At 34.6% G+C, this 72089-nt stretch overlaps 2 protein-coding genes and 1 non-coding gene across 3 annotated transcripts; 1 reads left to right on the top strand and 2 right to left on the bottom strand.

Annotated features, from left to right (window-relative positions):
* Window positions 1-39773: 39773 nt before the first annotated feature.
* Window positions 39774-42620, top strand: LOC120087724 (Sterile alpha motif (SAM) domain-containing protein). Its single transcript, XM_039044602.2, has 4 exons — window positions 39774-40020; window positions 40167-40253; window positions 41164-41356; window positions 42231-42620. Exons 2-4 carry the CDS (start codon window positions 40200-40202, stop codon window positions 42359-42361), a joined length of 378 nt encoding a protein of 125 aa, XP_038900530.1. The 5' UTR covers window positions 39774-40020; window positions 40167-40199; the 3' UTR covers window positions 42362-42620.
* A 12471-nt stretch (window positions 42621-55091) lies between these two features.
* Window positions 55092-55198, bottom strand: LOC120089603 (small nucleolar RNA R71). Its single transcript, XR_005485276.2, has one exon. It is a non-coding gene; the product is annotated as a small nucleolar RNA R71 (small nucleolar RNA).
* Window positions 55199-67071: 11873 nt separating this feature from the next.
* VPS11 (vacuolar protein sorting 11) lies at window positions 67072-71996 on the bottom strand. Its single transcript, XM_039045157.2, has 5 exons — window positions 71538-71996; window positions 71091-71264; window positions 70638-70958; window positions 68766-70535; window positions 67072-68180 (listed from the first exon to the last, which is right to left on the bottom strand). The coding sequence occupies exons 1-5, from the start codon at window positions 71760-71762 to the stop codon at window positions 67794-67796; spliced, it is 2877 nt and encodes a 958-aa protein (XP_038901085.1). The 5' UTR covers window positions 71763-71996; the 3' UTR covers window positions 67072-67793.
* Between the last annotated feature and the right edge of the window lie 93 nt (window positions 71997-72089).

Genomic DNA, 72089 nt, shown 5'->3' with positions numbered 1-72089 from the left:
ACAAAATTTTCAACCAGTGACGCAAAAGGAAGGGCTACCAGGATTTTTCCTGCGAACAAATGGTCAAACACAAAACCAAGGCAGCAGTTAGCAAGCGCCTCAATCTTCATCTTCGAAGAGTTTACTGAAGCAATATATTGAAAAGAATGAAACAGTGCTTCAGAATCAAGCGACGTCCATCCGCAATCTTGAAATTCAGATAGGACAGATTGTGGGTGAACTCAAAAGTAGACCACAAGGAGCGTTGCCGAGCTCAATTGAGCTCCCTCGCAACTCTGGGGGTACAAGAAAGAAACAATGCCTAGCAGTCTCCTTGCTAATCGAAAACGATAGTAGAAGAAGGGGAAGAGCCCACCAGGACCAACCCGAATGCGGTGACAACCAAGAACCCATTGATATATGATTCGGAAGAGCTTGAGAACATGAACCCAGAAGTTGCGTCCACCTTCAAGCCTCTAGAACACGAAATAGAAGTACAGATACCACCATTCCCGCAAGGATTGAAAAATAAACTGAATGATGAAGGAAAGATCACTACAGTGGCAGTAACACAAAATACTATGATCCCACAAAAAATGTGCGACCCAGAAAGCTTTACGATACCTTACTCAATTGGAGGGGTCTACATTGGTCAAGCACTATGTGATCTTGGAGCGAGTATAAACTTAATGCCACTGTCCATTTTCAAACGATTGAATATAGGAAAACTAACGCCCACGACGGAGACTCTCCTGCTCGCAGATAGATCCCGAGTACACCCCGAGGGAGAATTGAAGGATGTCACGGTATCAATTTATAAACTCATTTTACCGAAAGACTTCATCATTCTGGACCATAAAGCGGACGAAAATGCGCTAATCATATTGGGATGACCATTCCTATCAATCGGTCGCGCTCAAATTGATGTACACAAGGGAGAAATCGTGATGAACATTAATGAGAAAAAGCTCCAAATTCAGGCAATCAAGATCCCAGAAGAATGAGAAAAGAAGAGAAAACCACCTTGGACGTAAAAAAGACAAGATTGAAAGGAATAAACGATCCCTACGATTGTTATGCGATTCAAATTTATCAGGGACGCAATCTTTTTTTGAAGTATCCTTTGAAATCTTTGTGAACTCAATTTTACCTCCTTATATCCATTATCATCTTTTCATTCTTTTTACTCTATGCATTTTAAATACAAAAAAAAAAAAAAAAAAAGCAAAAGGGGCTGCGATCGTGGTGTACGATTGTGGTAAACGATTTTGCTAACTCTGTCTTTTATTTGACCCTCGTGATGTTTTCTTTGCAACGATCGTGGTGAACGATTACGGAGGAGCCACATGAAAGACGCAACTAAGTTATTCCGCCACCACAATCAAAGAAAGTAGTTCGCCGAAAAGAAGGATGAGATCACAAATAATGCGAGCGACAGAGCAAATTTGGGGGTTGTATCTCTCTTTGACTTTGTCTATTCCAAATTTTGCACTCTCGCATCGCATTCTAACTTTGATATTTTATCATCGCATCCTCTTTAGTCGGCGCAATCATTACACATTGATTAATTTAATAAGTCACCGCATTGTTTTTTTTTTTTTGCCAATTATGATTTCAATGATGAAACACATGCCTCTATTTTTCACATGCACTAGAATCAACTTAATTTTAGGACAGTCAATTCATGAAATATTTCTAAAAGTTAGTGGTCCGCCAGCTTTCTTTCAAACTGACTTTTATGAAATCTCCTAAGAGCATCGCATGAATTCTTTCAATCTTTCAACAATGAGGACATTGTTGCATTTAAATTTGGGCGTGCGGTATTCATTTTCAACCTTGCTATTTTTAGGCATTAAAAAAAATCATCATAACGTTGTGATCGGATCCTGCTCGTAGTTGGATGTCTACATGACACCCGTGAGGGAAAGCCAAAACGAAGGTAGGAATCATGGTCAACGCATAAATAAAATGATCACAACTCCACTGCCAAATAGGCATGAGTTTAGACTGAGAAAGAGCACCTTGCTCGTAATTGGATGTCCGCATGACACCTGTGGGGGCAAGCCAAAACGAAGGCTAGGCACTCGGATCAGTGCAAGGTCATAGAAAAAATATAATTCTAAACTACGCAAAGATAAAAATCAGTTGAAAACACCCCAGTTGAAAAAGTTTTTTTAATGAAATAAATCATGCGATGCCCTGGAAACAAGTAAAGTCTTTTTTATGGTTAAACTTGCGGTCCCTAAATTTTAAAAATATTTTAAGAAAATACCTGAATAGAAATCAAGGAGATTTTGGTACATAGGATCTGAATAAGGCACCTCGAGAAATCTAGGAAAGGAAAAGGTAGCTGACTTTCTAGAGAAAATCTTTAGTTTATGCTTGAGGACAAGCATTGTTTTAAATTTGGGGGGTGTGATAATGGGCAGAAATGCAAGTTATTACAGCGCAAAAATATAAAACAATGAAGGATTGTGATGGTAAAAATATATAAAATTGCATCCAAAAGCATTAAGTTTATAATATTGCGATCGCATGCGTCCATCACATTAAAGCAGCTAACTTATGTATTTCGTGCAGGAAAATGCATTGGCGCAACGCAGAATTGCGATCCAAGGAAATTAGCGTCTGAGCGCATTAAGAGATTGCGACCACAAGGCTATGCGATCATTTGCGTTCGCAAAGATCTACTCAAGAAGGTGGCCGCATAGAGCCGGCGCATCAAGGTCAAGGCTTGATAAATCACGATGGGATAGAAAGCTGATGACGGTCGATTCTGAATCAAGTTGACAAGCCGTTCACGACAAACTGTAGCAAGTACACTCAACTTTTTGGTGACAATTATTCAGCGCATCAGACAGAGAATTAATGACATTCCATTAGTGCAATCATTTGAGAGAAAAATCTTTTCACCCTAAAGCTCTATAAATACCGAAAACCACATTCGTTAAAGGAGTTCAATTCAGTTTTTATTCCAACTGAGCCATATAGAAGATAGTTAGCCTTTGTTCTTAGTTTCCTTATACTTAAAGACAGAGGCGAGAGAGGAGAGAAGACGCTGGAAGATCGTCCTGGTCAGCTCGAGAGAGTGCCAGGGAGCGTGGAAAATAGAGAGAGGGCCGACTCTTGCGAAAGCAAGAATATTCTTTGAACAGAATAGAGAAAAACAGTGTAAAAGCCTTGGGAAGCAAGAAATTGCTACCAGGCTTCTTATCTTTATTTCACATTGTCATTCTGTATTTCATTTTCATTTATAGAATGGAACCTACATTTCTACATCTATTCACTCTCTTTACATTACACATGAGTAACTAAACTTTCAAATGGGTTGAAAAGTACTTAGCTAACATGACATAGGATCTTCATTGCATGCGATCATCTTGTCTTATGTTACGTCCATCACCCCTTTAGAGCTACTCGAGAGAGAGTCTAAAGAAAGAACCTAAGACTTGAGAGAGCTAGGTTAGAATCTAGACCTGAGAAAGCAAGATTAAATCTGCATGAGTAGGAGATAGAGACTTAGAGATAAGCTCTGTTTGCCAACATGCATCGCATGCACCCTAGAAATAGGTTATGGTAGTATGCGGTGTAAGACCCTAACACTAAATCTAAAGTGGGAGGTTAAATAGAGAAGAAAAATCCTAAGTAAGGATATTGGGGCAAAGAGTGGAAAACATTAATACTAAATTATCCAAAAAGGTGACCAAAAGACTAAACGCATATGGGAAGCTTAAATATGTTGAACGCAAGAGTGCATGGAGGATGGAAGGAAGAAGACTTGAAAAATGGCCAAGGGCTTGCATACAACAAACACAAGGGCATGCGTTGGAGGCATGCGTCGAGTGAGCATGCTAGGCGCGCAAGCCATTCGTCGAGGCCAAGCGCACAGGTCATGCGTCAATGCCAAGCGCACAGGCCATACGCCAAGGCCAAGTGTGCAGCCCATGCGTTGAGCATGTATGCCGAGCGCCCTGCCTATGCGTCGAACGGGCAAGCCGGATGCCCATCTTATGTGTCGAGTGCTGTCGAGTCTGCCAAGCAATCATGCGTCGATGCCTTATGCCAAGTGCATGCCCATGCGGCAAGGCACGCCCATGCGGCGAGACACGCCCACGCGGCCGAGGGCGCCTACACGACCGAGCGCGCCTATGCGACCGAACGCACCTATGCGGCCAAGCACGCAAGCTCCTAGGTAGCACACCCATGCGTGGATGGTCAACGCTGTACATCCATGCTTAGTAGCCCGAGCAAGCATACTTAGCAAGCCATGTGTCGAGGGTGAGCGGCCACCAGGCGTTGGTGATGGCCGACCCATGCGATGGCTAAATGGGACTTTGATGAAGGAAGGGTGAGTTGCTATGCGTTAAGGACAAAAGGTAAGGCTAATTGATGGAAAAACTCCAAGGAAAGATGCCAATAGTTATATGAGCATAAATCTTAAAAAATTTAAGTAGAGAAATATGTTTAAGTATTTAAGTAATTTTAGGTGGCAAAAGGAGGATCACACAAGTTCTAGCAGGAGGTGGACAAAGAAGATTTCATGCAATGGAAGTCTTATCACCCTAAGCAAGAGGTGAGCGAAGGAGATTTCATGCAAAAAAGGGAATTTTGGCTGGCAAACTGAGATGAGAACAACTCAAGGCTAGGCTGGGTAGGCTAAGTGTTGGCAACTCCAAAGTGAGACAAATGGGAGTTGAGTTGTCACAAGGAGGTGAGTTTGGAATGGCTATAAATAGAGGGGTTGGGCGAGAGGGATTTATTCATACCATCACCAAAAATCTTGTGTTGAGAGCATATTTAGAGTGTTACGTTTGAGTTATTAGGCTGCCAAGTTAATTGAAGATCAAAAGAAACAAAGGTTACGTTGGTGAGGCATTGAGTCAGCTCGGACGCACAGCCAGCCCAGCAGCGCTACGTCCGTCCGTCCGCGTGCCTCGCTCGACGCATCCCGTGCGCTACCCGAGCGCAGCTGCCCCCTACGTGCGATGCATCACGCCCAGTGCAACAGGCCACCGTGCAATGTGCGCCAAACGTGTCAACCCCCTGTGTGGCACAACACACCCACCCTGCCTACTATCAAATGCCCAGCTGCCTACCACAGTCCAAATAACCTCTAAAGAGGCTAATTTTAGGATTTTGGCTAAATTGGAGTAGGGTAAGTTGGTATTTTCATTATATAATGGTATTTTGGCTATTTTGACATTATTTATTGATATAACAAGTATTAATTGGAGAATTTCCATTGATATGGAGGAATTCTCAGGAAAGTATTCTCAAGGTGATTTTAGTGGAAAAACTTGCTTGCGGTGAATGTTTACTTAGTTTTATGCGTTGATATGTGGATAAATGCATATGTAAGTGTAAAATGCATGCTTATGATGTTATGTTGTTTGCCATGATATTGTTTGTGAAATTTCTATGGAAACTGAGATTATACCCGAACTACATAAGTTAGCATGCTTAAAAAGGGTACTTGGCGGGAAAATATAGTCTGCCTCGATCGACGAGAAATAATAGTCGGTGACGATCGGTGGGAAATATAGTCAAGTTACCTAAGCATGACTCGCGGGGAAAAAATTGTCGATATGCACATTGGCGGGAAAAGTGGGTTATAGGAAAGTTTCCATAAAAAGTTGTTATGATTGATAATATGTTCATGATATGAACATGCCAAGTATAGCATGGAACTGGAGGATGATGATTGAATGAATGTACACATGATCATGCATAAATTATACTGGAATTGTGATTATGTGATTGATTTCCCAAAAATATGTTTTGCAAAGTGATTATTATTTTAAAAGCACCACTCACTGGGCTTAGTAGCTCACACTCTTCCAAATGTTTTCTTATATCCCCTCCCCTCCCCCTCCCCCCCAGGTGGCAAAGCGAAGTGCTCAGGAAGGAGTCTACAAACCACTAAAATACTAGGACTTGGTAAATTCTCAGGGCACGGCACGGATCATGTGATAAAAGAATATAGGAAATTGAACTATATGTATGAAAGTTAGATAGATTATTGTAAACATGTTAAAGTCTTTAATAGATAAAATGTTAAATTAAAATGTCTTGGAATACTACTGGTGTATCCTCATGCTCTCTTCCAAGTCTTGGGGGCTAAGGCTAGGGAGGGGATGTGACATGCGGTCACCTTGTGTATGTGTGTGTCATTCATCATCGCATAGACAAGAATAGAGGCTTAGACGTAAGTCGAATAGACATCATCACATACATCATATGCGTTCTAAAACTAGAAGCTATAGCATTTGCATTGAGAGATGACTTGTTGTTGTATGTATGTAGCATGATCACATAACATGAACACATTCTTAGGAAGTGTTAGCTAAATCCCTTCTCAACCCGTTCCTTTGCATACTCATTGCACTTTCGTGTTATTAGCTCTTTTCTCAATTCCGCTGCCTAGACTTACCATCGTTTAGGTAATCGGGTATGATCATTTAGGTAATCTCGCTCTCGCGCGCGGTTGTTTAGTAAAAGTTATACAATTGTTTAGGTTGACTACATGTGTACATGATTGTTCAGGAAAACTTGAGCTATCGTGTAGACTCTCGTTAACTATACGATGGCCAGTGTTCCACTTTGTGAAGCGATAATCCGATGCTTTTGCAAAAATGAAAACTATTTTCATTTTATCCTTCAGTTATGAAAACTGAATGCAACCTCCCACTTTTATTCACGGTTATTGCAAACCTTGTGCTCCATTTTTTCTACATAAGTGAGTAACAAGCGTGTTAAGTAAAATTATGAAAGGAGGTAAAGAAGGTAGGCCGATGGAGGAAGAAAATTCTAGGTGTTAGAAATACTTAGTCAAAAGTGAGTTTTAGATAATATAACAAGTGAAAATTTGCTAAGTATGGAAGCAAAGTGTAGGCATGCGTTGATGGAGAAGTGTGGACGCATGGGGTTGCGTGTGTAGTAACCAAGGCTTGTAGAGGTTAAGTGTTGAAGGCAAGGATAAACTATGCGTTGGTACTAAGGATGAACGTATGGGTTGAAAGGCATGATGCGCCGATAAGGCTTATGGCAGCCTCATGTGTGTGCGAGAAAAGGCGCTGGACGATCGTGTAGTAGATGAGCATTGCTATATGATTGGGTATGCAATCGTCTAGTAAGTGAACGACACTACAAGATGATGTAGGTGATCGTGTAGGCGGGTGCTAGGCGATCGTATAGTAAATGCGCGGAGAGCTAAGCGATGTGGTAGGCAATCGTGTAGTAATTACGCGGAGATGAATGATGCGCTAGACGATGCGAAGGATCGTGCTAAACGATAGCACTACGCATTGGAAGATAGCGTAAGCGACACTGCAAGATCGGCATCAGCGCTAGACGATGAGCTGCACGATAAATGTTAGACGATAGGAATTGGGCGCTAGACGATGGAGTATGCGATGTGTGCAAGGCGTTGAAACTCGATGTACGCTAAAGTTATGGTTTGAGGCGAAGGCCTAATGAGGGTTATGAAGGAAAGGAATAAAAAACAAATTAATTGAAGAAACTCACTAATTGGAATTAGCCAGAAGCACTAAGTGCTGGATGAGGGGGTGGTTTGACCATTGAACAACGAAGGCAGCAGGAAGTATAAAAGGGAAAGGAAATTCAGAAGCTCGATTTTGGAAAATGACTTGAGCAAATTAAGTGAGATTGGTGCTGTTTGAAAGCTGGGAGAATCTAGTTTTTGAGGTTGTTTTGCCGAAGAAAGATGTCACACGGAGAAGAAAAAAAGTGAAGAATTTTTAGAAGGGGCAGATTCTCGGATTAACCAGAGCCCAAAGTGAAGATTGGAAGCTCTAGGCCAAACTACAAAAAAATTTTGGCTGATATTTTTAAGGTAATAAATTAACTCAATTCTAAACAAGTTTGTAGAAGGAAGTTTCTTTAAAAGAGTTATGAATTTTGAGTTATGAATTTTTGAAGTTGAAATAGAGAATCGGTGCGTAAGCAGTAGCTGCTTGAGAAGAATAAGCAGGCAGCTCACCATTGTGAGTGAGATAAGAAAATGAGCGAGAGCGAGAGTGAGTTAAGGAAGAGGTGGATCTCGCTAAGGATGAAAATCTCGTTGGTTTTGCACTGGATCTTGTTGAGAAGTCGCAAATCTCGCTAGAAGTCACAAATCTCGCTAGAAGTGGTAAATCTCTCTTACGAGGATGATCTCACTCATGAGGATGATCTCGCTCATGAGGACAATCTCACTCATGAGAACGATCTCGCTCATGAGGATGATCTTGCTCATGAGGACGATCTCGCTCATAAGGGTGATCTCGCTCATGATGATCATCTTACTAGTAATGTTGTTTTGTTGGTGAAAGTTTCATTAGTAAGCAAGCTACCTGAAGCATTTTGCTGAATTCTAAGGAATCTAACCGGGAATTATATCAGGCCAAGAAGAGCTAGGAGAGGCATATAAATAGTTTAAGAGCCCCGGCGAGCTGTGAGTGACTATAAATGATTTATAAATAGTTTATAAATATTTTAATAATCCATGCTTTATTGACAGTTATTTTTATGTTGGTTATTTTACAAGAAGTTCTAAGCAACACATTTCTCTAAAGTTTATAAATGCATGCTAGTTACAAAGTTTATGAAATATGCTTTGGTACAATGGTTGAACCATGGTAGTTTTCAAAAGAAGATTCTATGACATGTTTAAGTTACAAAAATTTGTATTATGTTTTAAAGCATGTGTGCTCTTAATGTTGTTGAGCATGCGTTAGTAAATGATTTTCTTATGAAAACTATGTTTTATGAGATCAAGCTTTCAGTAAGCTTGTTTTATGAAAATGTTTTCCTATAAGGTATTTTCAGCTCAAAATTGAAGTACAAGGAGAAGGTATCTGAGCTGTACTACCTAGTTTCATTTATGTTATGATTCTGATGCTGAAGTACATAAAGAAGGTATTAGAATAATTCACTCAGTTCAGTGATAAGTTGTGGTACCCTGCCTCAGTTATGATCCTTGACATCAGAATTCAGTTTGCTCTACATGCACGTATGATAGTTAATCAGTTCAGTAGGATTGAACCGCGAGGGTTCTTTCCTAGCATTGACCGAAAGGTGTTGAACAAAAGGGTTCTCACCCCAGCCCAGGCTTATGTTTGAGAGATCGAACAAAAGGGTTCTCTCTTAAACATGATATCCGACGTTGAGATTGAACCACGAGGGTTCTTTCCTAGCATTGGCTAAAAGGTGTTGAACAAAAGAGTTCTCACCCCAACCCAGGCTTATGTTTGAGAGATCAAATAAAAGGGTTCTCTCTTAAACATGATATCCGACGTTGAGATTGAACCACGAGGGTTCTTTCCTAGCATTGGCTAAAAGGTGTTGAACAAAAGGGTTCTCACCCCAGCCCAGGCTTATGTTTGAGAGATTGAACAAAAAGGTTCTCTCTTGAACATGATATCCGATGTTGAGATTGAACCACGAGGGTTCTCTCTCAACTGGGAATCAATTTAGCTATGTTTTCAGATATAATGGTTTAAAAAGTTTTATGTACACGTTTTCTTGGCATGTTTTAGTTCCAATATTCTGTTTTCTAACTTTCAGTTTAAGCATGAGATTTATTTTTTATTAAGTCGTTCACTGGGCGAGTAGCTCATTCTTTCAAATGTTTTTCTTTTCCCAGGTAGCGGTCATCTCCCCAGAGGTTAGCTGTCCTGCTACTCCGCCACTCAAGGACTTCAGTTAAAAGTCCAAAGTCTAAAGAGAAGTTTTAGGTATTTATTCTGTAAATGTCTGTACATATGTGTTGCTCATATTAGGGACTAGTAAAGTATATTGGGACCCGCTGAATTCTATATGTGTTAATATGATGTAGTTATGTTGTTGTTGATCCCTGGTGTTCTGAGGTTATTTTTAAAGTTTCATTAGTTTGGTGAATGTTATATATGTATTCCAGGGATCTAAGTAGGTTAAGGATGTTAGTTAGGCAGTAAGTGCCACAAAAGGGTTGGTAACTATTGTCGTCACATTCATTTATGGATTAAGAAGGGTAATCTGAGAGGGGGTGTGATAGTTTTGGAGAAAACCACCAACAATTATATCATAATTGTTTAATTATAAATAAATATAATAACTAACTTATCATATTATATTTATAACCTATAGTTTTAATATCACATTATATGCAACATATAAGCTATACTCCTTTTCTCCTCCACCAGATATAAATCATATTTATATCCTCTTCCTTCAATTAATGTATCTCATATATCATGTCAACTATATCATATATAATTGACCAGTTTAATCATATCATATATAATAAAACTCCCTCTTGTCAATTTGAACACTTCAAACTGACCCAAAAACTGATTCTCAACTTGAATCCATTGAGATATCAAGGGGACTTTATGGACTATGGCTTAAAGCTCCAACGGTACATGAATAACTGACTAAACTCTTTAGCGACGAGATCCACCACCCGTTAACTGCCAGACACTCCACTAAAGACCGACAGCTGCACTCTTTTCACCACAAATATATTTCTGTGTCCATCGGATATAACCAATCAACTGTACGATAACCTTTCACATATGCTTGTAAGTACAGCCTCTAATGAACAATATCTCATAGTTCTATTATAAGTGGACACCTCTTGGGCCATGAGAAGATGTGTGGCGCCACATCGTTCAAGCCCTGAAATCAATCCTTAAGGGAGCAATCTATGTACTTACCCCTACTTTGGGAAGGAGTGAATTCCATCTTGTGTAGCTGAGTTCCCAACTCCCTAATCGGACGAATCCCTAAAGTGGTAGGTTTGAGTCGGCAATCTAGCCACTCGCACCCATGCAAATCAAAGGATTGCCCTCAAAGGTAGGAGTTCCCAACTCACTCACGATTAAGGTTATGTTACCTATGGTCATCCTAATGAAGTGGAGTCTCTGTCATGAATGGTGTTATATAACGAGACTATAACACTTCATGGTCCGATCTTATAAAAACTCCTTTGTATAGGATGCCCCCGCTCGCATATCTCCACATGAATGATAGGATCAGACCATCTGTAGTAAGTCATAACAGTTGTAACTCTCTACAAAGCGGGCCACATCCGTAGTGTCACCAGGATAAGGTTTCTCTCCCATATCTATATACTACAGACCATTTTGGTTATCACTTAAGGCATGATCCACCTATATGTCTCCACATACATGCTTAAGTTACAACGACAACCAGGGATCTTAGTTTATTGGTTTGTGGTAAAGTACATAAAACGTCACATGTTTCATAGACAATAGTGAAGAAAATATCATATATTATTACATCATAAGCGTTGGTTCAATACGGTGTATAAACTATAGGACCCAACGAGAGTTTAGGGCATTAACCCCAACAATTAGCATGTGTGTGCTGGACATCCCCAAATTCTGAAATGTTGTAAACTACCTTTATGATCTTTCCACAACTCAAAAGGTGTTTTAGAAATACTTTTTTATGGAACGTTGTTCAAGATGTATACTACAATCTCCACTGCATAAACTAAAAAAGAATCAGGTAATCAAGCATAGCTCATCATAGACCTAACCATGTCCAAAAAGTTTAATTTCTCCTTTTTGATACACCATTCTACTGAGGTGTACAGGTGCTTTGAGTTGGGATATGATTCCATGTTCTATCATATAGTCTTGGAATCTCAAGTCCATATACTCTCCATCTCAAGTCCATATACTCTCCATCTCAAGTCCATGTTCTATAATGGGTAGATGAAATAAACGAAATAACAAATATATTGGCACTAACCCTAAAATGAAGCCAATTTAATTACACAATAGAAAAACTAAACTGTGTAGAAACTCATATCTAACTTTGTATTCTGTTACTAACAAACTTTCTTCAACAGATTAATGTAGTTCATAACTAATTTAATCTAAACCTCTAAGACTTATACTTCTACTTGAAAGATTAATCCAAATCTTTACGTACTTTATTTATCAGGACATTAAAAGTACAACTATAAAAAGCCCTAAAACTCACATTTTGTCTCTCACCCACTTACTCATTTCAATCTTTTATGAACAGAGAGAAAGAGATGGCAATAGAGTAGAATCATTACTATAAAGTGAAACAAAAGGAGAAAAAATAAGAAGTAAAACTCTAGGCGTCATTGGCAAGAGTAGAGCCCTAAATTGGGAAAGGGGGTTTAAGAGTAGATTGTGACAAAAATCAAAGGGGAACAAGAAAGAGAGAAATGATATGGAACATGAAACTTACCTAATTAGAAATGGTTGGAAAGACGACGGAGTTGGTGAAGGAACTGTGGAGATTCGTAGCAGAAGCAAGGATCAACCCAATTTTTAATTTTTTTTCTAAAACAATGAAATTTATAGAACCAAATAGAAAAGTATGCATTAATTGGACAAATTTACAGTATGCATTAGAAGGAAAAAGGGAGAAGAAATTTATACCTTTAAAGATCACAAATCTTCTTCACGAAATCCCTTCTCCACGAATGATCACAAATGCGTTAATGAGGGCCCCACCACAAAGTCGTCCTCTGTATTCTCCCTAGGGTAAGATGAATATGCAAGCGATGTGGGCTTTGTAGAATTTTGGAAGAGGGAGAGGGGAATTTTTCTGAAGAAAAAAATATTGAAGCTTTTTTTGTTTACCTATATCATTTCTTCTCTGCGTATAAGAAGATAGAAAACCAAAAACCAAAAATATCTTCTGGGTGAAAAACCACCCACACCCTACTTGGATCAAAAGAGAAAATAGGGGAGAAAAGTTATTTCTCTCCATTTAAAATTAAAACTAAGATTAAAAATTAACTTAAATTAATTTTAATATATATACATACATACATACATACATATATATATATATACATATATATACATACATATATATATGTTATATCATAAATAACACACAACCTATAGTTTTATATTGTACCAAATACAATATAACCTATAGTTTTAATTCTCTCATTAATTTGTAGTATTTAATATAAATCACATTTATACTAAATTTAACTATATCAATCTAATCTATATAACTAATATTTGAATCATATTCAAATATTTATTTCCTCTCTAATAAACTTTATATTATAATATATCAAATACATTATATTAATTATAACACATATATAATTAATTTAATTATTTCATATATAATTAATTCCCTAAATTAATTTGAACTATTCAAATTAATTCAAAATTAGTTCTCAATAATCTTTGTTGAGCTATAGAGGGGACCTTATGGACCTTAGAATGAAACTTCAATAGTATTTAGATAATTAATTAAACTCTTTAATTAAATTACCCAACATCCATTAACTGTCGGTCACTCCACTAAAGATTGTCAGTTGCATTCTTTGCACTACAGATATATTTTTTTGTCCATTGGATATAACTAATCAACGTTGCTATAACCCTTCACAAATTTCTCGTAAGTACAATTGGGCCAAAATTACCATTTTGCCCCTATAGTTACATCTAACTCCTTAAATACCATCGATCCCTTTAATGAACAATAAGTCATAGTCCAACTATGACCAAACCCCTATCGAGCCAAGAGAGGGTGTGGTGTCACATTGTTCAAGCCTTAAAATCAGCCCTTAAGGGAGCAATTTATCTTCTTACCCAGACGTTGGGGAAGAAGTGAATTTCGTCTTGTGTAGTTGTGTTCCCAGCTCCCCAATTAGACGAATCCCCAAAATGGTAGGTTTATTGAGTCAGTAATCTAGCCACTCTCACCCATACAAATCAAAGGATCGCCTTCATAAGCAGGAGCTCACAACTCACTCAGGATTCAGGTCATGTCACCTATGGTCATCCTGGTGAAATGTAAGTCTCTATTATGAACAGTGTTATATAATGAGACTAGTCATTTTATGGTCTGATCTTATACAAACTCCTTTGTATAGAATAACTCCGCTTATATGTCTCTACAAGAATGATCATGATTAGGATCAGATCATTTGTAACACTTTACAACAATTGTAACATCTACAAAGTGGACCATATTCATAGTATCACTAGGATAAGGTACCCAACTTTATCCATCTTCTATAGACCATTTGGGTTATCACTTAAACATGATCCACCTGTATGTCTATACATACATGTTTAAGCTACAGATGATAATCTTGGATGTTAGTTTATTGGTTTGTGGGTTAATGCTACTAAATATTGAATAAAACATCTTATATTTTATTAAATAAATAAAATGTTTGTATATTACAATTATACATTACAAGACCCACGAGATTTAGGGCATCAACTCCAACAGTTGGAATGTTACTTAAACGATGAATGACCAGATATTAGAGTTGCAAAATGGAACGATAAAGAAGAAAAGTAACGAGAGAAGAAAGATGATGGATTAAACAAACAATGGAGATGGTCAAATGAACGAATGAAGAAATAATGATGAGGATGGAGTGGTCTGCAAACGAAGAATGGGGAGAAAAAATGGTATGTGAAGTGCAAACAACGAATGGGGAGAAAAAGGCATCTCTTGAGGTTTTGGGTTTTTTGTGAAGGTAGAATTTCATTTTGCACTTTTTTCCTCCCTTTTTTATAGTGATCTTTAATGTCGTTTTTAAATTGACATTGTAGCCTTATTAAATATACCTTTAATATTAGTAAAAAAAACTAACATTAAAGATCCATTTTTTAAACCGACATTGATATCTGTGCCCAATTTTTTGAACCGCAACAAAAGTGTAATTTGCTGTAGTGCTTAGAACAATAAGAAACTTAGTCTAACATGACATCCATAGAAGAATTATAATTAGAATGCAAAAATACATAAAAGAATCTAAGATACAAAAGGGAAAGAGAGGCGTTACCCGACATTTTGGTCCCACCTCTATGGTGCAATTGACTCTCCAATGCTCTCCAATAAACTCCATGAAGGGATCGCATCCCGTACAGAAGTGTGTGAATGCGTGCATTTTTAATTTACATTTTGAATTTATAGAACATATAGAGAACTTCAATCATATTTAACTAAGCATGCTTTACTGTGAAGAAATTCAAGGAGAATGAAAATATCTTTGAAGACAACTTTCAATCTTCTCCAATTCTTCACTGAGATTTACGAACTCTTCAATCTTCTTGGATCTCGAACAAGACACCATTACCAAGTCTTCCTCGCTATTCTCCAACAAGGAATAGGTTTGTAGGAACTTTTTTAGAAGATCCAGAGAAGAAATCTATAAAGAAACCTTTTCTCTGTGAATTTTGAGTGATGAGAGATTATGAGAATTGAGAGAGAAGTGAATGTAAAGATTCTCACAGGAAGAACAAATTCTTCTCTATGCTTTTCAATGCAGAACTTTTCTGCATTATGTGTTAGAGGGAAGATAACTTCCCTAACCATTATTCAACTCACGTTAACTCCCCTATAATTGTAGAGGAGTTAATATTTGATTTATTAAATTAAATCATATTTAATTTAATAAATTAAATTAAATCATATTTAATTTAATAAATTAAATATGTATTAATTAATCTAATTGATTAATAGTTAGTTAAATATCACATATTTGATTAATTTTACACTTAAATCATATTCATATATATTTTTCTCTCATAACCTTGAGTTTTAATGTGTATCACATTCGCATTAAATTTAACCTATAGTTTTAATATGAATCTCATTCATATTAAATTTAACATAATAATACGAGTCTCATTCATGTTATTTAATATTTGAATCTTATTCAAATAACATTATTCTCTCATATAGTTTAATTTTTTAATCTTATTCAAAATTAGTTTTTATAATATAATGTATCTATATACATTATATTGGTTGAATCATATATAATGTATTAATTGTATTATATACAATTAACTTAAATTCCCTTATAATTTGAAACTTCAAATTCTTCAAAGCTAAATATTCCTTGTTTTATCCTTTGTGAGCTAGCAGGGGATCTAATGGACCTACTGATTAGAAACTCCAATTATACGAGATTTAATAATTAAACTCTTTAATTAAATTAATTAACATTAATTAATTGCCACTCCACCAACGACCCACAATTGCACTCTTTGTACTGTAGATATATTTTTGTGTCCATGGATATAACCAATTATCAATAAGTTAACCCTTCATGACTTGCTCGTTACTATAGCTGGGTCATTTACCGTTTTACGCTTGTAATTGTCTTTTACTCCTTAAGTAGCACTGATCATTCTAATGAACAATTAGTTTATAGTTGAACTATAAATTAAATCCCTCTCGGTCGAGTGAGAGGGTGAGGCTTCATTGTTCAAAACCTGGAACCAACCCTTAAGAGAATAATTCATCTACTTACCCAAAGATGGAAAAAAGCGAATTTCGTCTTGTGTAGCTATGTTCCCAAATCCTTACTCAGATAAATCCCAAAATGGTAAGTTTATTGAGTCAATGAGTTGGGTCATTCTCATCCATACAAATCAAAGGATGTCCTTCATAGACAAAAGTTCATAACTCACTTAGCATTGAGGTCGAGTTACTTATGGTCATCCTATGAAATGTTAATCTCTTCAGTCAACGGTATTATAAAGAGAGATTAATCATTTCGCGGTCCTATCTTATACAAACTCTTTGTACAAAATACCTTCACTTGCATGTCTCCACATGAACGATTTGGATTAAACCATTTGTAACACTTATAACTTTTGTAACATTTACCAAGTGGACCATATATGTAATATTACCATGATAAGGTACCCAATCTTATCCATATACTGCAGACCATTTAGGTTGTTACTTGAACATGATCTACCTATATGTCCACTACATACTGTTCATGTTACATGAAATAACCTTGGATATTTCTTTAATGGATAATTGCATATATAAATAATCAACCATTATTTCAAATAACTTATTAACTATGAGGCTTTAGGACATACATTCCAACACTCTAACACCAAAGACCCCCTAAATTCTACTTAGGACTCTCCCTCTGTAGGTCTCAAAAACTCCAAAACTCGATACCATAGCCAGCTCGAAGCCTTAGATTAAATAGCCACAATTTTCCTAAAATGCAGATTTTCCCCAAAAGTTGATAGGTGTCGTGTGGCGCCATAGGACAATGCAACGACCCTAGTGCAATGCTGCATCACCTTTCCGAAATGTTGGATTCAATGGGCAGAAGCATGTGGATACAATCACGATGCTACAATGTTGTCTTCAATGCCACAGTGCCATCGCTTGATGCTTTAGCGCCCTTCACATTGATGCTCTCGAGTTGTGTCCCCCTTGTTCATGGGAAAAATGACTCTTTTTCCTCCCTAATTTAGGAATTTAGCTCTTGACTTAATTGGGCAAAATTGGTCTGCTTTTACTCTCTTGAATTCCAAAGCTCGTTCTCCTAGTCAAATCCTAAAATTCACTAACAAACGACATCAAATCTAACAATATAAAGCATAAACAACTCTAAATAAAAAGGTAAATAAAAGTATTCTTCAATTACTTTTCACTACCCTAAACTTAGAGTTTTGCTAGTTGAGAGCAAAAATAGAGGAAGATAGAAGGAAAGTTCTAAATAGACATGCAAATGATTCAAGCCTCGATAATAGAAATAGCAAGTTAGATCTATAAGTAGTAACATTCAAGCACATTTGCTGTTAAGAAATTTCAAGGCCAAATATTTTCATCTCATGTGTGTGTGCACGTCATTTTTCAGTTTAAAAAACAAAAACTGAAATTTAGACTTAACATAGTTTCTCAAGTTTTCCCCCTTCTTTGGCTCATGTACCAATCATCAAGCATCTAACAAAACTCAAGAAGGTAATATATCAACTAAGGTGTCCGAAACAACACACTTTATGGGCCTTAAACTTGCATTCTTTTACCTAGGGGTACTAGCTTCCACATATACACCTAGGAACTTGTACCCATAATTTTTATGGCCGTTCTTAACTAATCACACAAAGGTAGCCCTTTTTACTTAGGTTCATGCACGCACGTTAGCAGTTTATTTTTTTCAATTCTTTTTTCTTTTGATATTCTTTTTCTACCTTATTCTTTTATGCACAAATGTATTTTTTTCAGCAGGCAAATAAAACTCTTTTCTTTTCTTTTAGTATAACATATCAACTATCATGAAAGATAATTCTCTAACTAGTAAGGCTTTTCGAAAGTGACAACCAAATTAATTCAAATTAACTCATCTTTCAATTAATGTTTCTAACTTAAAGTGACTACATGTTCAAAATATGGGAGACTCGTGTTATTCTATTTCCACAAAAGATTATCTAACATGCATATTTGAAACACAACATAGAAAATCATCACCCAAAGCATACATAAAAATCTTCTCAACATCATACCTTACTCAAAAAATTGAAAAAAAAAATCTCTAAATTTCAACACAATAAATTAGCATGTATAACATCCATAATTCCTAATCAATATGCATAATAAGATAAAAGAAAACACAAAAATATGAAGTACATCTCTCAGCCAAAAATTAGAATTATGCATTATCCACAATGCTTGAAAAAGAATAGAGTAATCACTCAAAAAGAGTGATACAAGTCTGGGAGCATGTGAGAATCCACCAAACATGCTGGCATAATGAGTACTTTGTGTTACTAAATGGCTCTTATAAGAGAGATTGAAAAAATATTAGGAATGTCAGGAAGTCATGAGCCCTTTATCAACACAAAACACACAACTGGAAAATGGCCATTTTTCTACTTGTATAATTTATGCCATAAAATGTGATATAGGGCCCATCTCTATACTTTATTTGCCTATTTTACCGTCTTAAAATCCCACGATCCCTTCAAATGTGGAGGGTTTATATCTTCCTAAAAATTTAGGTAACCTTTTGCCCTTTTTAAACTTGTTCAGTAGATTTTATTGGGATTTAGTTACTGACTTTTTTTTTTCTCATTTTTAAATATTAGGGGTGTTTTAAACCCGAATTAAAAATTTCGTGCTATTTTTTTAAAAAAAAAACTTCTACTTTTATCCTGTTTCTACTTTATGATTGATTCTATCATTATTGACGATAGATTAAAAAAAAAAAAAAAAAAAATCTTTTTATCTCCATAGTTCCAATGAAAAAAGGACTTTTCATGATCGATTATACTACTAGTCTCCCATGAGATCGTTCATAGAAGTGACATTGCTTGATCATTTGGTCACTTATTGACTTTCTCAAAATGTATTCAAACTTAGGGTATGTATTGTATTTTTGTTAGGGTTTACAAATTGATTCGAGGTATTTTTTCATAGTAATTTTTTAGATTTCTAAATTGATGGCAATTGGAATGAAAGATGAATTGTAGATTTTAAGAGAATCAAAATTTTTATGTAAGAGTTGTAGAAGGGTAGGGACATGAGAGCTTGTGAAGGAGAAGGGATGGATTTGGTGGTGGTGAATCTATTGTGTAGAATAAGTAATATGGGAAGTTAAGAAGAAGAATAAATCGTTTAGATTTTGGCCTAGTGATAGCATAAAAAAAATGTGGTATCTTGCTCTGCTTAATTCGAGATTGTTCCTTGATTTTATGTGTTTCTTTTATGATTTTGTAGGTAGAAAGCATCTAAGAGGTAGGACGGAGCGTTAGTGACAAAATAGAGTTAAAAAAAGGCCAAAACGAAGCTCAGTTGCATTAATAAAAAAAAAAGATGTAAAAATTACAGAATTACCACTGAAGGCATGGTGCTGCAGCGTTAGCTTGACGCCACACTTGGCATCGAGAGGCAGAGAGCACCATTTTTGTGCAAAGTGAACAGCGTCGCGACGTTGACGCTCTGAAGTATCATTGCGTGCATATGTCCGTCAGTGTTGTGGCACCAACTCAATTAATATAAAAACACCATTTGCCATCAAGGATTTTTATCTATTCGACCCCAAACGATTTTCAGAGCTTTTCTCTCTATTTTCCTCTAGTTTTTTACCCTTCCATGTATCCGAACAATCCCTGCTCAATCTTCATGATGATTATAGGCTAAGGAGGTAATTCTAGCTTAGGCGTAGAGTGATTTTCCCCCTTTTTGCACACTTTTGAGATTTAGATCATTTTATAACAATTATTTATATGTCTTTCAATTCTCTCTTGTTATGAATGTTTGTGATTGTATCGAGGATGTTCAAATGACCCGACAACCCAAACAATCCAGACTATCAAATCTAAATTGTAAGGGTTAGGTGGGTTCGTTGTAATTTTGGGCTGGGTTGGATTGAATTTTTTATGTTTCTTTTGGATTAGGTTGGGTCCAGGTTACATTAATTAGAATTTGGATTAGTCTAACCCAACCCGAATTTCTAATATTATTAAAAAAATTATAACTTATAAATATTGTAACTCATATATATTTTTATGGTGTTTATATGAAGTTTGTAATAGATATCTTGGATTTTGATATTTAACATTTGAGTTTTATGAAATTTTAATTATTAGTATGTGTTGTACACAAATTTAAGCATTTTAAGTTGATAAAAAAAATTAATAAAAAAAAGAAAAAAAATAACCCAACAACCTAAGTGGCAAAACGAAGGAGACTCATTAGCTTGTTATTTAATCAGACTTGCTGAGATCACAGAATCGGTAAAAATTATTCAACAAGCTTTGGAAGGAATTCCAGGGGACCTTATGAAACTTAAAAATATGATCTTTCAGGAGGGGATACACGTTACACCACGATTTTGACTCAGAAGAGAGATTTCAAGAAATGACATATCTATTCATTATATCAATAAGCCGGATCTGATTTATCATAAGGGATTTGCCTTTTCTATTAATATCTACGGATTGGATAAAAAATAATTCTTGCAACCCATCCCGAGGTTGTGTTGGGTAGGGTTGGAGACCCTATTTGGGGCATTCGGGTATCCAACCCGAACAATCCGAATTTTTGGATTGGTCCAAAAAATCTCCTCATTCCAGCCCATGTACACCCCTAATTGTATCTCTATTTGAAGACGTGTGATCATTAGCTAAAGCTAAATTTGCAATAGGTGACATTTAATTGTTTAGTAATCCACAAGTAACAATAGGTTAAATTAGCTTATAAGTTGTGAATTGGTTTCAATGAACATTGATTAATTAGCCTAGGGAAGAATTACATTAAATACATTAGACGTTTCCTATTAGAAATTCATCTTGGCATAATTTTTAATCTTAATGTGGTTAGTCAACTAATTAGGATGCATCTCACCTAATTAAATTGGCTAATTAGATAATTTGGACTATCACCTAGCTTTTCTAGGTGAGTTGGCTAAGGTTAGATAATATAGGAATTATCTAGTGAATCTATGATCGAGTTACAAATTGGGAAATTAATTAGAAATCCTAAGCTAGATCATGTAATCATTTGAAATAATTCTCTCTTTTATTTTTTTTGCAATTTATTTTTTCTCGCAACCAACCAACTCAATACGAACCCCTGGTTATCTCGGGCGGTAAACAATTTAATTGAGAAACTCAACAGTTTCCTAAATTCGACCCATGCTACCACTACTACATATTAGGTAGAAATGGTTAATTATTTGATCCGAAATTAGGCAAAAAATTATGCCGATCAAATTGGCGTCGTTGTCAAGTAGTCAAGTAGTTTCTCTTTTATAAGGTTTACAGTTCTTATGTTGTTCTTTGTTTTTCCTATATGTGTATGGCCTGATCCTCCCAAGATCCCAATTCGTTGTTGTATTTTACAGAGTTAGGTAAGAAGAAGAGGGGACTAAGAAGAGAAGCAAAGGAACGAAGAAGAAGCAAAGCATAAGCAGAAAACTGGTGCATTAAGAGACATTTTAAAGAAGAAAAAGAGGCTAACGATGGCACAACCAGAAGAGCGTCAATGAGGGCAACCCTGATGCAACAACCCCTTGCATTACCTACTATGATACCACAGGTAATTTTGAGCTTAAAATGTTGGGATGTATGCCTTAAAGCCTCGTAGTTAATCAATTATTTTAAGTAATGGTTGAATATTTTGTATATGAAATTATCCATTAAGAAAAGATCCAAGATTATTTTGTGTAACTTGAATAGTATGTGGTAGACATATAGGTGGATCATGTTCAAGTAATAATCTAAATGGTCTGTAGTATATGTATAAGGTTGGGTGTCTTATCATATGGTGATACTACAGATACAACCCACTTTGTAAATGTTACAAGAGTTGTAAGTTACAAATGATTTAATCCAAATCGTTTATATGAAGACATGCGAGTGAAGGTATCCTATACAAAGAGTTTGTATAAGACCAGACTACAAAATGATTAATCTCTCTTTATAACACTGTTGACTGAAGAGATTAACATTTCATAGGATGACCTTAGGTAATTCGACCTCAATCCTGAGTGAGTTATGAACTCCAATCTATGAGGTCAGTCCTTTGATTTGTATGATTGAGAGTGGCTTAACTCACCGACTCAATAAGCCTACCATTTTGGGGATTTATCCCAGTAGGGAGCTTGGAACATAGCTTCAAATGATGAAATTCACTCATTCTCATCTTTAGGGTAAGTAGATGAATTGCGCCTTAAGCGCTGACTCCAGATCTTTAACAATGAGGCTCCTCCCTCTCATTTGTCCGAAAGAGTTTTGTTTATGGTAGGACCATAAACAGGTTGTTCATTAGAGAATTAGTGGGACGTAAGGAGTAAGAGGTAATTACAGGGGTAAAATGGTAATTTGACCCATCTATAGTTATCAGCAATTCGTGAAGAGTTGACTTACTGATAATTGGTTATATCTGTGGACATGGAAATATATTTACAGTGCAAAGAGTGCAGCTGTAGGTCTTTAGTGGAGTGACCCAAAATTAATAAATGTTGATTAATTTAATTAAAGAGTTTAGTTAATTAATCTTATATAATTAGAGTTTCTAATCTATAGGTGCATTAGGTCCCATTGCTAGCTCACTAAGTAAACAAGGAATATTTAGTTTTGGAAGAATTTGAACTATTCAAATTATATGAAAATTTAAACTAAATGTATATGATACAATTAATATAATGTATGTAAATACATTATAACATATAGTTAATTTTGAAAAAGATTTAAAATTAAACTATATAATATGAAAGAATATTGTATTTGAGTAAGATTCAAATATTAAATAATATGAATGAGGTTCATATTATAACTATAGGTTAAACTTAATATGAACGGGATTCATATTAAAACTGTATGTTAAGTTTAAGTTTAATATGAATGAGATTCATATTAAAATTATAGGTTAAATTTAATGTGAATGAGATTCATATTAAAACTAAAGTAAGGAAAATATATTTAAATATAATACAAATGTAACACTAATTAAATATATGATTTTAATTAATTAATATTAATTAATTAGATTAATTAATATTACATATGTTTTAATTTAATAAATTAAATAAGATAATTCCCTTGCAGTTACGTGGTCGTTAATGTTGAGAGATTGAATCGGTTTTTGGGCTTTGGGCCCGATGATGGGATTGATATAGAGGTGATTTTAAAAATTCGGGAACCAAACGCACATATTCTTCAAAATTTGTAGTCTAAAAAATTATATTTTTTCCTAAATAAAAGAGTAAAAAGTAAAAAGTAATAACATATTATTTCTTGTTTTAACGTTAATATTTTATTGTTTAAAAAATTAGAAAAATAGTAAGTGTCAAGATGACCATGGTTGATGCGCAAATGTGGACAGAAAACATCTCAATGATTGCACGTGTTTAACGGTGAATTTGTAATTTAGAGAAGACGTAATGTGCAAACAATAAGATTTGAATACTAATGTGATACTTGCCACAATACATCCGATGTCTAAGTTAATAGGAGGTTCTTGATTATAACAAGAGTTTTATGGATGAGAATTTACTTACTTGTTAGAGAGTCATGATGGTGTTTGATGTATATAGGTCAAGTAGCCCAAAGTTTTTCCTTCTCCTTCCAGAATTTGGGCTCTTAAATACCAGATTGTTGCTCAACCTTTGATCTAGAGCCGTGAGCATGTGAATAGTACACCATTGGCCTGAATAAGCCCCATTCAACCTCATCGGCCTGCCCTACCTGAAAGGTGACTCTCGTGGGTCTCAACTTGTGGCTCGTCTAGCCTAAGGCCCATTTGAGTCTTCGTTCAGGTGTTTCATTCTCGGGGTCGTTCTTTTTGTTCTAGAGAAATTGAACCAAATGACTAAAACAGGGGTGGTGATTTGAAAAATGTCTCTATCTTTCCCTAAAAAATGTCTTAAGCTTAAAATTTGTTGTGTATCTGGGTGTATAGGAGTGTGTGTAATTTCGAATATGCCCTCCAACTACCATGTATCCCTTTTTGAATGCCTATTTTTTGATTTGGGTTGTTGGTCAAGACTCATGATGTATGTACGTACGTATACCACCTAAGAAGTAGATGAACAAAATAGGTTTAAATATTTTGTCATGGCACTGGCTGCGTCCATCAATGGGTGGAACCATTCGTTTAAAGAACAAGTATTTTAGCACTCTTCTTTCAATGTGCACACTTGATGGGAACAACCCAATTGTTCCACTTGCATTTCTTATAGTAGATTTAGAGAACGATGCATCATTGGGTTGGTTTTTCCAGAATTTGAAGTGAACCTGAAGATCTAGTTATAGTATTTGATGGGCATACTAGCATACCAAGACCGTTAGGAGTTCGTATGATTTTGTGTTTATCATTTACTTGCAAATCTTAAGGATAGACACAAGTCCAAATTGATTGATTATCCATTTGACATGTGCGTTAGGCCGTACATAGTTGCAGATTACGAATTTTACATGAGGCAGCTAGAACAAATAGTTCCAACAATAAGGTTAGAGTTGGAAGGTTTAGTGTTGCTTTTTTGATGTTTAATCTAAATTAATTAATTAATTTTTGTTGATAACAAACTTGAATTAATTTATTAATAATTTGAGTGTTTTGAATTGTCTATTGCGTAAAGCTTGAAACAACAGTCTCAAAGCAATTTGAATCACTTAAATTAGAGTTCTAACAAATAAAATATGACCGAAACAAGTTTAATGGAAAAACCTCAAGCTAATGAGGTGACATATTTTTTTCATCAGAGTGGACCAATTGAAAGGTGCCACTTGAATCATAGAATAAATGACACTGAACTTTTGATTTTTTGATTGATTTTAAAAGGAAAATGAATTTAATATTTATGTCTAACGGCTAGTTTTGAACACAATATGGGTTTTTGTTTTTGTTTTTTAATTTAATTTAAAAAGAAAAAGAATTTAATATTATTTTTTTTTGTGTCTAACGGCTAGTTAAGTTTAAATTTTCACTATTCATTTTTCTTTTACCAACATCTAATGGCCCAAATTAAATTTAGTTTTCACCTACCTCCTACTCTTTTTGAACTCTCCATCTTCTCTAAAAATTATGAAAACAATTATATTTTTTTACGATCCTTAAAACCATCGTTGCTATTCTCTCAAAGTTCTTAATTTTTGTTCTTTTCATCTTATTCTTGAGAGAGATTTATGTATTGTGAGGATTGATTTGTTGTGAGCTAAAACTTGTAAATCTACTATTCAAGAAAGTTTTTCTCTTCTCGTTCTTTGTTTCCAAATTCATTGTCGGAGTTGCTCTTGATCCTGAAAAAGAGTGGTTGTAATGGTTTGATCCTCAACCGTGGAAAGTATCGGTTTTATTCTTGCATTCGTAAAAGGAACGTTGTAGCAGTTCGACTAAGCCGTGGAAAGAATCAAAGACTTCTAGTGAATTACCCAAGAGGAGCTTGAAAAGTGGATATAGACGGATTGTGGCGAACTACTATAAAATTCTCAGGATCAATTTCTCTACCTTACTCCCATTTAATTTTGCAATTAATTTGTTATTATATTTTATTACTTAAAATTAATTGCTCATATTAGATTATTTTGATTGATTGTTCTTGAATTTCTATATCCATTATCAATCTTGTTATTAGAATCAAATTGGGTGCTTTAAAATAGTACCATTAATTTCTTGATTATTTTGGGTTGAATTTATTCTTTAAATTACTTATTAGCAAAAAGTTTGTTAATTTATTTATTTGTTCATCATTAAGTTAAATAAACTCTATTCAATCCCTCTAGGGTTGACATACCAATCCTATAGTTAGAGCATTTTAGATAGGCAATAGCGTCTTTTTGCACATGGGGATTTAGACAATATATCATGCTCACATGCGTGTGATGTATTGTCTCATAGGAACATTTCTTTCCAAGTCCTTTGCACATAAGTTTTATTCTCTTGCTAATATGAGTAGGGTAAACAATACATATATACAACCTGTAGGTAGTATTGATCAATTTTCGAGTAATAGTTTCTTTATATGAGAATTCAATTTCATCTCAAATTTCAAACGACCAGTTAGTAGGCTAAAAAAGAAAAAGTTATCTTATAGAAAAAGGGCATCAAGCATCAGATGTGGATATTGTGGTCAGAAGGGTCATAATTGTAAATTGTCACTAATCTAATATCGAGTTAATTATTTATGTGTAGTTGAGTAATCCAAATTTTTTAGTATCTATGTTCATTAGGGCATTACCTATTTCTTCCAATTTGTTATTAAAATATTATTTACATGGTATATTTGGTTTGTTCTTTTGATCTTTTATAATTACATACTTATGTTCACATGAGTCATATTGCGAATACATGCATAAATATTACATCAACATGAATTGATTTATTATGTTTAAGTAAAAGTTGTTGTTGTAGTTAGAATAGAGTTTTAGATGACGCGTACTAAACACTCGTGTACCTTGTATTTTGATACTCAATGTTGATTCAACACATACAATGTATTGGTAATTTAAAAATGCATAACATTTGTTTTTGTAATCTCGAGTTTGTTCTTATTGGGTGGTCTAAAGGATGCATATCATGATTCAAACTATTTTACTTGATGTTTTTCAACGTATTATATTTCCAGACACTTTTTATGGTGTTGGCATTATGAAGCTATGCAAGATTGATCAAATATGTTGGCATGTTCGGAACACCTCATGTAGCAGCCTTTGCCCTATTAGCTTCAAAGACTTTGCGAAATACATATCAATAGAAACATATATGTATAGTGTTCCAAGCAGTATTAAGCACTATATGTATCTACCTTGACCTGTTTCACAATTCCTACAGATTCGATTATTTCCTTTTTTTTCTTGCAAAATAGCTGTTTTATGAATTCATAAATAACATTTAATTATAGTGCAGTAATTAGATGAGCATGATTATCTCCAAATTGTTTTGCCTTTTATGCTTTCTTTTTATACTCCTTGTATACGTTCTTTTCATTTATTGAACGGATTACATTATTGATTATGTTCTCCCTTATCAAAACTTCTATTTTTTTTTTATCCTTAGTTGATTACTTTAATTAGTTAGGTCAAGTTAAATTAGTATATATACCTTAGTTCCGTGGTTGTTGTCTGGTTGTCTGACAACTCTCTATCCTTACCTTGACTTTTTTTTTTGGGTTGCTACATTTGTTATTGACAAATGTGGTGGAGTAATGGAACAACTCCACTTGAAAATTGATTAGGAAGGTAAAATAGACAAATATTTTATAAGCATGTAATAACGGATGGATTTTATTAAAAAAATTTAATAAATGAAATCAAGTATTGTTAAATTATTCAATATAAATGTTATAGAGCAAATTTAAAGGTAGGGTCTTCTAGTTTGTAATAGTATTATACAAACATTTTATTTATTTAATAAAATATGAGATGTTTTATTTGACATTTAGTAGCATTAAACCTATAAACCAATAAACTAACATCCAAGGTTATCATCTGTAGCTTAAACATGTATGTAGAGACATACAGGTGGATCATGTTTAAATGATAACCTAAATGATCTGTAGTAGATAGATAAAGTTGGATACCTTATCCTGATGACACTACGAGTACGACCAACTTTGTAGATGAACAATTGTTGTAAAGTACTACAAATGATCTAATCCCGATCATTCATGTGGAGACATGTGGAAGTTATTCTATACAAAAGAAGTTTGTATAAGATCGGACAACGAAATGACTAGTCTCTTTATATATCAGCATTCATAATTGAGACTTACATTTCACCAGGATGACCATAGGTGACATGACCTGAATCCTGAGTGAGTTGTGAACTTCTGCTTATATAGGCAACCTTTTGATTTGTATGGGTGAGAGTGGCCAGATCGCCGACTCAATAAACCTACCATTTTAGGGATTCGTCTGATTGGGGAGCTGAGAACACAACTATACAAGACGGAATTCACTCCTTTTCCAACATCGGGAAAAGTAGATAAATTACTCTCTTAAAGGTTGATTTTGGGGATTGAACAATGTGGCGTCACCCTCTCTTGGCCGATGGGAATTTGGTCATAATTAGACTATGACTTATTGTTCATTAGAGGGATCAGTGATACTTAAGCAGTTAGATGTAACTATAGGGGCAAAATGATAATTTTGGCCTAGTTGTACTTACGAGTAATTTGTGAAGAGTCATCGCACTGTTGACTGGTTATATCCAATATACACACAAATATATCTGTAGTGTGAAGAGTGTAGCTATCGGTCTTTAGTGGAGTGTCTGATAGTTAATTGAATAATTTAATTAAAGAAATTTAATTAATTATTCAAGTATCATTGGAGCTCAAATTACAGGTCCATAAGGTCCTCCTTGTAACTTAACGGGGATTTAATGAGAACCAATTTTGGATTAATTTGAATTGTTTAAATTAATTGAGGAAATTAATTATATGTGATATAATAAATTTAAATTATTATTATAATGTATTTGATACATTATAATATAAAATTTATTTGAGAGGAAATAAATATTTGAATATAATTTAAATATTAATTATATGAATTAGATTCATATAATTGAATTTAATCATATAATTCATTCATATATATATATATATTAAAATTAATTAATGAATTATTAATTTTTTTAATCTTAGAGAGGGAAATAACTTTCTTCCCCTAATCTCTTTGGATTTGGTTCTTCTTCACAGTTTTTTTTTAAGAAAATAGAGTGTGCTTTCTACGAAAAGATAGAACACAGAAAAACTCCAAAAAAAAAAAAAAAACATTCTCTTCTCTCAATCTCTCTCTCTCCCAAAACTCCAATAGCCCACACAACTTCTTGAATTCTCATCCTAGAGAATACAGAGGAAATTTTCGCGATGGTGTCCACAAAACTTTTGTTTTAAGGCATCCTTTTGATCGTGGCCGATTTGGAGAAGAGGATTCACATGAAGAGTGTTTTCTTTGAGGGTAAGGTCTTCTTGAAACCCTAATTTCATTTTCTATTTACTAAATGCATGTTGTAAATTTAATTTCATTGCATAATTTGTTTATGTATTTTGTGATTATGTGAAAACCAAAAATTGGGACGATCCACGTTTCCACTTAGGACTTTCACAAGATCGTTTACAATGTTGGTTGAATCAGTTTGCAGTGCTTGTCCTTTATCAGCATCATCTTCATCGTCCTTTTTATATTTCATTCTTTGATTTATTTATTCTCCATCAACATCTTTTTTATATTTATTCTCTTCTTACTCTTTACCAATTCATCCAACTCCCCTAGTGAAGTCAGATGCCCCTTATTTATTAAAATAAAAGAAACAAACTAAAAGGTAAGGATTTATGATCAACTTAGTCGTCTATGAACGTAATAAAATATTGTTGTCCATTCTAAGAAGTCGTAGGGAATGAACCACAAATGTCTGTATGTATTAGTTTTAAGATGTCTAAATGTCTGTTGACACCTAAATTTCTTACGTTTGTCTGTTTTCCCTTAATACATTCCACACAAACATAAAAATTACTTAAATCAAAGGAATCAAGAATTCCATCTAACACAAGTTTCTGAATTCTCTGTTTAGATGTGACCTAAATGCTTATGTCATAACATAGCGAAAGTCTCATTTAATTTACGCTCTGTACCACATGAATTAGATAACAAGATCTTGTTAAATGAAGCAAAAGAATCAAGTATATATAGATTATCAATTAAAGAACCAGTACCAATAAGTTTGGAAGCTTGAAAAATACTAACTTTATTATTTTCAAAAGAATAAGAAAAACCAAATTTGTCTAAACTGAAAATAGAAACTAAATTTTGTCTAAATGACGGTACAACAAAATTCTCATTTAGATCCGAATAATAACCAGTTTTTAAATGTAATCTAAAATTTCGAATAGCTTCAATTAGAACTGCTTTGTCATCGCCCACATAGATGAATCTTTCAGCATCACTTGGCGTCTGGCTCCACAGATAACCCTGCATTGATATACTTATGTGAATATTAGAACCAGAATCTACGCATCAAGTATCTGTAAGTACAGAAGCTAAATTAACTTTAGAACAAAACAAAGTAAAATTTTTCCTTCTTTACAAGCCACTTGGCGTATTTTGGACAATCTTTCTTGAACTAACTTCCTTTTTGGAAAAAAAACAAGGATTTTTAGTAACCTGTTTTTCCTTTTTTTTCCTCTTATTTTGTTAAGATGTCCCTTCAGCAATACCTGTAGATTTCCTTTTCTTCTTATCACAAGAGTCAGTTGCCAAATGAGCATTTGTTGTCATTTCTCTCTTAATCTTATATTCTTTTTGCACACATTGAGAGATAAGCTTATTAATACTTCATTTATCCTCCAGATATTATAGTTTATCTTAAACTGGGTGAATTGTGTAAGAAGAAAAATAAGTACGTGATATATGAGTAAGTTTTCATTTATCTTGATATCAAGTGCCTTTAATTTACATGCGAGATTGGACATTTCTATAATATACTCCTCTATGTTCCCATTGTCCTTATGCCTCATGGAAGTTAAAGAAGTCAAAAGACACTTACTTCTCCCTTTTCATTTTTAGCAAAATATTTCTCAATTTGAGAAGGAACTTATTGGCATTTTCACTTCCCGTGATAGAGGCTCGAAAAGACTTCGGAATGGAATGCCTAATAATCATCAGACACATACGATTTGACCGTTCCCACTTCTCTATATTAGCCGTTTTAGGTTGTTCTTTAGTAGAAGTAGGTTTATCGGTTCTTAATGCAAAGTCCAAATCCATACACTCTAGAAGTATCTCTAGGCTTTCCTTCCAAATCTTGAAGTTCAATCCATTCAACTTTGGGATTGAACTCAAATTTCCAAATATTTGAGTAAGACCAACTGAAACAATAAACAATAAAACATATACTCACAAATAAAATATAACAAAATAATTTCACATATGTGGTGTACCCCTTTTAACAAGATACCTAGCACAACATTGATGCCCAGCCTTTGGGCAAAACACCAATTGTAGATGATACTCTCAATGCAATAATCAAAGTACTAATAATAAACTTGGTAAAAAAATAGCATTTTTTTGGACCGACTATTTCTCACACGAGTAATCCTTATAATTGTCACATACTCATTACCACATGCATGCCCAACAATTTGGCCAAATAATTATCTAAGGCCGATAATTATCCGCATAAATTCATGAATATGCACATCTTGTATTTTAGAATTAAACTAATCTAGATAACAGACTTTTGTAACATACTATTTTAACTAATCCAATCTAAAATATAAAACACAATATTATAACAATATTATTGTACAAAAATAATGGGAAAAAGACCAAATAGTCTTTACCAAAATTCACCCAATAATTGCATACACATAATACAATTAAAGCAACATAAACAAGTGAATATCACTAAATATCATTAATCAAATTTATAGTCAAATTCATCAAAATATCAATCAAGTTTAAATTTAAATTCACCAAAATATCAATCAAATTTAAATTTCAACCATAACATGATCAATTAATCTTGAATCCACGACCTGATCAATTAATATTGAATCCACAACATGATTAATCAAATTTAATTTAAATCCATAAATGGTTAATCAAAATTAAACCAAATTTACAAGATTATCAATCAAATAGAACTTAGATGCATACAACCATCAATCAATTGCAAATTAAATAGGAATTATCGACATGATTGATCAAATTCGATTGATTTATTCTTGACAAATACACAAGATTTATGATCAATTAAAAAAAACACAGAATTGAACATTAATTAGCTCATAAATTATAATTTCCTTATTTTTCCACTGTGATCTCATTATTTATTACATTAATAATCACTATAAAAGACAGAAAAAAAATTATATCCTCAGTCCACCCTTAGATATATATATGAAGTTGTGTACTGAATTCATCTGACTGCAAGAAACTAAGCCTACGTCTGGCGAGACTTGCGACCGTAGTATTGATGGTGCTCTACCGGCCAGACTTTCAATTGTACTCATGTATTTAGGGGTGATCATCAACCGATTGGGGTCGATTTTCCGACTAGACCGACATTGAACCGACCAGAATCAATTTGGAATCTGACAAAACCAGTCCCGACTGTCAACTGAGCAGAAACACAGTCGGTCAGTTTGGTTGGTTTTTTCATTTTCCTTTTTTTAATTATATTTATTTATTAAAATTCTTAGAAAAATTGCTCTTAAGTAAAAGTTATATTTAGTTATAAATCATTATCGTAATTTTTTAATACAAATAAAAAATCAACTATTTATTAACAATTCAAGATACTATTCACATTTTAATACTTATGGAATAGATGTATTAAAAATAAAATATTGATATGATTTGATTTAAAATCCTTAATATTTAAGGATTAACATGTCCATTGTTTGAGATTGTGTTCGCTTCACTTAATTGCTTAAAGAACCCCTAATATATATTACATATATATTTGAAAATAAACTAATATGAAAGTCGAGAGTGTACGTCACAAATAGAAATGTCACATGACACATAGTCACATACAATCAAATTAGAAATTACAATATAAAGTTAGTTGTCAAATACAACCAAATTACAATAAGACATAAAGTCAATTGTCAAATACAACCAAATTACAATAAAATCAAATGATAAATACTTAATCGGTAACTGACAACTTTTCAAAATATGAAAGGTCTTGAATCTTTTTTTTATTGTCCATAACCGCTCTGAATCCTATATAATTAAGATTAAGAAGAGAAAGACCACCTCATTAAGATTTTAAACTAACAAGTTACAACTACAAAATACAAATGAATAAAGTTTAAAGTTAAATAATTGAATAAATACCTTCTTCAAATAATGAAGCTTCTTCCACGTTATGTTGAACTTCAAGATCTATTGGACCTGAATTTAGCCAATTTTGAGTATAAATGAGAGCCTCCACTGTTTTCGGAGTCAATGAACAATGTGATGAATCAACAACACGTCCTCATGTACTAAAAGTTGACTCAGACGCTATAGTAGATACTGGAATTGCCAAAATATCTCTAGCCATACGACTAAAAACCTCAAACCGATGACTGTTCATCTTCCACCATTGAAGTATGTCAAAATCACCTTCATTCTTAACATTAGCTTCCAACAAATAAATATCAATCTCTAACCCCTGTTCGAAAGGTGTAGTCTCATTGCCTTCAAAATCCATATCAATTGTATCATAGACAAAGTCTTTACCCACATTTTCAGTTGGATCACAATCAATCATGGTCTCTGAGGCTGAGACAATTGGTGTATTAGTAGTACTATTCCCAATCCCACTCCCCCTCCCACTCTGAGTAGTACTATACTCATGAAAGAGAGTTTACAACATTGCTCCACTACATTTCCCATAGATTTGGGAACCTCTGGCCCCAAAAAAAAAAAAAAAAAAAAAAAATTTAAGGCAAAAAGATACAAACCTTAACTCTTTTTGAGGATCTAGCACAATAACAACATACAACAATAGATTATTTTTTTCATTGTTCCCCCAATACTTCTCAAATTTGGCCTTCATGTTATTGGCCATTCCAACTAGCATTGCATTTGCACTACCAATATTCAAACGTATACAATTCTGAACCATTGTAATCTGATGAAAAACCATATTCAAAGTGGTGTACAAAGACCCTGAAATTTTCAACGTCACATCATAAAAGACCTTTAAAAACCTAATCAACATCTTAGCATTTGTCCAATCTTCTTTATTTGGTGACAAATCGTGTCTATAAGAAGCATCTTCATCTTCTAATCTATCAAAAGCCTTTTCAAACCTCACAGCTCCTCAAGCATCAAATATGTAGAGTTCCATCTAGTGGGAACATCAAGACATACATAACTCTTACAAGAAATTTTTTCAATTTCAATGCACTTTTTAAATTTCAAAAAATGTGCAAAAGAAGATCTTCTAAATCGTACAACATATCGAATCCTTTCAATGCAATCATTATGTTCATTAAAATCATCACATATTATGAGATTTAATATATGAGCACAACAACGAACATGCAGAAATTCTCCACCAAACAATAATCCCTTATTAAATCTTTTCAGAAGATAAGCAATGGCAGTATCATTCAAACTTGCATTATCAACCATTAAAGTCATTACCCTTTCAATGCCCCAATCCTTCAAATTCTTTTCAATGGTTTTACCAATAACATCACCTTTATGATTCTCAATTGGACAAAAACTAAGTATCCTTATATGTAATCTCCAATCAAAATCTATGAAATTGACAGTTAGTACCATGTAATTTATATTTTGTCTTGATGTCCAACAATCCGTAGTGAGAGAAACTTTATACTTCTTGTTAACAAACATGTATTTCAAACGCTTTTTCTCATTAACATACAACTTAAGCACATCTGTAGCCACAGTAAACCGAGATGGAACAACAAATCTAGGTTGACTTGCACATGTTAATCTATCGACAAATTTCTTAAATCCTTTACCCTCCACAAACTTGAATGGCAATTCATCAACAATTACCATTTCAACCAACGCTTCCCGAAAACTCTCTAAACTATATGACTCACATACAAGTTGCGACATATTATCCCCAACATTGTTTTTGTCTTTAATTTTGAAAGCTAATGTCATTTGGGTTAGATCTCTTTTTCTAGTAAGGGTATTTTTTACAATTTTTCAAATGATTCTTCATAGTTTCAGTACTATTACGTTTAGAATGACATGCATAGACAACTCTATAATACTTATATTGAGCATGAGGGTCTTTAGGATCACCTTTTAGCCTCTCAAAATGATCCCAAATCATGGATTTTTTCACAACCTTCCTTCTTTTTGGTGGATTTGGAACATCTGATGTCTCATTTGCTGAATCAACATCAACGATATTTATATTGGCATCCCGTTTTTGTATCTCGTTCATTTTTTGAAGCATCAGTTGGAGTTCCATCAAATTCCATATCCGTTGAATCCATGTAGCTGAACCACACCATGTCAAACGTCAATATCATACAATTCACAAAAACTCAAATTATTTCAGCTTTACAAAAACTCGAGTCTCAAAGTATTTACAAAAACTCAGATACCCATACCCTTACTTATCACCTTATGCATAAAACATGAGCCAATAAGGAATTCGTGCCAGAACACACAATACCTCAATAGGTTTCACAAATGACTCATAAGAGATAATAAGGGGAGTAACAATGTCTCTAATCCTCATGTACACTACCTTACCTCAGTAGAAGAACAACCAACACTAATCCCCAATTTCTTACATAAATGTAAACTTTCAATACAAGAGACTAAGCAACTCAAATTTGTTAAAATTGTGAACTAAACAATAAATTAGCAATATTAAACACTAAACAGAACTCTATCCATAACATTTTTCAGAACTCGACAACATTTTATGAACACTGACCAAATATAAAATGACCCTTTTATGAACTCAACAACATTTTTCAAAACTCATCAAACCCAAACCGGTCGAAGTGGGTATTTATATTTTATTTTATTATATATGGAATAGTTTATAACACTGACCAAAAATAAAATGACCCTTTTATGGAATCGTTCAACCCAACGGTACGGATTACAGACCTGCAGGCAATCGTTTATATTTATAACACTGACCAAGAAGAAGAGAACGATACAGAACTGCAAGTAACGACCGGCTGAACGTTCGCTGAAGTTTGTCTGAATGAAGAGGAAGAAGATTGCTGAAGTTTATCTGAACGAAGAGGAAAAAGATGACCGACTGAAATCGTTCAACCCAACGGACAGATTACGGAAGAAGATGACCGGTTGAAATCGTTCAACCCAAGAGGAAAAAGTTTGTCTGAACGAAGAGGATGGATTACGGAACGAAGAAGGAAGAACGATCGTTGAAGAAGATGCTGAACGAAGAAGATGGCTAAAGTCTGAACGAAGAGGACGAAGATCTGGCGCTATGGATGGAAGAATGGAAGAAGAAGTTGAAGATCCCTAAATTTTTAAAATACCACTTTATATATATATATATATTTTAAATAATAGGTCGGTCGGGTCAGGTAATAACTCGCTCCAATCGCCGCTACAATCCATTTTAAAAACCGACATCGACCGCTTCTGTATGCTTTTCCAACCGTTCGACTCCATTTCGGCCGGTTTGGGTCGGTCGTGTCGGTTTTTCGGTCTAACATACTCACCCCTACGTAATATGCATAATCTGTGCATATCTTTTTAAAAAATTCTTTTATTTCTTTAATCAAACTTTAAAAGAAACCAAAATTGAATCAAATCTCAATAGAAAACAAACTTAAACCAACAATATAACATAAAATTCATGCTCTAATACCACTTGTTAGCATAAATACTTTATATCTATATTAAATAAATTAGTCGTAGGATCATTCATTCCAAATTGTCAAGAATAAATAATATATCGGATTCCATTGAGATTAATGATAACTTCAAGATGACGTGGTTTTAAGATATAGTTTTTCTCAACCAAAACTTCGAATGCTCTTAGTGGAATTCCCTCAAGATGGGATTAGTGTTTATTGTTTTGGTATATATTGGGACCATAGCGCCAAAGTTTCTTTATATACTAGTTCAATTAGGGTTACCATTAAAAATAATTAACTAGGAATAAGCTTCTACCATTAAGTCCATAATCCAAGGCCTTAATTAGTTAGATCGTCCAATCTAATAAAATAACTCAGTGTATAAAATATTGATCCACATACATAAGTCATACTTTAATTATACGTATTATTATTATTTAAATACGTCTAACCGTCCCTTTATTGTATTTGTTAATTTGAACCTTATTGAGTTCAAATCTACCCCTAATAATTACAATAACTTTTAATTAAAAAATGCACAATAATTTATATAATTATCCTTAGACAATTTTGAACCCCTAGAGAATAACCTAACTCAACTTCCTTTATAAATATATCGCTTCATATGAGACAACTTAAATCATACATTCAAACTCTATAACTTTTATGTTCTTTCACTCTTTGACTTAAGGATCAGAATGTGTATGACAAGCACCATATCAGTGTGTAGGATTTTTTCTTTTAGAGGCTACATTATTCTCCCCTTCACATATATTCATCGCGTTAAATTAATAGACACAATAATTTTTAACTAAAATAATAATAATAATATAATATAATTTGATATGAACTATTTGGTATGTTCATGACTCGTACTGATCATCCATCCAACACAGGAACAACAAAGTCACGTGATAAAACTGAAAATAGAAGCCACGGATAATCTTGAAAAATAAAAATTCCGAAAATTAAAAAAGGGACAATTTTAAATAAGCCTTAAATTAAGGGTCCAATCTTTATTCCAGGAAGGTAATTACATTACGTTATAAACACAAAGCCCAAGCCCATTGATGTATGTGGTGTGTGGTCCATGATTTTCATTATTATTAATTATTATTATTATTTGAAACGTATGCGACGGTCGTGGACACGTGCTGCACATGCACCTTCATTCTTGCCAATTAATCGGTGTCCGGTGCCGGTCCGGTCAATCACCGGCCGCCACCGACCCTCCCTCCACCGTCAAGATCTTCCCACTCCCCGGAATCCTTATCTTACGGTTCATATTCCTTCCTATATCCACTGTGCTGTGCTTTCATAGGATACAAAATTATTAATTTATTTTTCCACGTGTCGTGGACCCCACTGGCACCTCTATCACTGACACGCATCCATATATGATTTCTTTCCTTCTTTAAATATGATACTCCCTACGTAATCAATCAAAAAAATTATTTTTTCCTTTTGATCCACAATCTGATCATTAATAATTAATAAATAACATAAAAACTCAACCTTTTTCTTTATCATGTCTAATCATTTATTTTCCACCCATCTTAAAAGGGTTCGTAATATTATAACCCAATTTTCACTTCATGTATTATTAAAATTCGAATACCCTATACCTTTTGGTAAAGATATGTAGTTTCAATTCTACATGTACTATCTTTAAAAAAATTAAATAGCAATTATATGATAAAAGCATCGTTTATATTATTATTATTATTAGGTACAAACAAAGTCTCGTATTAGTTAGAAAAAAAACGAATAATAGTATATAAATGAAGAAAATTATTTTTTATCTTTCAAGATCTTTTAAGTTGTTCCAAAATCAAAACCATGAGAAAGTTTCGAGTTATTATAAAGTAACCCAATAGATAGAGACATCACAATAGATAAAGACACAAACTATCAATTAATTATCATCCTTAAAGTTATTAGGTCAATCTATTATCCTACCAATATTAGAAAGATGTATTTTTTATTTATTTATCTATTTTTTAAAATGAATTTAGTTTAACTGATATAAATATGAAATATTTTTCTTACGTTATTTATGTTTGAATTTCTCATTATCTTATAAAAAAGATGTCTTTATTTAGTATAATAATTATGAAAATAAAATATTGAATATCTAACTTAGAAAAACGCATGTCATTTAGCACTTTTAAGTTCACTTTCCCTATAAAAGGAATGTCTTAAATGAGTAGTATGAAAATTAAAATGATATTTTTGAAGAAATCATAGGCACAAAGAAGTGAAACCATTTTGCATGAATGGGAAATTTTTTGAACATGATTTTATTCGTTTTCTTCTCTCTATACATGACGTGACATAATGACAACGAAATATGCTCTTTTTTATCATAATTTTTTTAGGTAAATTACAAAATCCAACATAAAATAGTTAAATTTATTTTCTATACGTTTATAAAAATTGAGTCCTTAAATTTGTATAAATATTAAAATTAAACAATGAAACTTATATAATTATAAAATTATCATAATTTTATAAATTTGAGAATTCAATTTTTATCATTTCAAGGTCTAATTTATACAATTATTATAAATTTGGGGTCCAATTCTCACACTTGTAGAAGTTTGATGATCAAATTTTTACAATTAAGAGTTGGAGGGTGTAATTATAACTACCACCATGCTTCTAGATGATTTTTGTAATTTCAATTTTATTTTATGTATTTTCAAATATCCAATTTTAGTTTTTATACTTTCAGGAAATCTAAAATTTAATCCCTACTATATGTTTATCGTTGATCTTTTCATTTTTTTATTTATTATTCATTAGCATTTTTAATCTAAATCCAAAAGAATATTCACATATTAATTTTCTTACATAAAAATTATTATTATTAATTATCTAATCAATATAAATATAAATTAATAGTCATTGTGAAAATAACAATCAGACCTAAAATATTTGGCAAATATAACACTATGTAAGAGAATGTGCATATATAGTAGATTATGTTTTCGAAGTCTATCATTGAAAGAACATATTAATAGTAAGAACCTATTAACGATAGTCTATATATTTTGCTATTTTTTTAGAAATATTACTATACAATTTAATTATTATATCTGGAGCAACTAAATAATTGAATAAATCTAAAAATACATGGATTTAACTAAAAAAAAGATGAAGGGAGGAAGAAAATAGTGTTTGGGTGAGTGAGGAAATATAAAGAAGAAGCGTGTGGTAGACGAGAAGTGAGAAGCGCGTGAGGAGGAATGGAGTTTAGAGACAGTAAGGTAAGGCAAAGCATAGAAGTGCGAAAGAGAGAAAGAGGAAATGATCAAATGAATCAAAACCCCAAACTCTCTCATTCTCAACAACGCTTTCTTTCTTTCATTCATTCAGTTTCATCCATTTTCACTTTTCCTTCTTCTCTCCTTCCCCTTCAATCTCTGTTTCTGAATCAAATGTCCTGACCACAACAGACAACAAACAACAACAAGGTCAGTTTCAACTTCTTCAATTTCTACTTTTTTTTTTTTTTAAAAAAAAAAATTTCTATATGACCTGAAGAATTTCCTCTTTCAAATTTTTTTTATGGGATTTCATTTTTCTTCTTCTTCTTCTTGTTGGGTTTCCGAATTTTTAGGTTTTCTGAAATTCGGGAGGACTTGATAGGGAGATGAACAAGGAACAGCGACCTGAACCTCTTGATTTCTTCATTTGGACTGTTGAGGTACTTCATTTTGGATCTTTTCTGCTAAGATCTTAAACTTCAATTCTTTATTCTTTGGCTTTCTACTTGAAAATCTGAATGATTATGTTATGTCTTAACAGTGTTGGTCTGGGGAGTTTGAAATTGATGGCTAACCTTTTTCATTGATTACTTACTTCAATTATTTGATCGTCATACACTGTTGATACCTTTTTTCCCTTTTTTTTCCCCTGCGTATTAATGGTAACGTGTGATTACTGGATCAATGGGGTTTTGTTAAGATTAGGATTTTAGTATTTTGTTAGTCACTGAAGACTTTCAAAGTAATTGTAAATAGTGAAATGAAATAATTGAATTCATCGCCAGTCCCTATTGTTAATATAGGAGCTTGATTCTCAAATATCACTTCCTGGAATTCATATATACAGGCAAAGATCTGTTTATTGCACCAGGATTTGTTTTCCTTACTATTTGGAATTTTGGACTTTACCTTTTCATACTTCCATCTTCTTCTTTACTTTTCTCTTTCTAGTTTTGAACTTCGTAGTTAGTTTGAACTCTCCTAAATTTGATTCCTAAAAATTTCGAATATAAGAAACCATATTTGATGGAACTAAAAAATTTATATTGGCAATGTCATACTGTTTCTATGTGCTCCGTTTTCAGCATCCTTTCAAGTTGGAGTGTTTATGTGTGGCACTGCTTATCTTGATACTTGTGTAATTTTCTGGTACTTTATCTTGCCGATATTGTTTAATTCTTATTATTTGGGTAGGAGAAGATATTCTTACATGGAAAAAAAAAGATATTTTCAACATTTGGATTATACATCATATTACATCTCGCGGGCTAAAATTTTAACAGAATGTAATAAAAATTGTTTTATAATATGCCTCCTGCATGCCTATTACAACGTTTTTTTCCCCCTTAGGATGTTGGTTTGTGGTTGGAAGAGATAAATCTTGGAAGCTATCGCCAGATTTTTAAAGAAAATGGGGTCAATGGGGAGTATCTTGAAGGCATGTCTATGTTCACAACTGAACAGATTCTAAGGTTTATCAGACGATGCCATATGAAATGGGGAGACTTCATCACACTTTGTAAGGAACTCCGACGAATTAAAGGTCTGTGTGCAAGACAATTTTTCTTCTCCTTTTAATTCAAATTTTTTGGAAAAAAGAATTTCAGGGCTGTCTTTGCTGCTATCATCGAATATTTTAGAAACTCCTGAATATGATTCATAATTAATTAAATTCTAAAACAAAACTAAATGCACCAAATCTAACTAACTGTATGTGAATTGGCATATTTTACAATGAAGTTATAGTAAGCCATTTTCTGGAACCTTCTTCAATGCCTCTCATCTTTTCTTTTTACTCTCCATTTTAAGCAGTCTGTATTTATCTTTAAAAGTTTGGAGGTGTAGATTCATCTATTTAACTCCTTATTTGATTTGATTGCAATCTCCCGTTGTCATTAGCATGTTTCTGATAGAGGTAGTTGAGAAATTGATGCACACTCCTATTGTTATGCTAAGAGGAGGTTTGAGATAACTTTTGAGGGTAGGCATCCTACTGCCCTCTTTTTATTCTTTAAATATCTTTAGAGGAAATATTAGACTAGTAATTTTTCTTAGTGAGAAACTGAGCTTTTATTGAGAGAAACGAAATAATGTATACCGGCATACTCATACAAGAAAACAAAGTCTATAAAAAAAGGAGTTTAAATGCTAACTGAAGAAATAGACTCCCAAATCAAAGCATTAGACTATTTTAAGGTGCTTTTAAGTATTTTTAGAATTTTCAAAATCACATTCAACTTTGTTCTTAATTCCAATGCAATAACCTGATCTATATGTCTGCTTTAACTTTGCTTTTGAAACATTAGAACTTTCAGAATCGCCATTTCAAAAGCAAACCTACCCTAACTATGTATATGTCTGCTTTTCCAGTTGAAATTAAGATCATGCTGTTTATTCTTTAAGTTATGTACTTCCAGTGGCTTGCTTGAAAGGGGAGCAAAAGGTACGTCGGCCATGGTGGGCACCATCATGCCTCTCTATGGTGTTTCTCAAGGTGGCTAAGCGTAACAGACAATCTCGAGTTGTTTCCTTGAAGCTGGAACCATAGAGAAGCGAGGTCATCTTATTTGTATGCGCTCATGTATTTCCTTTTATGCGTGAAGAATATAAAGGTAGGGAAGAAACATATTAGTTAATCCTTTTCTAAAATTTTAATCAGTCAATATCACCCGTTTTTTTCCTCCTTTGTTTAGAACTATGTCTATATACAAGGTTTATGTGTTCAGTTTGGCAATCCGCTTGAGGAAAAACAATGAAGCAACCAAGATCTTGTTGCAAATTATACAAGTTTTGCTCTTTTTCCCTCACTAACTCTTCAAACATGTATTTACTTTCAACATTCTGTTTCATGATGACTTTGATTTAGCATTCTTGAGTAAGAATTATGCCTGTTTGTAGTCGAATCATGTTTTCTCCTCTAGTTTAGGACAGTCCTTTTTTGGGTGGGGTTTCTTATTATGGTATAGGATAGTGGTAGAAGCTTGCGAGTTTCGGAGCTTACATTGGACACTACTTATTGTTTGTACATTGAACTGATAGTGCAAAAGGATACATTTAATATCTTTGGCACTCACATCCACAAACCCACATGGAAGACAAGCGACATTATTCGATCATCTTCTTCCAAGAACTGCAAAGTAGGAGATAGAATAGAAAGTTTCCATTTAAATCCCACCAAGACCTCACTTCCCATTGTTTCAGGTGAACTTTCCTCTTCTTCCATGATCTGGAAGGTTGGTAATTCAGTTTCTTATCCCAATATGCAATGGAAGTTGCGTATTATTTATTAGATTCTGTTCCAATCATCAACTTCTGGTGATTGGAAAGGTCATCTGATTCACTCAATTCAGAAATGGACAACCCACATGGTCAGCTTAGCTAATAGACAAAAGCCATATAATAAAGAAAATTGGAGCAGGTGAAAAACCGACCAATCATGAACATGGGGACCCTCTTTCTAATAGAGTCTAATCGAGTACTTTTCTTACCAAATCCCTTTCAAGTATAAAGAACAATCGTTAGTTACAAGAACAACCATCCCTCTAGTGTTTGTCATTGCTTCACTCTTAACTGGTGCTCGAAACAAAGTTCTTATCTCGTCCGTCGATCTCTCAGGATGGTAATTGTGCTCTATTCATTGAGAATCTACTTATATTGATTTGATAACATTCATGGATATCTTATCATTGATTTATCGCTACCCCTTTGCAATTGGATGTAATTACATTCTTATTCTAAACTTGTTACTAGCCGTATTGTTATTTATTTCGATGGAGCAAAATCCATATGAACCTTTTTTGTAATATTTGTACAAGAGTCGCAAACCATTTTAGGTCATTGGAATGATGCAAATGGTGGAAAGGAATTTTCCTCGGAAGGTAGAATGCGATTTCATTTTTTGGTAGTTCATGTAAACATTGATTTTTAACGTAATAATGTTCTCTAATTAGTTCTTAATATTGGAGGTTATTGGGAATATTTTGTGCATAAACAATTTCAAAGGCCATCTATGTACTTGACAATCACTATTTATTATAGTGGGGTTTATTGGAAAGGGCTAGTTGCATAAATGACTATCATATCCAAAATATTTATAAGTAGTACAAGGATAAAACAATTGATCAGATATTGTATTTACTTAAAAAGCTCTAATTTTTTGTGAGCCCACCAAATGAAACTAACAAATTTCAAATTTCCTATTTTTGCTTGCTTTTCTTTTCGATTTTTTCAAATAGGAAGTTATCATCGACGACACTTATTATAGTCTTATAAGTGATTATCACTAATAGACTTTTATCAACTAGAATCAATCTTGAAATATTAACATTTAAGGTTTTTAGTAGTTATTGATAATTAGTTATCAATTTTGAAAGAAAATTGTAAGCTATTGGTGGTTATCACTTAAAAGCTATTAATTGTTATCTTCTGATAGACTTTCATCAATGAAAATCAATCTTGAAATATTAACGCTCAAGGCTTTCAGTGACCATTATTGATAAACTTCTATTGCTAGTAATCAACTTTGAAAGAAAATTGGGAAGTTGTTAGTGGTCATTGCTTTTAAGCTACTAGTTGTGGACTTTTGTTAGTGGCTATCAATTTTGAAAATATATCATTGATTATTAGCTAAGTTGTTGAGGTTCAAACAACGCTCTCCACTTATACTTCATTTTGTGTTGGTTTTTCTGTCCATGATGATGATTAATTATGAATCTTTGATTATTATTATTAATGTTCAAAGACTAACACTTAAAGTTATAAGTTATAATAGTTTATCAATGAGAAGTCTATAAGTGACTATCAATGAGAAGTCTACAAGGAACTATCATTGGTATCTATATTCTAAATCATATACGTCATAAATATCACTGATATCTATCTTAGTTATATCATTAATATCATCGATATATGGATATTACCTAAGTTCTATTTTTGTTATCACATATACTACTTATATCACTCATATCATGGTTGTCAGTGATAGTTTCTATGACTGATAACATGTTATAAGTAATAACTTATATCACTAATAACTAGATCATTCCTTTTCTACCATCAAATAACATGCCAGTGATCTCACCGATATTATGCTAACATGCTATCAGTAATAACGTTTGAGCATCCCATTTACGTTTTGATTCTAGATTCAACTCTATTAATTGAAAGAAATTTGCAAAGGGTGCCCATTCGACAATATAATTTTGTGCGCATATCTTCTAAATTTCAGATTTTGTAGATATGACAAAATTTATTTTGTTTATCCATTATTCCTAAATTACCTTATAACAGATTTAGCGTTCTTCTTATTATCTTTCTTCTTCTGCATTTTTAAACTGTTTGTTCCCTTTCTTCATCGTTCCGTAGGACTCTTCTCTATCATTTGCTTGAATTTTTTTTATTTCATTCTTGAAGGTTTTTCTATTCTTCTTTAGCAATTTTGTACTATAAATTCATGTCACTGGTTGTGGACACAAAATTCTTTTCAGGTAAGACTTCTATTTAGTATTTTTTCTCTGCCCGAAACAAACTCAGTTCACTCCAAAAATCATCAAATGTTTTCCAGTGGAAAATGCACTATAAATTGAACTCTCTGCTTGTTTTTCTTAGAGTTTATTGACAATCTGGTTTGGGTCTTGAACAGCGTTGGTATCGTTAATATTAAAAATCAAAAGTTCTGGACGACATAAAATCGCTCTTCCACCCCTCCCCATATATATATTTTTTTGGATTTTTTCATTAATTTTGAGTGATACCTAAAACTCGTAGATAGAAAAGGTAAATAATTGATTGTCATTAATAAAGAATTATGAATGTTATTTAAATAAATGTTCATGATATTGTATTTGTTTTGTCTTAACAACCTTAAATTCAATAAACTAATATCTTAGATTATCTTATGAGTCTTGAACTATATGTGAAGACTATGGGGATCAATGTTCAAGATACAGTTTAGAGGGTTTATAGTATAGAGATAAGACTAGGTATCTTATCCTTGTGACACTATATATATGACTCACTTTGTATTTGATACAAACGCAATGATCCAATGTGTTCGCGTAGGTGACATACGAGTAAAGGTATCCTATGCAATGAGTTTACATAAGACAGGTCCACGAAACAGTAACCATTAGATGTAACTCTGTTGACTAGTTAGGTTCCTACTTCAATAGCATGACCTAGGCAACTTAATCTTAATCCTGAGTGAATTATGAATTCCTGTTCACGAGAGATTGTCCTTTGATTTGTATGGGTGAGAGCGGCCAATTCACCGACTCAATGTCTACTATTTTGGAAACAAGACCGAGTGGGAGAATATAATAATACAGGATGGATTTCACTTCTTCCCGACTATAGGGTAAGTAGATGAGTGTTGATCTCTTAAATGTTGTCTCCATAACTTGAATAAAGGGTCCTACCCTCTCACTAGCCCGAGGGTTTTTTTTTTTTGTTTAATGGTTGGACCATAAACATGTTGTTCATTAGAGGAGCATTGATACTTAAAAGGATAAAGAAGTAACATAGAGGTAAATCGGTAATTTTGACCTAGTTGATGTTACGAACATTTGTGAAGGACTAACTTGCTATTATTGATCTTTAGTAAAGGGTACCCACAGTTAACGAATATGATTAATGTGGTTAATGAATTTAGCAAATTAATCTCATATCGTTAGAGTACATGTAGGTTCATGAGATCCCCTTTCTAACTCGTAAAGGGTATTGAGGTAGTTTTGTCTTAAATAGAGTTTGAAATGTTCAAATTCACTTAGGGAAATAGTATAATGTACAATGCATTATAATATAAAATTTATATTTTAATTAAACTGTATAATATAAATTTGATTTTAGATATGATTCAAAATTAATTTTTGAGAGAATTAAATATTTGAAGCAGTTCAAATCTTAATTCAATATGAATTAAATTCATATCAAAACTATAGATTAAAATTATTTCGTATTAGATGCACATTAAAATTATAGGTTATGATAGAAATACAATTGAATATGATTTAAACGTAGGTTAAATTGAATATTAAATATCTAATCATGTAATCAATTAATTAGAGAATTAACTGATTATTTAATTTAATTTAATCTAATTTAATTGAATTAAAACTAAAGGTTATGTGATAGAGGTTCATTTAAATATGATTTAAATGAAATTATTGATTAAATTAGATTAAATTAATTATTAATTATTTGATTTTATTAAATCAAATAAATAACTCCTACGTATGGGAGTCATTAGAAACGTGGGATAGCTTCCACGTTTTCCTCTCTTTCCATTGATTGATAAAGTTGCAAAAAGGATAAAAAAGGGGGATTTTTTTAGAACTATTTTTTTTTTAAGGTTATGGATGAAATTCTCTTTAAACTTCTCTATGAAAAACCATAAAATTATGGTGATTTTTCTTTTTCTTCTAGAGATTGGTTTCCATAAATTCTAGTGATTTTCCTTTTGTTCTTGAGATTGGTTCCCACAAACCAATACCACAATTACTCAGAGAATAGGAAGGTTTTCAAGTGGTGGTATTTAAGAAATCCAATTGGCATTTTTCCATTTGAGTTACTTAGAAAGTAAGTGATTTTGTTTTCTTTGTAGGATTAAATTCCTAATTTTTAAAACATGTTTAACCTAAAACTCACGTTTTTAGGTATTTTTGATATTCTATACATTTTCATTTTTAGAATGTAAAATAATTATGAGTCTTTGATTTTTCGTTTTTATCCTTACAAATTACACCCATGCTGTGAGATTCAACCATTCGTGGGTTTGACAAACGCATAAATGATAGAGAGAATTGGTTTCTGAGAATTGTTTTCATAATTAGGTTTCTCTGGCATGTGTTTGAATTTCAGTGTTGGCGATTTTGAGGAGAATGGTGTTGAGTGGGATGGATTTTGGTGTTGATGATGATGGATTTAACGTGAGCAGTGCTGATGGGTTGATGAAATATGGGGTTTAAGTGAAGGATTTTGTCAAGTTGATGTTGGGTAAGAAATTGTATGGAGAAGACGACGACCTGGGCTTTGGTGTATATTGGAGGATGAGATGTACATTCTTCCTTGTCATGAACTTTATTTTTTTTTTTTTCTAAATTTTATGTAAATTGTATATTGGAGGATGAGATGTACATTAGATGGCAACAAAATCTTCCTTGTCATGAACTTTATTCACGACTCAAATTGAATCAAATCACTATTATTTTTCCTTGTTTTAATTTCATTTGTCATTTCTATTTCATTGCTATCACATTACTATTTGATTTCTATATCATACTTAGTACTTTGTTATTTCTATTCGATTTGTCATATGATTTTTATTACATATTAAGTAAGTCATAATTTCTATCTGATTGACATGTGATTGCTATCTGATTTTTATTTGATTGTCATGTGATTACGATCTTCATTGATATCTTATTTATATTTGATTGTCAAGTGATTTTTATTACATATGGTTAAGCTTCCAGCTATATGATTTCTGTTAAATATCTTGTTAAAGTATATCAACACTATATTAGATTTAAGAAATGAGTGTATCGGACATGAATCACTAAATACATGAAATAAAACATGAGTAAATCAACAATCAATTTAACAATAATCAACATGCAATCAGTGACTTATTTTTGAATTAATAGGTGTATCACACATGAATTACTAATTACATGAACTAAAACTTGAGTGAATCAGCAGTCAGTCTAACAGTAATCAATATACAATCAAATACAATATAGTAATATGCTACTTACTCCAATGCTTTCCTTGTTTCTTGTTGTTTTCTTTTGTTTTTCTTGTTGAACTTTCTCGTTTCTCAATTTTTTTGGTCATTTTTTGCTTTTTCCATGTTTTCCCTATTTTTCTTGTTTAATTGAAGTATAATAAAAAAACAAATCCACAATAGGTATAAGATAGCAATAAAAAAAGATACTTAGTATCAAATAGAAATCAGATGACAATTAGAAAGTACACAGTATCAAATTGAAGGTAATTAAAAACTACTTAATAATTGACAAAAATGTCAATTAAATGAATTTAGAAGGTAATTAGAAACTTCTTAGTAATTAACAAAAAAAAAAAAAAAAAAAGGAAAGTAATCAAATAACTATGAGATGTCAATCAAATGGTAACCAGAAATTATTTACTAATTGATAAAAATGAAAGAAAATCAGATAAAAATCGAAAAACTATTTAGTAATTGACAAAAAATGTAAATTAATCAAATGATACGCTAAAAAATTACGTAGTAATTGATGAAAAATGTAAGGTAATCGAAAGGCAATTGAAAACGACATAGTAATTAACAGAAAATGAAAGATAACTAGATGAAAATCAAATGACAATAAAAACTATTTAGTAATTAATTGACAAAGATGGAAGGTAATCAAATACCAATCAGATGGCCATCGGATGATCAGATAACAAAATATTGGTTTTCATCAAAAATCACAATCATAATCACAAACTACTTAGTATTAAAGAGAAATCACATAGAAATTATATGGTAATCACAAATTACTTAGTATCAAATAGCAATCAGATAACAATCACAAGGTATCAAATTACAATCAGATAACAATCTGTATCAACTAGCAATCAAATAGTAATCAGAAAATAATTGATATCATTGACAATTAGATAGTAATCAGATGGCTATCGGTTAGTAATCATATGCTATCACACTTTTTTTAAAAAAACTATGAGGGCATTTTGGTCATCCGGGTATTTCAATTGGGTTTGGTTTGTTAATTTTGACATTCCTGCAAACTTTAAATTGTTGGGTTCTAGGTTTAATTTTCATTTTAGTTTTGCCTTTAGTGTAAGTCTCCCTTAATTAAATTCACTGAGTTAGCTATCAATGTTAGATTTCTATAAGTGGTTATTCACTTTGAAAGAAAACCATCAATTTTGAATGATTAAGTCGTCAATGATAGAAAACTGTTAGTGGCGACCACAAATAGACTTTCATCAGCGACTATCAACTTTCAAAGATTAATACTTAAAGCTATTAGTGATTATCATTGATAAACTTCTATTATGACTACCACTTAAAGTCAATGAATTTTTTAATCAATGATAGAATGCTTTGAGTGACTAATATATAAGTATATTAGTGGCTATTACCGATAAATTTCTATTTGTGATAATAATAAAAGTGTATTAGTGATAGCTACTAATAGATTCTAAAAGTTTTAGACTTCTAATCAATCTTGAAGAAGCCGAGAAAGAAAAGAATGAGGAAGAAGATCTGGAGTAAAAGATTGAAGTACGTTGAACGCAAGATTGAATAAAGAAGTGTTGGAAACGACAAGACCCTCAGACGACGAACAGGACAGCAGCAAACGGTCAGTCATGGAGGTCGAGAAATAATAAAACCTGCAAAATAGAAACTCGTTGTAGGTTGAGTTACAGAGTTCGCTCTCTTTAAGACGTCCCTAGGATAAAACAGCTTAAAAAGAAAACGGGATCGAAAATGCAAAGTTACCGACCGGAACGCACACCTTTTTTTACTAACTGCTTGGGAAACGAAAAATGGAGTTGTGTGAATGAACTGCTGAAGGCCACGCTTTAAGGCTCATCACGGGCCTTCGTTAGGGTGTAGTACTCTTTAAGGCTCGTGCAAAGTGTCATTAGGGTGTAGTACGAAAGCCCGTGCTTTAAGGCCTAGCACGTGTATCCCGGTTTAGTGAATACTCTAGAGAGTTTGCCTAAATACTCCATAGGAAGCGACCCTCACTTCCACATTCACATAGGTGAGTCTATCAAGAGTACTCCTATAGCTAGGTACCCCACTTGTCATCAAGTATAGATCTCATTAAGAATTGAGTTCATCCTTTCTTATGCTTCAGGATATCATGCTCAGACTATAAGTCATAGGAATGAAACTCTGTGTTTGGTTTAGCATGATTCACTATATATCACTTGTGATAAGTTATTACCCGTTGAACCTGTTTCTTGGGATCTCCAGTCTACAGGTTGGGTTTTCCTTATTGTGATTCATCTTTCTATAGGCATAAGTCCCATCCTCTATGAGGTTCTGAAAACCTTCTCTCTGGCCAGTTCTTTCGTCAAAGGATCTGCCAAATTTTCATCAGTTCGTATATGATCCACTCTAACTGCACCAGTAGTGAGAAACTCTCTAATGGTACTATGCTTACGAAGTATTTGTCATCTCTTTCCATTGTAGTAACGGTTTTGAACTTTTGTGATTGTTGCAGTACCATCGAAATGGATCAATATGGCTGGTACCGACTTTTTCCATAAGAGAATCTCTGATAGCAGACTTCTAAGCCAGCCTGCTTCTTCACTAGCTGTCGCTAGTGCTATCATTTCTAACTCCATCGTAGATTGAGCTAAAATAGTCTCTTTCTTAGACTTCCAGACAACTCCACCTGCTATTAAATATATAGCCACTTGTAACCTTTGAACTATCTAAAAGAGAGTTCCAGTCAGCATCGCTGAACCCTTCTAGAACAGCGAGAAACTTTTGATAATGTAATCCTAGGTTTTAGGTTTTCTTCAAGTACCACATTACCCTTTCTATAGCATTCCAATGCTCTTTACTAGGTCTACTTGTAAACTTATAAAGTAATCTTACAACATAAGCTATGTCAGGCCTAATGCAGTTAGCAAGGTATCTAAGACTGCCTATGATGCTCGCATACTCAGATTGATTAACACTATCACCAGTGTTCTTGAACAACTTAACACTATGGTCATAAGGAGTACAGGCTGGTTTACAATCAAAGTAATTATATTTCTTTAGAATCTTTTCTATATCGTGAGATTGATCCAAAGAAATTCCCTTTTCAGACCTATTCACTTTTATGCCTAAGATTACACTAGCTTCTCCTAAGTCTTTCATGTCGAAGTTTGCACTTAATATTGATTTCACATCATTTATGACGTGCAAGTTCGACCCAAAGATCAATAACATCTACATATAGACACAAGATAGTGCAGAGATTATTTTCAAACTTATAGTAGATGCATTTGTCACTTTCATTAACCTTAAAACTTTAGATATGATAAGGTCATCAAAATTTTCATGTCATTGTTTAGGAGCTTATTTTAGTCCATAGAGAGATTTATCTAATTTACATACCTTATTTTCTTGACCATGGACTACAAAACCCTCAGGTTGTTCCACGTAAATCTATTTTCAAGTTCACCGTTTAGGAAAGCGGTCTTTACATCCATCTGATGCACTACGAGGTTATAAAGGGCAGCGAGAGAAAACAGGACAAGGATTGAGGTAATTCTAGTGACAGTGGAGAAGGTATCAAAGAAATCTACATTTTCTCTTTGTGTAAAGCCCTTTGCCACTAACCTAGCTTAAATTTGTCAACAGTTCTATCAGGTCTAAGTTTCCTCCTTAAGATCCATTTGCACCTTATTGTCTTGCAGCTTGGGGGTAGATCTATTAAGTGCCAAAACCTATTTGACTCAAGTGAGTCAATCTCATCATTTATGGCTTTTTGCCATAGGTTGTCATCTACTGAGGACAGGGCAGCTCTCAGATCTTTATGATCTTCTTCTACATTATAGGACAGGAAGTCATTTATGAAATCTTTGGTGGTTCTAACTAGGATTTGACCACTTGATCCCTAGCCCCCACTATTCCTTGATTTAAAAGGAAATCTATCTTCAAAGAAGTCAGTATCATTTGACTCAATGATCACTTGGTTCACTAGATCATAGAACCTATAGGCTTTACTATTTAAGGCATAACTTATAAAGACGCACTCGTAAGCTCTACTGGCCAACTTTTTCCTTTTTGGATCTGGAATCCTTACAAAGGCTAGACAACCACATGTTCTAAAGTAAGACAAGTTTGGTTTCTTATTCTTGAGAATTTCGTAAGGTGAAGTTTTTTTTTTAAAAACTTTGGGATTCTTTTTAAGACATAACACATGGTAAGGATGATTTCACTCCACCAATAAGACGCGACTCCTGAACTAAGTAAAATAGCAACTACTAGCTCAGCTAAAGTTTTATTTTTCCTTTCGGCTTTTCCGTTCATTTCAGGAGAATAAGGTGCGGTCTTTTATTGTATTATTCCATGTGAGTTAAAGAATTCATTAAAATTTTCCAAGTCGTACTCGGTCCCTCTATCACTACGAAGCCTTTTAACCAATGGGAGAAAATGGGTAGTGATAATTGTCTGAGTCGTAGTAGTGATAACGGGTAGAAATACAAGTTATTAAAGCTAAAGTTATTAAAACAATGGGAGAAAACGATGTAGAAATAGGCAATATTATGATTGAATGCGCCAAACTAAAAGAAATTGCGATTGCTAATACTCATCGCATAAAAGCAGTTAATTTGCATTATTCTGTGCAGGTGCAATGCGATGGCGCGTATGAAATTGCGATCCAAGGATACAACGCGATGACACACTTGAGTTTGTGATCGCAAGAATTACCTCAAAAGCGATCGCATAAAGAACTTACATAGAGGCAAAAACATAATAAATCATGATGAGACGTAAAGCTGATAACGGTCAATTCTGAAATACAGTTGACGATCGTTAAAGACCATACCGTTGCAAATACATTAAACTTCCGGTGACTTTGGCACAACAGAGTATGGAAATTAATGCTACTCATCTTTACAATCATTAGTAAGAAGAGTTGTTTCACCTTGAAATCTATAAATACTCAATGCTACCAAACCAGAAGGATATATAGAGAACGAGAAGGTGAGGCGAAGCCGAGGGAAGGGAATTCTTGAAAAGAAATTAATTTTCGAAGAGGTTGAGAGACTGCTGGAAAATAGCACGAAGGAGAGACACCCAACCCTTGCGAGAGCAAGATTCTACAAATCAGAACAGAGTTGAAGTGATAAAGAGCAGTGTAAAAAGCCACGGGAAGCAAGATATTGCTTACCTGGCTTGATATTTCTCACTCCATTTATTGTTTTGTACTTAACACTTTATTTGCTAAAATGGAAACTTCATTTCGATTTATGTTCAGTCTCTCCACACCATGCATGAGTAAATAAATTTGTGAATGGGTTGAGAAGTACTTAGCTAGCATGACTTAAGTTATACACTTTATGCGATCATCTTGTCTTATGTATGCATCATTCATCATTTGGAGTACTTGAGAGAGTAATGTAAAGATAGAATATAGGCTTGAGAGATTCGGATTAGATCGCATAAGCAAGAGTAGAGACTTAGAAATAAGTTCTATCTACTACATCCCATAAACATTGCATGCATCCTAGAAATAGGAATTGTGGCATTATGTATTGAGAAATGTAGTGCTTAATATTTGTGTATAGCATGATCGCATGACTTGTACAAAATCTTAAGAAATGTTAGCTAAATCACTTCTCAACCCCTTCATCACATACTTGTTACAACACCACCCTTTCATCGCTCCGCGTTTAATTCCATCGCATTAGAAAATATAAATTAAATCACCATCTACTTCTTTATCACCACCGCAATAGTATCAGAGAGTTCGTCGATATCTATTTAGTAATCTCTGAGTTCGACCCTGGATTTACCAGGACCCTAAGAAGGCTTATACTTGGGCTTTGTTAGGAAAACTTGTATGATCATTGCATCCACACATCATTGCATGATAAACCAACGCATCAAGTTTTTGGCATCGTTGCTAGGGATTACGGTAAGATTGTGCTAACATCAAGCCTATTTGATCTTTGCAGCTTTCGACCTTTGTTGTATTGCCATTCCATCTGTGAAAGAAGAAGCAAGTGTCGCATGAGCAAAGGACATACTCCTGAGCTCAAATACGACCTAGAGATCGAAAGAACCTTTCGCAAAAGATAGAGAAACAGACGTAAATGATAAGGAAGAGTTCACAGAATGGCTGAACAACCTAAAGAACGAGTAGCAAATGAAAACAACATGATGGAAAATCCTATCCTACTGGCAAATGATCACAATAGACCCATTCGGGACTATGCATCACCAAACTTGTATGATTTCTCCCCAAGAATCATGAGCCAGCATTGAGATCAAGGTTTGAGATGAAGCTAGTAATGTTACAAATGATACAAACAGTAGGATAGTTCAGAGGAAGGTGTGTAAAGATCCGCACGCCCATCTATGAAGCTTCATTGAAATTTGCAACACTTTTGTGTTCCCTAATATTTCCTCAGAAGAGGTTTGACTCATGTTATTTCCATTTTCACTATGCGATAAAGCAAGAAAATGGGCTTACTCTCTCGAACTAGGAGAGATAACGTCATGGGAGTAAGTTGTGGAGAAGTTTATGAAGAAGTATTTCCCTCCCACAGAGAATGCTAGAAGGAGGAAATTGATCACCAATTTTGAACAAGAAGAAGATGAATTGTTCAGTGATGCATGGGGGAGATTTAAGAGACTAGTACGCGACTGCCCACACAATGGATTGCCGGATTGCCTCCAAATGGAAATTTTCTATCATGGACTCAATTCTGCATCGCAGACAACTACCAATGCGGCAACAACAGAAGGTCTACTAGACAAAACATATGATGAAGCAAAGAACATTCTTGATCGCATCTCGAAAAACCACGAAGATTGGCAAGAAAGCGATCAAAGAACAAAACCCAGAAAAGGTAATGCGAGTAATGGTGCCATCGCATCATTGCAAAATCAGATGAATGCGATGATAAATTTGTTGCAAGGCATCGCAATAAACAATTCAGGAACTCGAAATGGGCAAGTCAATGTGATAGAGCAAACAAGCACCAACTGTGTTGTATGTGAAGAATCACATTCTTTTGAGGAATGTCCACGAAATCCTCAATCAATCTACTTTGTAAAAAAAAAAAAAAAATCCTTTTTCAAACACTTACAACCCGGGATGGCGAAATCACCCTAATTTTTCTTGGAAGAACAACTAACAGCAAGGCAGTCAGCCTATGGCTCAGAGAGAGGGACCGCCAGGATTTTTCCATAGAACTAATGGACAACAACAACAACAGGCTAGTAGCTCTCAAACACCATCCTCATCATCTCTGGAAAACTTGTTGAAGCAATACATCGAAAAGAATGAAACAGTCCTTCAAAACCAAGCTACATCCATCCGCAATTTGGAAATTCAAATAGGACAAATTGAGGGAAAACTAAAGAATAGACCCCAAGGGACATTGCCTAGCTCAACCGAGCTTCCACACAATCCTGGGATTACAGGGAAAGAACATTGCCAAGTAGTCACCCTAAGAAGTGGAAAGGCAGCGATAGAAGTTAGGAAGGAGCCTTGCAAGACCGAATCAAAGGAGCAACCTGCAATTGAATCAAAGGAACTTCTATTACAAATTGAGTCAAAAGAGTCCAAGACTATGGAACCAGAAGATGTGATCACCTCTAAGCTTCCAGACCAAGAAACATTGAAAGTACAGCTACCTCTATTTCCTCAAAGACTGAAAAAGAAACAAAACGATGAAGGTCAGTATCATCGCTTCCTGGAAATATTGAAAAAATTGCACATCAATATTCCATTAACAGAAGTAATAGAGCAGATGTCGCTGTATAAAAATTTTTTGAAGGACATTGTATTGAAGAAGAGAGGCACGTGAAGATTCGCAATGGTGGCATTGACACAAGAATCCAATACTATAATCCCACCAAAGATGCGCGACCCAGGCAATTTCACAATACCCTGCTCAATATGAGGAATCTATATTGGTCAAGCATTATGCGATCTTAGGGCAATCATAAACTTAATGCCCCTTTCAATCTTCAAAAGATTGAATGTAGGACAGCTAACACCCACAACGGTGACTCTCCAACTCGTAGATAGGTCCTTGGTGCACCTTGAAGGAAAATTAAAGGATGTCTTGGTAACAATTGACAAATTCATTCTACCTGCAGACTTCATTATCCTAGATTATGAGGCGGATAAAGATGTTCCAATCATATTAGGACGACCATTCTTGTCTATTGATCGTGCTCAAATAGATGTACATAAGGGAGAAATCATAATAAGCATCAACGGAAAGAAGCTTAGGTTCAATATTGTCAAGGCAATGAAGTTCCCAGATGAGGAAGGCTTATCAGATTCTGATGATGAACACACTTGTGTTGATGATTGGGAGTCTAAGGAAGAAAATGAAGAAAGAGAGGATGTGACAGCATCCATAGAATCTTGCCATGCAATAACAAAGACATTGAATAATGAAGAAATGCTGAATTTGGATGAAGAAAGAGAAACCCTCTTTAGAGCAACCACCTACACTGGAACTAAAAACTCTACTAACCCACTTGAAGTATGTATTTCTTGGCCAAAATGAAACCTTACCAGTCATCATATCCTCTACGTTATCTGAAGAAAAAGAAACTGCGCTGCTCAGTGTTCTAAAGAAATATATTAGAGCAATTGGATAGACGCTCGTAGACATAAAAGGTATTAGCTCGATGTATTGCATGCATCGAATTCGGCTTGAAGAAAACCAGAAAGGCTCGATAGAACCTCAACACAGATTGAACCCTGCGATGAAAGAGGTTGTTGAAAAATAAATCATCAAATGGTTAGATGTCGACATTATCTACCCTATCGCAGATAGCACGTGGGTTAGCCCTGTGTAGTGTGTTCCCAAAAAGGGTGGAATGACAGTAGTTCCTAACGCAAACAACAAATTGATCCCCATGATGACCGTCAGAGGTTGGCGGATTTGTATGGACTACAGAAAACTCAATGCGGTGACAAGGAAAGATCATTTCCCCTTACCTTTCATTGATCAAATACTCGATCGATTAGCGGGGAATGACTATTTCTGCTTCTTTGATGGGTACGCAGGTTATAACCAAATTATGATCGCACCAGAGGATCAAGAAAAGACCACGTTCACATGTCCATATGGAACGTTCGCCTTTCGTCGCATGCCTTTTGGACTATGCAATGCGCCCAGTACGTTTCAAAGGTGTATGATGGAAATCTTCTCCAAGTACCTTGAAGACTCAGTTGAAATCTTTATGGATGATTTCTCAGTCTATGGGCAAACATATGAAATCTGTCTGCAAAACTTGGAGAGAATATTGAAAAGATGTGAAGAAACTAATCTAGTGTTGAACTGGGAAAAATGCCATTTCATGGTCAAAGAAGGAATTGTGCTTGGGCACAAGGTTTCAAAGAATGGGCTAGAGGTAGATAAAGCAAAAATTGAAGCTATAGAAAAACTTCCACCTCCAACAAATGTGAAAGCTTTGAGGAGTTTCTTAGGACACGCGGGGTTTTACAGAAGGTTTGTAAAGGACTTCTACAAAATCTCTCGAAGGACTTCTCCAAAATCGCTTGACGGTTAAATGCGTTGTTGGAAGCTGATAGACCTTTTGATTTTGATTCACACTGCCTCACCGTATTCAAAACACTAAAGGACGCTTTGACTACAGCACCAATCCTGATCACACCCGATTGGGCAAAACCATTCTAGCTGATGTGCGATGCCAATAGATATGTGATGGGGGCAGTCTTGGCACAAAAAGTAAAGACAATGTTACATCCCATCGCATATGCTAGTAGAACATTAAACTCCATGCAAGCGAATTACACCACCACCGAGAAGGAACTTTTAGCGGTAATTTTTGCGATTGAAAAATTCAGACCTTACTTGTTGGGATTAAAAGTGATAGTCAACATAGACCACTCGGCGATAAGATATTTGATGACTAAAAAAGATGTGAAGCCTAGACTAATCCGATGGGTTCTCTTACTCCAAGAATTTAATATGGAGATAATCGACCGAAAGGGAACAGAGAACCAGGTCGCTGACCATTTATCGTAGTTAGAGAATCCTAAAATGGATCGCATCCAGTCGGAAGTGAACGCCTCATTTCCTAATGAGCAGTTGCTTAAGATTGAAGAACTACCCTGATATGCAGATATTATCAACTTCTTGGTCTACAAACAATTCCCTGAAAACTACACATCCCATCAAAAGAAGAGGCTCATTCATGAATGCAAATTTTACTATTGGGACGATCCAAATCTCTATAAAAGGGGACCAGACCAAATATTGAGACTCTGTGTTCCAGAGACTGCTTTCCAGCACATACTGTTCCATTGTCATGAATCACTCTATGGAGGACATTTTGGTGGACACCGCACAACAACAAAAGTTTTGTAATGTAGGTATTACTAGCCCACTCTGTTTAAGGATGCACGAGAATATTCCATGAAATGCGATAAGTGCCAACGCACTGGAAGCATTTCAGAAAAAAATGTGATGCTAATGAACATCATATTGGAGGTGGAGCTATTCGACGTCTGGGGTATAGATTTCATGGGACTATTTCCATCGTCAAATGGTCATAAATACATTCTATTGGTCGTCGAATATGTTTCCAAATGGATTGAAGCTATTTCATGCGTTGCAAACGATGCGGCAACAGTCTCTAAGTTCTTACAGAGAAACATCTTCACTAGTTTTGGCACCCCACGTGCCATAATAAGTGACAAAGGGACCCACTTTGTGAATCACATTGTTAGCAAACTGTTGATCAAATATAATGTCCATCATAAGATCGCCACCATATATCACCCCCAAACAAACGGACAAGTAGAGGTTTCTAACAGGGAAATCAAGTTAATCTTAGAGAAGGTGGTGAACCCGTCACGGAAGGATTGGGCCATGAAACTGGACGACACTTTGTGGGCATATCGAACTGCTTATAAGACATCCATAGGCATGTCACCATATGCGTTGGTGTTTGGAAAGACTTGTCATCTGCCATTGGAACTGGAATATAAGGCGATATGGGCAATTAAGAAACTTAACTTTGATCTTAAAGCTGTAGGAGAGGAGAGAAAACTTCAGCTACTAAAGCTGGACGAATGGAGATTACAGGCGTATAAGAATTCCAAAATTTACAAAGAACGCACCAAGTGATAGCATGATAAGCATCTTTGTGAGAAAAATCTCGAGGCAAGTCAGAGGGTATTACTGTTCAACTCTAGGTTGCGTCTCTTTCCTGGAAAATTGAAATCGCGTTGGTCTGGACCTTTCATAATTAAGGAAGTATTCCCGCATGGAGCGGTGGAATTGACCAACGAAGATGAGACCAACGCATTTAAAGTGAATGGCCAAAGAGTAAAGATGTATCATGGAGGAGATTTCCAACGTGAGAAAACCTCTATTGACTTGGGTAAGCCAGAATAAAGAAGAAACACTCAGTCCCTGCGATGATAAGCGACATACATTCATCAGGGACGAAGTATATCCTTTTTTAGTATAATTTTTTTTGTTTTTCTTTCAAGAATCTATTTTAATCTTTGCATATTTACAACTTTTTGTGATTATCAACTCTTTCTTTCGCACTCTTGATCTTTTCGATTTCATCATTCTGATCGCAATAAACGATTGCGATGAGCAATGCGATGGGCTTAAAACACGCGATCGGTTCAACCAGCCCATCGTAATTATAGAATCATCCCATCACAGAAAAGGATGCGATTAAAACGATACTGGCGAAAGATTAAATTTGGGGGTGTGTTCTTCCTTGCCTCATCTTATTTCAATTTTTGTACTTCTCACTTTCAATTTAATATTGCCAAATTCTCCTATCGCATTCTCTCTTGTTTGGCTCAATCCTGAATTTTTTATTGTTTTATTTGGTCGCCGCATTCACCCCTTGCCCATTATGACTTCAATGATGAAATTTATGCTTCTTTTCTTAACGCATGAACTAGCGTCAGATTAATTTTAGGACAATCAATTCAAAAAATATTTCTAAAATTTAGTGGTATACCAACTTTCCTTCAAAACTATTTTTACAAAATTTTCTGAGTACATTGCATGAATTATTTCGTCTTCAGCAATTAGAATATTGATGCATGTTAAATTGGGAGGGGGGTTGGGGGGGGGGGGGGGTATTTTCAGCCTTGTTAACTTCATTTCATTTCAATTAAAAATAATAATTTATAACGTTGAGATCGGATCCTGTTCGTAGTTGGATGTCCACATGACACCCGTGGGGGCAAGCCAAAACGAAGGTGGGAATCTTGATCAACGCAGAAACTAAGTGATCGTAATTCCGCTGCCAAATAAAGAGATGGGTGTAAACCCCGTACTCCATTTTTCCTATATAAGTGAGTAACAAATGTGTTAAGTAAAATTATGAAATGAGGTAAAGAAAGTAGGCAGTTGGAGGAAGAAAATTCTAAGTGTTAGAAATACTTAGTCAAGGTGAGTTTTAGATAATATAATAAGTGAAAATTGGCTAAGTACAGAAGCAAAGTGTAGGCATGCGTTGATGGAGAAGTGTGGATGCATGGGGTTGCGTGTGTAGCAACCAAGGCTTGTAAAGGTTAAGTGTTGAAGGCAAGGATAAACTATGCGTTAGTACTAAGGATGAATGCAAGAGTTGAAAGGCATGTTGCGTTGATAAGGCTTGCGACAGCCTTAAGTGTGTGCGAGCAAAGGCACTGGACGATCGTGTAACAGATGAGCGGTGCTATACGATTGGGTATGTGATCGTCTAGTAAGTGAATGACACTACACAATGAGGTAGGCGATCGTGTAGGCGGGCGCTGGGCGATCATATAGTAAATGCGCGGAGAACTAAGCGATGCGGTAGGCAATCGTGTAATAATTGCGCGGAGCTCAACGATGCAGTAGGTGATCGAGCGGTAAAGCCTAGCGCTAGACGATACGAATGATCTTGCTAAACGATAGCGCTATATGTTGGACGATAGTATTAAGCGATGGGGCGTTGGCACTGCACGATCGACATCAGCGCTAGACGATGAGCTGCACGACAAGTGCTAGACGATAGACGTTGGGCGCTAGATGATAGACGTTAGGTGCTAGACGATAGACACTCGGCGCTAGATGATAGGCTTTGGGCGCTAGACGATAGGCGCTAGGCGTTAGACGATGGAGTATGCGATGTACGCAAGGCATTGAAACTCGATGCATGCTAAATTTATGTTATGAGGTGAAGGCCTAACGTGGGTTACGAAGGAAGTGAAGGAAAAACAAATTAATTGAAGAAACTCACTAATTGGAATTGGCTGGAGCACTAAGTGCTGGATGAGGTGGCGGTTTGACCATTGAACAGGGGAGGCGGCATGAAGTATAAAAGAAAGAGATACTTCAGAAGCTCGGTTTTCACAAACGACTAGAGAAAATTAAGTGAGATTGGTGCCATTTGAAAGCTGGGAGAACCTAGAGTTTGAGGTTAGTTTTTCGGAGAAAGATCTCTCGGGGAGAAGAACAAAAAGTGAAGAATTTGCAGAAGGGGCAGATTCTCGGATTAATCAGGGCCTAGAGTGAATATTAGAAGCACCAAGCCAAATTACAAGGAATTTGGGGTTGAGATTTTAAGGTAAGAAAGTTAACTCAATTCTAAACAAGTTTGTAGAAGAAAGTTTCTTAAAAATAGTTCTGGATTTTGAGTTATGAATTTTTTAAATTGAAACAGGGAATCGATGCATAAACAGGCAGCTACTTGGGAAGAATAAGCAAGAATCTCACCATAGTGAGTGAGATAAGAAAATTCACGAGAGCGAGAGCGAGATAAGAAAATGAGCGAGAGTGAAAGTGAGATAAGGAAGAGGTGGATCTCACTAAGGATGAAAATCTCGCTAGTTTTGTGCTGAATCTCACTGGAAAGTGGCAAATCTCGCTAGAAAGTGACAAATCTCACTAGAAATGGCCAAGAGGAGCCAGAAGAGGCATATAAATCGTTAAGAGCCCCGGTGAGCTGTGAGTGACTCTAAATGCTTTAAATGTTTTAAGTAAATTGTTAATTATTATGAATGTCTAGCAATGCATGTTTACTGAAAGCTATTTATAACAACTATTCTCAAATAGCTACCTAGCAACGCATCTCACATTAATGTTGTGTTTATGCTATGCTTTTCAATGAACAAGCTGATACGTTCTTTTGGGCAACTAAGTCATTAAGAGATAAGAATATGCAAGTTCAGTATGAGTAGCTCAGTCCTGAAGGACTAGATGAGAAGATACTAAAGCTCAGTCTTAGATTTGAATAGCTCAGTACTGAAGGACTAGATGAGAGGGTACTAAAGCTTAATCTTAGTTTTGAATAGCTTGATATTGAAGGACAATGAGAAGGTATCTGAGCGTAGTACCTAAGGTATGACGGTACTTAAACTAGAATCACACGAATGTAAGAAAAGTTGTTATTGGTAGTGTAGAGATCACTATACACTAACTATGGATTGACGTTGAGGAACTGAGTAAAGGTTCTCTCTCAACTAAGGTTGCAAATTATGTTTTTAGGAAGATAACAAAAGGGTTCTTTCCTAGTTAAATAGTAATGTAGTAAAGGATGTTAAAGAGTGAGCAAGAGGGCCACTCTAGACTAATAGACTAAGGCATAGTCCAGTAAAGCATAAAATAGTGCTATATGATGTTGATGAGGACATGAATAATAGTTGCCAAGTTTATGTTTTTAGTTAAAGCTTTCAGTTTTAATATCAAATTTATGTATGAACGTTATGCTTTAAATGTTAGTCACTCACTGGACTTCTAGCTCATGTTTTCAAATGTTTTCCTTTCAGGTAGCGGTCAGTTCCCAAAAGACTTCTCTACTACTGTCTGCCACTCAAAGAGTCAGGTTGAAGGAAACTTAATTGAAGACCTGTATTAGTTAGTACACACGTGTTTGTCATATAGGGACTAGTATTCTAGTTAGGGCCCACTAAGTTGTAATATTCATGTAAAATAATGCTATGAAACCCTATAATGTAAATGTGTTAAGTTCTGAGTTAATTAATTCAGTATATTGATGAAATGTACATATTTAGGGTTTGAGCAAATTTAACAGGTTAGATAGGCAGTAAGTGCTAGCAAGAGGGTTGGTAATTGCTGCAGTCACCACTCCATCTAGGTTAAGAGGGTAATCTAGAGTGGAGTGTGACAATGGGCATGAGTTTTGACTGAAAAGAGCGCCTTGCTTGTAGTTGGATGTCCGCATGACACCCGTGGGGGCAAGCCAAAACGAAGGCTGGGTACTCGGATCAGCGCAAGATCACAAAACGAATATCTGAATCGTGCAAAGGCCAAAATCACTTGAACACCCTGGTTTGATAAAGTTTGAAATAAATCATGCGGTGTCCTGGAAATGAGAAATGTAGTGCTTAATATTTGTGTATAGCATGATCATATGACTTGTACAAAATCTTAAGAAATGATAGCTAAATCTCTTCTCAACCCCTTCATCGCATACTTGTTACAACACCACCCTTTCATCACTCCGCGTTTAATTCTATCACATTAGAAAATATAAATTAAATCACCATCTACTTCTTTATCACCACTACAATAGAATCAGAGAGTCCGTCGCATATCTATTTAGTAATCCCTAAGTTCGACCCTGGATTTACTAGGACCCTAAGAAGACTTATACTTGGGCTTTGTTAGGAAAACTTGTATGATCATCGCATCCACACATCATCGCATGATAAACCAACGCATCAAGTAGTCATATAGATCATCAATCAAACCATTTAAAATAAAGTTCTTACAAAAAAGGTCTTTTTCCTCCCAGTTAGCAACTTCTTTTATCTGTTGTTCAGTTGGTTCTTCTAAAGGGTGATCGATTTATCTCTGGTACAAGTTTCGACAGCTTTCTTGACGGTGGAAAAGAACAGCATCTTTTGCTTCCACCATTTGAAGTTTGCTCCTTCAAACTAGAATGGACGGTTGAGGTCAGATGTCATAACGTCGTTGTTGCTAGTAAGGGCCATTAGTGATATGGCGGTAAACCCGTCTTAAAATTATTGGAAACGGCAAGACCCTCAGACGACGAATAGGACAGTAGAAAACGGTCAGGTCACAACGGTCGAGCAAAGAATAAAACCTACAAAACAGAAGCTCGTTATAGGCTGAGTCGCAGAGCTCACTCTTTTTAAGACGTTTCGCAGCTCTACCCCAAGTGTGCAAGCAAGTTAAGAATACTACCACGTCATCCCCAGGATAAAACAACCTAAAAAAAATCCGATTGGAAATGCACCGTTACCGACCGAAACACACACCCTTTCTGACTAACTGCTCGAAAAACGAAAAGTGGAATGAAAAAATAGGAGAGGAGAACTGAGAACTTTCAAAAGGAAGTGAACAGAAGAACTGTGTGAATGAACTGTTGAAAGCCACACCTTTTATAGGCCTTCAACGTGGAACGGTCGAGTGAGAAAGAGGCGGACAACCTCAGAACGTGCGAGGGGCCGGAAGACTCACGTGGAGGAATAAGTTTTTTCAAAATAATAGATAATAATAATAATTTTTTTTATTAAAGAGAATAATAATAATCAGCCTGCCACGCTCGATCAGACGGCAGCACATGTGCGCCTTAGAATACAAATAGGGGTAAAGTTGGAAAATGAAAAAAAATCAAAACTTAACCGGTCAACATTGACCATATATCCAATATTTTTAAAAAGGTACTATATTCGTAGATATTATCCCTAATTTTGCTCTCTATTACATTTTTTCTATTGAAAATTAGGAAACAATTTTTGTACTCACTTCCAAAACAGTCATGTATCTTGATTAGATGTTATATGTTATGTTTGATATAATATTTGATTTGACAAATAATATACACGAGACGTTAACGTGAATGAGTTGAAAAACTTTTGGTAAATCTATATCTATTGTAGTATTAAATTTTCATTGATTTGTTCATATTTTTATCGATATTTCTACGTTTCCATGAGTTCAACGTCGACAAAAAAGGTAAATCGATATTTCCATTGTATCGTTGAAAAATCTATGAAACATAAAAAATAAGCAACAAAATATCACATGAGGAGATTTTAACTTGTTTAAAGATCATATAATGTTTATCTACTAATTTAAATTTACTTTTGATTTTTTCTTTTAATAATTTTTTTCTAGAAATGTCCATCAAAGTTGACATTTTATCAATATTTTCATCAAAATTTTCGTAAAATTAAGACTCAATATTTCTGTCAATGTCAATATTTTAAGCCTTTATATCTATACACTAACTATATAAATAAAATCATGGGAGGAGAAAGAGAAACTCATAACATCTAAATCTATTTTTTTTTTTAGACTAAATTATAAAACATACTCCAAAATATTACTTTTCTTCGAAAAAAAAAGATGCCGCTAGTTTTTAAAAGTTATAATGTTACCATTGATGTCATTCGAAACTACTCTTGTAATAGAATTTTTTAAAATTTTTGAACGAAAATTAGGACTTGAATTTATGTGATGGTGACCTAAAATAAAAATTTAGATTGCCACCCGATTTAGGTCACTACCACACTATCCGAGATTTCAACTTCTTCTTAAAATTTTAAACATTTATGCACCAATTATAGTTTTTAAACATTTATAGATGATCAAAGATAATATTACAACTTTTGAAAGAAGGATAGTATTTTTTAAACGAAAAGCCGCGTTAATTATTAGTGATATTTTTTCTGGCCTACCATTATTTCTTATGTTCAAACTTAAAAATCAATGTTATATGCTAGAATCTAATTATCAGTGATTATAAATTGATTCATTGAACAAAGTTGTATAACTTTTTGTTGCCCAATTATTAGATCTGAAGATCAACATTCAATGCAATAATCAAATCATCTCTGGTGGCAATTTAACTCATTAAGCAAGTTGTATTATTGTTTGCATATGCATAGTTCCCTGAATTGAATAGTCTAATTTTGATTAGGTGGATTGGATTTGTTACTTTGAGAGAAAAAGACTTGCCTTTCTGTTCTTAATCTTACATGCTAATAAATAGCTTCTAGTCAATTTCTCACTTCTACTTTTCATATAATGGAGATTTAAGTAAACGAAACCATATATTTTACCGAGAGATGTCCAAAAGATCCGATAATTTGAAGAATCTAATCAACTCAATCTAACAAATTGAGTTAAGTTTAAATAAATAAAAATTATAGGAATTGAGTAATAATTTTATGAATTCGTGTAAATTTAATTTCAATTATGGCAAAATTTTATATACATATATTTATTTCCAATTCAAACATATTATTCGTCTTGAAATATATGTTTTTCTTGTTCATATTTGTTTTAATTTTATTTACATACATAATCCCTTTTCGTTTATTTATTCTTCAACTCTTAGATTCTTTTTTTTTTTTTAGTATTTTGAATTGTAATCCTTTAGAAAAATATATTGAAATTAAGTTGTCAATGTTTGAAAAATGTATTACATATTAAATCCAACCTAATCAAGGTCTAAAAATTGTTCAAGAACACACCTATTTTACTTGTGAATTACAATTACACAAGCAGTAATGGATGCATTAATGAAGAAATACTATGATGAAGAAGTCATTGACAACTATAACACAACTGCATAATGCATTCCACAAAGGAATTTCAGGCTATAACCTCAAATGGGTTTGGACAATCATACAATTCAATCTACATCATGTTAAATAATCAAACTATATGAATTCGGTAGTAAAAAAATTCTAAGACAGACCGAAGGAGGTATATCGTCCTCTTCCAACCATGCCATGTCTTCTTCAACTCCAGCATCTATTCTTAACACACATATCAAACTCTCCAGCTGAACAGCGCCAGTAATAAGAGGCGACCATCGAAGAGTGTTCTTTGCATCTGCCGAGCTGAGTCTGGCTATAAAGTTCACAGCAAGATGTCAGAGCAAAAAGTGAATTACAAGAACAGGGAAGCAGAGACTACTTTCAGCTTTAGAGCGTCAGTTTCAGCCTAGAGGGAATGGGATGGACACAAAAAATGATCTTGACAAACGAATACAATCTAATTGCTTAACTCATTTTGCATAAAGAAGACACATAAAAAGCCTTTCTAGTACAACGTTCCAACTTGGGTGAGACTGGAACATGCAGCCAATGTCAACAAACCAGAAACCAACGTAATGAAGTTCCTCCCAACAAACCATTTATCATCTCGCTATTGAGAGCTAGTCCAATAGGGTTGTTTACAAGACTCCCTCTTCATATGGATAGGAACTCAAGAACAGGAGGGAAATGAACTGGAGTCCTACAAACGAGCACCTTCTCTAACCATCATTAAAAACCATTTGTCGAAGAAGGATTCTCTGGGTTTGTAACATTCATAGTTCCATTACTAGTTTTGCTAATGATTCCCTTACCGAAGTACTGGGCAATCACAGAAAAACCGTCTTTTGAACTCTTCACTTGCTGGAAGAACTGGTCCTGATCCTTATTCTGCTCCAAGCTTCTCTTCATCTCTATAACTTTTCTGTATTCTGGAGCACACTCTGGGCATTCTTTTTCATTATCCCCCAAACACCGCTGATGGAATGAATGCATACACATGAAGTGTACAGCTGGGAGATCAAGAGTGAACGTGCACGCAGTGCACTTGCTGAGCTGAAAAATTCTTGCATTTGTCCTGAGATCTTCAATTTCTTTTCTCATTGCCAATGTGTCTTCCTATAAAGAGCAATTATGGTTGATAAACTTTCTTTTAACAAAAAAGCAGAACAGTTCAGAAATGATTGTGATTGATTAAACGCTTTAATTGGTAGAAGGAAATAGATGGAAAAAAGAAACCATATCTACAAATATGTCCCTAAGTTCATACTCTAGCGTGTTATGAAGAAGAAATGCGAAAGCTTCAGGTACTCTTCAAATGTACTCACACAAGTCTTCCAAAGTTTGTTCCCTGATCGAGTGCGATCAGCAATCATCCATTGTGGAAGCTATAACTTTCTCATGCATCATTTTCTTTTATTTACACTTTTTCTTTTGAAGTGCTTCAACAATTAATATCATCCGGTTACATCAAATAAATTTGAATCATTTCCAGTCATCAGAAAGATGAAAATTGTTAATTTCCAATCGCCTTGTTTCTGATTTTATTTTAGTACAATAAAGTCATTTCCCACATCTTTTTCATTCATTCAACCATATGGAGTACTCAATTGCTAAACTTCACCGAAAATTCAAGAAATGCTTAAGATGAATTGCATGGATATTTTTTTCCCCCAAGAAATGGCAGTAAACGGGTTTACTAACCTGATACTTTTCAATTGCCCGTCTATCCTCTTCAATCATCTTGGATTCCTGTTCGAGCTTTCTTGCAATATAGTCCTTGATGACAGAAAGTGTGAGGCATGGATTTCTTGACAGCGTCTGAATAACTATAATGGGAGGCAAGATATCATCCCTTTCAATATAGGTCAAAACTTCCTTCACTTCTTTGGAACAATCTTCTCCAAGTTCGCCAAAATACTTCAAAAGATCTGCCCATAGGGAAGGGTCACCTCCCTTTCCTGAATCGCCCAATCTTTTACAGCAAGCAATCAAACCCTCATGGTCATGAGTTTGCATATAGCAAGCTATAACCTCTTTATAAAGTTTCATCTTTTCATATAAATACATAAGTCCTTCCCTAAATGCATTCATTTCACACAAAATAATAACAAGATCAACATCATAGAGGGGATTTTCCAGTTCTGATGGCCATGCACTCTTTAGCAGACGTAATCCCTTCTCTTGCCTTTCAAGCCGGTCTTTATCCTTCATATGGTCTGTACTCTCAGAGCTCACTTTAGTATTGGACTCAGCTGACATCATTGTTGCTCCTGATCTTTCTACAAGACTAATATTTCGTCCATTGCTAATTTGGGACATTGACGGAAAGTTCAAATCATTTGACAGGTATAATTCCAACAGTGTATTGTTAATTTCAACTTGAGCAGGCGAGTCCTTAACCTTGTTAGTATACTTTTCAAGGAATTCCATAAGTGACTGTGGGTGATGAATGAAAATATTAAGAAAGTCAACAGGAGATGGTAACATAGATAAATATGTGCCATTTGAAGCCCTTTCCTTCAATGACTCACCATCCTCGGTGCATAGGTTCATAAGAATATCAATTGTCTCACGTGGCTTGTGTGCTATCAGAATCTTCCCATACTCCTTAATTGTCACCCCAGCTTGACTAGGCTCAAGGCTTGCAATATATTGCAAGGCTTCATCATATCTTCCAAGGTCTTCAAGTAAGATCTTAAGGTACCATTCGTGCTTTCGTTCCCTTCTAGCAACATACATGGCATGTTCGTGGTAATTGGCAGCACGACAAACCCTTATTGCAGTCTCAACGTCAAATTTATGCTCTCCAGCACCATCCTCATTCTTAATAAATACATTCAGCTTTTCAACATCTTTCAATTTGGTATAGCAGTTTAGTAGAAGTGTGGTATGATCTTTAGAAGCAAGCCCCTTCTCATGCAAATTTTCCAAGTAATTAGTGAGGTTATAGATTCGCTGAGCATCAAGAAATTTCTGTATAACATAAGAAGGCTCAAGATGTCCAATAGTATGGATATACTGGGCCATAGCCTCATCATAATCTTGCTTGCTATATAGATGGTCCCCATACTTTCTAAGCACTTCTGCAGTTGCAGCAGCATCAGCTTGTTGACTTTGAACAAGATTTATAGCAATGGTGTACAAATTCTTTTTAAATAGCATATCTAATTTGCTTTCCATGTCCTTTTCCCCAATACATAGAGCCGATTGGTCGTCCATTATAAGTATAATACTACCCCATTCACAAAGCATGTGAGAAACATCTTTAACAACTAGACTATGGGCAATCAATCGATTCTTCAGGTCATAAATGTTGAAAGTGTTCTTGCCATTTCTCTGATCTGCAATCACACAGAGAAGGTATCCACGAAACCATCCTACAAGTTTTTTTTCTCCTTCAAAAGCCCAGCAGGGACCACGCCCATCAACTTCATAAAAATAAACTGCCTCAGGACGACCAATTATCAACTCCTAATTACAAAAACATGATAATTATTATCATTATGATAGAACATTATTCAACATGATGGCATGAAAAATGACATACAAGATATTAAAACTGCTACTGCATACCGATCGATCACTCATTGTAACACCGTTCACACCACATCCAATATGATCCAGGGTTTGCCCCTTTGGTGGTTGACTCTGCAGGCTGAATAAACTCACTGAATCAGGAGTTACTGCAAATAACTGAAGCGCTTGACCATCAACTCTGAACCCTAGTCCCGTGATAGATGATTGGTTCTTGTCTGAGATATCTACCTGAAGCTTGAAACGATTGATACGTTCACGTGCAATGTCTCCTTTGATGCAGTATATGCAACCATTATCTAGGCCAACAGCAATAAGTAGTATTGGGGGTGCCTCCTCTAGGACTAGAAATGACGTAATCTGCAGTAGTAAGCTCATAGATCTTATACTTCCACCATAATCAGGAAACATGCTTCCAATGAAACAAAGTATGAGCAATCACGGTTTAAGGTGTCAAGTAACTGTCTGAATGAAATGAAAAGACAAAACTACCTTCGCCTCAGGAAATTGATTAGTAAATATCCTCAAAATTCCAATGCACTCGGGACTAGTTGCACTTGAGCCCTCCGGCTCAATTTTATCAAGGTCAAAAACCTTTAGGCACATAGCAGTGTGTTGCGGAGCTACTTGCACATCTTCTCCAACAGTGACTAGAAAGTTCCGTTGCTGATTATCAACCAAAAGATATAGACATAATCTATGTCAATGATATATCATCTTCAGTTCTATTCCTTATGGGTACTTATAAAATCAAATTTAAAAGTAAATTTCACAAAACAACAGACTCGAGGTGCTGATAAAATAGAAAATGGTAAAGTTTAAATAACAGATGGAAGGTCAAGTAGTTAGTATGGTTAATCTGTCAAATTGGCATCAGTTCCAACGAAAGACATGCTGAAGCGACACAAAATCCAAATTTCCCCAAAAGCGATAACATACCTTGAGCTGTTGCAGAAAGGATACGGTCGAGGAATGAGCTTGAAATCCATAGCTGAACTTAAGCCCACGATCAAGTAGATTAACGCTACCGTCATCGCAACCGATCACCACCTTCCCTCTGCCGCTGGAGCAACACTCGATCTTCTTTTCCCTTACCTCTTCCGGAATTGTGCATCTTCCGGCGAGTTTCTCTTCGAAGAACTCGAATTTCCTCCATTGATACATCTTCCCTGGCTCGTTTCACTTGCTATCCGGGTGATCAATGAAGTTCTCTAAGACATTCAAGGAAACAAAATCATCAACAATTTAGTTGGAGATCAGTAATAAAACAAGAATCTCGAATTGAATTTCCTTTTCTCCCCTTGAATTTGCCCCGTACGTTCTCGTCATTCCGCCCTGCGACTCCCCAATCGACAACGTTCCAGAAAAATGCTCCCTCCCGCAATTTTCTAAACTCCCGTCGCCAAACCGAGCCAGCCCAATAGATTTCCATTTTGGGCCAACTGTCGATCAATGGGCCGTTCTGGAATCTAAATCGGCCATCTGTCCATT

Source organism: Benincasa hispida, chromosome 10, assembly GCF_027475165.1.
Source record: "Benincasa hispida cultivar pf3 chromosome 10, pf3_genome.v1.1, whole genome shotgun sequence".
Lineage (NCBI taxonomy): Eukaryota > Viridiplantae > Streptophyta > Magnoliopsida > Cucurbitales > Cucurbitaceae > Benincasa > Benincasa hispida.
The sequence above is the reverse complement of the archived record's forward strand: the minus strand, read 5'-3'. Positions and strand labels throughout refer to the sequence as shown.

Bases quoted from the DNA above. Each gene is read 5' to 3' on its own strand.
- VPS11 (XM_039045157.2), bottom strand. From the start codon at position 71,762: ATGTATCAATGGAGGAAATTCGAGTTCTTCGAAGAGAAACTCGCCGGA. The intron at 71,265-71,537 runs GTATGTTATCGC...GTTGATAATCAG, and splicing joins CCTTTCTGCAACAGCTCAAG to CAACGGAACTTTCTAGTCAC. The intron at 68,181-68,765 runs GTTAGTAAACCC...TGCTCTTTATAG, and splicing joins GGGCAATTGAAAAGTATCAG to GAAGACACATTGGCAATGAG.
- LOC120087724 (XM_039044602.2), top strand. From the start codon at position 40,200: ATGAACAAGGAACAGCGACCTGAACCTCTTGATTTCTTCATTTGGACT. The intron at 40,254-41,163 runs GTACTTCATTTT...TTTCCCCCTTAG, and splicing joins TCTTCATTTGGACTGTTGAG to GATGTTGGTTTGTGGTTGGA. The intron at 41,357-42,230 runs GTCTGTGTGCAA...ATGTACTTCCAG, and splicing joins GGAACTCCGACGAATTAAAG to TGGCTTGCTTGAAAGGGGAG.